Source organism: Thalassophryne amazonica, unplaced genomic scaffold (assembly GCF_902500255.1).
Source record: "Thalassophryne amazonica unplaced genomic scaffold, fThaAma1.1, whole genome shotgun sequence".
In the NCBI taxonomy this organism is placed as follows: domain Eukaryota; kingdom Metazoa; phylum Chordata; class Actinopteri; order Batrachoidiformes; family Batrachoididae; genus Thalassophryne; species Thalassophryne amazonica.
In genome coordinates, this window is record NW_022986257.1 from 48,203 (window position 1) to 120,291 (window position 72,089).

General features: G+C 42.4%; 2 protein-coding genes across 3 annotated transcripts in view; both read right to left on the reverse strand.

The window, feature by feature from the left end:
- Positions 1–4,781: 4,781 nt before the first annotated feature.
- LOC117505859 (putative uncharacterized protein DDB_G0286901) lies at positions 4,782–55,396 on the reverse strand. The gene is given in 13 exon segments (XM_034165390.1): positions 4,782–4,853; positions 6,373–6,619; positions 19,858–19,987; positions 27,887–28,152; positions 40,767–41,146; positions 41,267–42,137; positions 42,709–42,869; positions 43,929–43,976; positions 44,817–44,915; positions 45,366–45,448; positions 48,500–49,797; positions 50,330–50,475; positions 55,382–55,396. Coding segments are annotated over 13 exon segments (3,816 nt in total).
- An 11,631-nt stretch (positions 55,397–67,027) lies between these two features.
- LOC117505864 (protein phosphatase 1 regulatory subunit 15B-like) overlaps positions 67,028–72,089 on the reverse strand; it is an 8,457-nt gene continuing 3,395 nt past the window's right edge. The window contains exon 2 of one of the 2 annotated variants that reach the window (XM_034165395.1): positions 67,028–68,235. In XM_034165395.1, coding sequence (XP_034021286.1) covers positions 67,951–68,235 — 285 coding nt within the window. In that variant the 3' untranslated portion in view covers positions 67,028–67,950. The remainder of the gene's footprint in view (positions 68,236–72,089) is intronic. The other variant, XM_034165397.1, reaches the window with a different exon arrangement.

A 72,089-nucleotide genomic window follows, 5' to 3' on the forward strand; every position in this document is an offset into this window, starting at 1 on the left:
TACATCAGCTAACAATTTAAGTTCATACAGCCAAAGTGTTTGATCATTTTATTGGTGACACACAGACAGAGACAGTGAGACAGTCTGAGTGCACAGCGTGTCAGCAGTCAGTCCAGTGACTGAACAGTCTGAGGTGAGGCTCGGCCGGCTGCTGCCTCAGCGCATGTCTCTGCTCGGGATTTGAACAGCAAATGGGAAAATTGAGAGATTTCAAATAAATAATTATTTAAAACTGGTGAAGTTAAAAGGAAAATAACTTTATAGGACAAATCACTGGGTAAATATAAGCATTCATTTTTTCATTTTACATTTTTTTTCTTTTCGTGCAGTCAGGCTCACCTGACTGCACGTCACTGCTAACGTGTGTGTACTTCATCATCATCACGCCTTTCTTTAATGAACGTCGTTTTGAAAAAAGTGCTGAAACTGTTGCTCCTCCCACTCCACACAGGTAAGGGGGGGGTTGTAATATGACATCATGTAAATATGTTATTCTAGAACATTTTTCATTTAGCAGAAAAAAAGTGGTGATGTGTTCGATTCCTGAGGTGGCGCGAGCGGAACATCCGAGGTTACTGTTTGCACGTGAACACAGCTGAAGCTCTTTTAAACTTGTTAACCCTCTCAGGCGTTATCTGATATCTGATTTTTCCTGTTACTAAAAATTAATCTGAGCCTGAGTTAAATCAAACCTTCTTGTTTCCATGACAACCATAAAAGTGATGATTGGTGCTTTTAAAGCAGGTGAATAGTCTGTGTCAATCAAAGTGGGATCATAAAAATTATTTGTTTTTGATGTCATGTTTTGATGCCATAAAAAAGATCATTTTGGAGACGGCGTGTTTTTATTAAAGTGGCCACTCGATCAATCAATCAAATCAATTTTATTTATATAGCGCCAAATCACAACAAACAGTTGCCCCAAGGTGCTTTATATTGTAAGGCAAGGCCATACAATAATTACGGAAAAACCCCAACGGTCAAAACGACCCCCTGTGAGCAAGCACTTGGCAACAGTGGGAAGGAAAAACTCCCTTTGACAGGAAGAAACCTCCAGCAGAACCAGGCTGAGGGAGGGGCAGTCTTCTGCTGGGACTGGTTGGGGCTGAGGGAGAGAACCAGGAAAAGACATGCTGTGGAGGGGAGCAGAGATCGATCACTAATGATTAAATGCAGAGTGGTGCATACAGAGCAAAAGAGAAAGAAACAGTGCATCATGGGAACCCCCCAGCAGTCTAAGTCTATAGCAGCATAACTAAGGGATGGTTCAGGGTCACCTGATCCAGCCCTAACTATAAGCTTTAGCAAAAAGGAAAGTTTTAAGCCTAATCTTAAAAGTAGAGAGGGTGTCTGTCTCCCTGATCTGAATTGGGAGCTGGTTCCACAGGAGAGGAGCCTGAAAGCTGAAGGCTCTGCCTCCCATTCTACTCTTACAAACCCTAGGAACTACAAGTAAGCCTGCAGTCTGAGAGCGAAGCGCTCTATTGGGGTGATATGGTACTACGAGGTCCCTAAGATAAGATGGGACCTGATTATTCAAAACCTTATAAGTAAGAAGAATAATTTTAAATTCTATTCTAGAATTAACAGGAAGCCAATGAAGAGAGGCCAATATGGGTGAGATATGCTCTCTCCTTCTAGTCCCCGTCAGTACTCTAGCTGCAGCATTTTGAATTAACTGAAGGCTTTTTAGGGAACTTTTAGGACAACCTGATAATAATGAATTACAATAGTCCAGCCTAGAGGAAATAAATGCATGAATTAGTTTTTCAGCATCACTCTGAGACAAGACCTTTCTAATTTTAGAGATACTGCGCAAATGCAAAAAAGCAGTCCTACATATTTGTTTAATATGCACTTTGAATGACATATCCTGATCAAAAATGACTCCAAGATTTCTCACAGTATTACTAGAGGTCAGGGTAATGCCATCCAGAGTAAGGATCTGGTTAGACACCATGTTTCTAAGATTTGTGGGGCCAAGTACAATAACTTCAGTTTTATCTGAGTTTAAAAGCAGGAAATTAGAGGTCATCCATGTCTTTATGTCTGTAAAACAATCCTGCAGTTTAGCTAATTGGTGTGTGTCCTCTGGCTTCATGGATAGATAAGCTGGGTATCATCTGCGTAACAATGAAAATTTAAGCAATGCCGTCTAATAATACTGCCTAAGGGAAGCATGTATAAAGTGAATAAAATTGGTCCTAGCACAGAACCTTGTGGAACTCCATAATTAACTTAGTCTGTGAAGAAGATTCCCCATTTACATGAACAAATTGTAATCTATTAGATAAATATGATTCAAACCACCGCAGCGCAGTGCCTTTAATACTATGGCATGCTCTAATCTCTGTAATAAAATTTTATGGTCAACAGTATCAAAAGCAGCACTGAGGTCTAACAGAACAAGCACAGAGATGAGTCCACTGTCTGAGGCCATAAGAAGATCATTTGTAACCTTCACTAATGCTGTTTCTGTACTATGATGAATTCTAAACCTGACTGAAACTCTTCAAATAGACCATTCCTCTGCAGATGATCAGTTAGCTGTTTTACAACTACCCTTTCAAGAATTTTTGAGAGAAAAGGAAGGTTGGAGATTGGCCTATAATTAGCTAAGAGAGCTGGGTCAAGTGATGGCTTTTTAAGTAATGGTTAATTACTGCCACCTTAAAAGCCTGTGGTACATAGCCAACTAACAAAGATAGATTGATCATATTTAAGATCGAAGCATTAAATAATGGTAGGGCTTCCTTGAGCAGCCTGGTAGGAATGGGGTCTAATAGACATGTTGATGGTTTGGATGAAGTAACTAATGAAAATAACTCAGAACAATCGGAGAGAAAGAGTCTAACCAAATACCGGCATCACTGAAAGCAGCCAAAGATAACGATACGTCTTTGGGATGGTTATGAGTAATTTTTCTCTAATAGTTAAAATTTTATTAGTAAAGAAAGTCATGAAGTCATTACTAGTTAAACTTAAAGAATACTCGGCTCAATAGAGCTCTGACTCTTTGTCAGCCTGGCTACAGTGCTGAAAAGAAACCTGGGGTTGTTCTTATTTTCTTCATTTAGTGATGAGTAGAAGATGTCCTAGCTTTACGGAGGGCTTTTTTATAGAGCAACAGACTCTTTTTCCAGGCTAAGTGAAGATCTTCTAAATTAGTGAGATGCCATTTCCTCTCCAACGTAGGGGTTATCTGCTTTAAGCTGCGAGTTTGTGAGTTATACCACGGAGTCAGACACTTCTGATTTAAAGCTCTCTTTTTCAGAGGAGCTACAGCATCCAAAGTTGTCTTCAATGAGGATGTAAAAGTATTGATGAGATACTCTATCTCACTCACAGAGTTTAGGTAGCTACTCTGCACTGTGTTGGTATATGGCATTAGAGAACATAAAGAAGGAATCATATCCTTAAACCTAGTTACAGCGCTTTCTGAAAGACTTCTAGTGTAATGAAACTTATTCCCCACTGCTGGGTAGTCCATCAGAGTAAATGTAAATGTTATTAAGAAATGATCAGACAGAAGGGAGTTTTCAGGAATACTGTTAAGTCTTCAATTTCCATACCATAAGTCAGAACAAGATCTAAGATATGATTAAAGTGGTGGGTGGACTCATTTACTTTTGAGCAAAGCCAATAGAGTCTAATAATAGATTAAATGCAGTGTTGAGGCTGTCATTCTCAGCATCTGTGTGGATGTTAAAATCGCCCACTATAATTATCTTATCTGAGCTAAGCACTAAGTCAGACAAAAGGTCTGAAAATTCACAGAGAAACTCACAGTAACGACCAGGAGGACGATAGATAATAACAAGTAAAACTGGTTTTTGGGACTTCCAATTTGGATGGACAAGACTAAGAGTCAAGCTTTCAAATGAATTAAAGCTCTGTCTGGGTTTTTGATTAATTAATAAGCTGGAATGGAAGATTGCTGCTAATCCTCCACCCCGGCCCGTGCTACGAGCATTCTGACAGTTAGTGTGACTCGGGGGTGTTGACTCATTAAACTAACATATTCATCCTGCTGTAACCAGGTTTCTGTAAGGCAGAATAAATCAATATGTTGATCAATTATTATATCATTTACCAACAGGGACTTAGAAGAGAGAGACCTAATGTTTAATAGACCACATTTAACTGTTTTAGTCTGTGGTGCAGTTGAAGGTGCTATATTATTTTTTCTTTTTGAATTTTTATGCTTAAATAGATTTTTGCTGGTTATTGGTGGTCTGGGAGCAGGCACCGTCTCTACGGGGATGGGGTAATCACGCTGCTTCCTGCTACCTGAGCCCTGCTGACATCATGTGGAGGGGCGGAGCCTGAGCAGGTAAAAGCAGCTCACCTGTACAGCTTCACACACTGAGGCTGCAGCAGGACAAAAAAAAAAAAAAAAAACCACGAGGAGGTGAGACGACATTCAAATTATTCATAATGTCAGAATCTAACAGAATGATGACAATAATAATCATTTATTGTTTGCTCTTCTTGTTTGAGTGGTTGTCAATTATTTTAAATGTCTTTTTATTTGAATTTATATTTGCAGTACTTTGCAGTTTTAGCGAGTACTGTTCATATATGCGCACATCACAAGTACAGTGCCTTGTTCAGGACACGCTGTCACAAGGGTGGCAGATGTCCTCCTTTTTGCCACAAACTGAGATGGTTTCTGGTGTTATTGATTTGAAATACATGTTTCAAAACTGAAGCTGGACTGTCAATAACACCAGAAACCATCTCAGTTTGTGGCAAAAAGTATCTGCCATCCTAGTTGTCAGTCACCTGGTTCTGGGATCCAACCGCAGACCCTTTGTGCAGTGGACAACCTGCTCCACCATCTGAGCTAAAAACTAAAGGAGGAATTATTCACCCGAAACTGAACACAGACACGTCTTATAATTATTTTACTGATGACACCAGGTGGTGCTGCTGTTCTTGTTGTGGATTTTGCTGCTGCTGTTGTTCCTGTTGTTTTTGTTGCTGCTTATATTGTTGCTGTTGTGGTTGTTCCTGTTATTGTTACTGTTGTTCTTTCTGTTGCAGTTGGTGCTATTGTTGTTCTTGTTGCTGATGTTGTTGCTGTTGTGGTTATTATTGTTGCTGTTGTTCTTGTGGTTGTTCTTCCTGTTGCAGTTCTTATTGCTGCTGTTCCTGTTGTATTTGTTGCTCTTGTTGTGGTTGTTGTTGTTCAATTTCAATTTATGTTCATTTATTTAGCACCAAATCACAACAACGTTGCCTCAAGGTGCTTCACACAAGTAAGGTCTAACCTTACTAACCCTCAGAGCAAGAACACAGACGACAGTGGTAAGAAAAACTCCCTCTGATGATTTGAGGAAGAAACCTCAAGCAGACCAGACTCAACGGGGTGACCCTCTGCTTAGACAAAACAAAAACTGATCCTGAAACAACACAAAACAGAGGCTGTCCTGTTCGGTCGCCCTGACCTGGTTCAGGTCTTTGGCGGCTCCTTAGGACCACCAGCACCTTCCATAGGATCTCACGTTAGGAATCCAGGTGTGATAACTGATGGTGTATTTAAATTAAACAAGTTAGCTCAGTGGTCAAGTCCAGCTTTTTTTCAGTTAAGGCTTCTATCTAAAGTTAAATCTTATCTAAGCCAGAAAGATCTTGAAAAAGTGATTCATACTTTGATTACATCTCTCTTAGATTATTGTAACTCCCCGTATGTTGGGATTGACCAGTCAGAGTTTAACCACCTGTAGTTTGTGCAGAATGCAGCAGCTCGGCGGGGACAAAGATGGGTATGAACCCATACCTTCAGCGCTCTCGTCCCTTCACTGGCTTCTGGTTAGGTACAGAGTTGATTTTAAGATTGTTTTTTTTTTTTTTTAAGTCTCCGAATACTTGTCTGACTTTATTAGATCGCACCGGCCCTCCAGAGCCCTCAGGTTGCTGAATCAGATGCTTCTTGACGTTTCTCCATCATTCCTAAAAACTAGAGGAGATGGAGGCTTTGTGGTTGCGGCTCCCACTCTGTGGAACGCGCTACCTGTCACAGTGCAGACTGCAAATAGCCTTTCCAGTTTTAAAATGCTTCTGAAGTCTCACTTGTTCACCTTGGCCTTTGGCTGAATAAAACCACTTGTCTTGGGTCTTTTATCAGTTTTATTCCACTGTATTATTATTGTAGTTTTATTGTTTTTTATGATTTTTATTGTGCCTATTTTACTCTAATGCACTTTAGGCGGCCATTGGTTGTGTAAATGTGCTATATCAATAAAGCTGACACTGACCATTCTAACAGTTACAAGGTTTTTACCAAGCTGAAGAAACAGAAAACAGAGTTGCTGTTGTTGCTTTTGTGGTTGTTGTTGCTCCTGTTGTTGCTTTTGTGGTTGTTGTTGCTCTGTTGTAGTTGTTGTGGTTCTCGCTGTTGCTTTTGTGGCTGTTGTGGTTCCCGTTGTAGTTGCTCCTGTTGTTGCTTTTGTGGCTGTGGTTCCTGTTGTGGTTCCGGTTGTTGCTTTTGTGGCTGTTGTGGTTTCCGTTGTAGCTGTTGTTGCTCCTGTTGTTACGTTTGTAGTTGTTGCTGTTCCTGTTGTAGTTGTTGTGGTTCTTCTTGTTGTTCCTGTTGTGGTTCCCATTGTAGTTGCTCCTGTTTGTAACAAGTATGTTACGATAATATTAAGACCAACATTATCAAGCTACTTCACATATAGGTACAAATGTACAATGAAATTGGGCCGGATTTTCAGAAGCTAGAATCTGACTCCGGGAGCCAGTGACACAACAGCAGCCAGGAATAGTGGGTACACAAAAAGTATATTTAAGTGTGCAGACAGACAATTCAATTCAATTTCAATTTATTTTCATTTATATAGCGCCAAATCACAACAGAGTTGCCTCAAGGTGCTTCATACAAGTAAGGTCTAACCCCCAGAGCAGCAGTGGTAAAGAAAAACTCCCTCTGAGGAAGAAACCTCAAGCAGACCAGACTCAAAGGGGTGACCCTCTGCTTGGGCCATGACACAGACATAAATTACAGAACAATTAACAAAACAAATATACAAGAAAAGCTGTTGGTGCACAGGACAGGAGGGTCTCCAGCACAAATACCACACCCATCTCTGGATGGAGCTGCACCTTAAACAGAGAGAGAGAGAGAGAGAGAGAGAGAGAGAGAGAAAACAGAATCAGGCATCAGAAAGACAACAACAAATGCAGTATAATTTGTCACCATTAAACAACAAGAAAAACAGAAGAAATACTAAGGTGATCGCCAGCCACTAGCCCTAAGCTTCACTAAAAGACAGAATTTAGGTAAAGTTGAGGCCACAGCACGCTCTGTTTACTAATAAAATGGATTAAAAGAATAAAAGCGCCGAACTATACTATGCCAGTATGCGAGCCATGTGAAAGGGAAATAAGTGCGTCTTAAGTCTGGACTTGAAAGTCTCCACAGAATCTGACTGTTTTATTGATGCAGGGAGATCATTCCACAGAACAGGGGCATGATAAGAGAAAAACTCTGTGACCCACAGACTTCTTATTCACCTTAGGGACTCAAAGTAGTCCTGCACCCTGAGACGTAAAGCTGGTACGTAAGGTTTAATTAGGTCAGCTAGGTAGGGAGGTGCCAGTCCATGAATAATTTTATAGGTTAGTAGCAGAACCTTAAAATCTGATCTCACTAGGACAGGAAGCCAGTGAAGAGACGCCAAAATGGGTGTAATGTGGTCAAACTTTCTGCTTCGTGTCAAACGTCTGGCTGCAGCATTTTGAACCAATTGGAGAGCCCTAATGCTGGACTGCGGTAAACCAGAAAATAGAACATTGAAGTAGTCCATCTAGAAGAGATAAATGCATGGATCAAGGTCTCAGCTCAACCATAGACAGGATGGGACGAATCTTCGCTATATTTCGCAGGTGGAAGAAAGCAGTCCTCATAATATTTCTAATGTGGAGGCCAAAGTACAATGAAGGATCAAAAATTACCCCAAGGTTCCTCACCTAGACAGTGCTAACTGGTCAAATTGATGCTGATGTCTCACTGGACCAAGAACCATCATTTCAGGCTTATCAGAGTTTAAATGTAGTAGTTTCTAGACATCTAACTTCTCACTGATGCAAGGCAATCTTCTAAGGATTTATGTGAATGAGATTACCAGCAGTTATCGGCATGTATAACTGAGTATCATCAGCATAGCAGTAAAAGATAATCACCAAAATGCCGCAATATGTGCCCAAGGGGTGCTATCTAAAGGGAGAAAAGCAGGGGGCTGAAGAACGGACCCCTGTGGAAGCCCAAATTTCATGTCACTAAGGTTAGAGGTAGTGTTACTGTAAAAAACACAAACTACAGGTCAAGTATGACATCAACCATGCAAGGGCACTCCCAGTAATCCAAAATGATTTTCCAGCCTATCAAGTAGAATATGATGATCCACTGTATCAAATGCAGCACTGAGATCTAACAGCAACAGAACCGTAGTGGTGTCCGAATCCATTGTAAGCAGAAGATCATTCACCACTTAGTGAGAGTCGTCTCTGTGGAATGATATTTTCTAAAAGCAGACTGCAGTGGCTCAAGAGATTATTCTCAGTAAGATAGTCTACAAGCTGCCATGAAACCACTTTTTACAGAATTTCAGAGCAAAATGATAGATTTGATATCGGCCAATACTTTTTCAATACATTAGGGTCAAGATTAGGTTTCTTAAGTAATGGTTTAATCACTGCAGATTTGAAAAATTTAGGAACAGATCCAGAAGTTAAAGAAAGATTAATAATTTCCAGCACAGTCGGCCCAAGAGTGGGACCACAGGTCCTAAATAAATAAACAGGTTGTGCTTTGTTGATGTTACGAGTTTCGTCAACATGCTAGTGAGATACTATCAAATTCTGTAAATCTAGGTAATACCTCAGTAGTGGCGCCCACATCAATAGCAGGGTGTAGTGGCTGGGTTAAGGCATGCTGGGATATGTTTACCTAATGTCTTCTATTTTCTTCTCAATGTAATCCAAGAAATCTTGTGCTGTAAAAGGAGAGTGAACTACAGGTGGTTGTCCATGAATAAGTGTTGCCACCGTGTCGAACAAGAACTTTGAGTTATGCTTGTTTTTGTTGATCAAATCAGAGTAGCAAGTTCACTTTGTAGCCAATAATGCATGCTTATAGTCTAAGATAGCACCACGCCACACAAGGTGGAATCTAATTTTGAACTACACCATTTCCGTTATAGACCGCGAGCCTTATGCTTGAGGTCATGCAAGTAATCATTGAACCAAGGTGACTGAATTTGGGGGGAGTGCGGTTTTAACACAGGTGGCGCAATCATGTCGAGTGTAGTTTTGAGCACTGACTATCCACAAATCAAATCAAATCCATTTTATTTATATAGCGCCAAATCACAACAAACAGTTGCCCCAAGACGCTTTATATTGTAAGGCAAAAGCCATACAATAATTACAGAAAACCCCAACGGTCAAAACGATCCCCTATGAGCAAGCACTTGGCGACAGTGGGAAGGGAAAAACTCCCTTTTAACAGGAAGAAACCTCCAGCAGAACCAGGCTCAGGGAGGGGCAGTCTTCTGCTGGGACTGGTTGGGGCTGAGGGGAGAGGCTGTGTAGGCTCTCAGTTGTCCAGGTGGTTTCCATAGTAGAGAAGCTTGAATCTTCGACTGGACTGGGTTGCTTGACGCGAGGACGTTTCACTTCAAATCGCAGAAGCTTCCTCAGCTAAAATTCTTGCTCTGGTGGTCTGACTTCTGTCTTGACTCTTGTAGAGAAGAATAATCAAGAAATCACAAAAGCTGGAGTTTTAAACCAGACCCCTCCTACCGAGAGGCAGACTGCTATAGGCTGATGACTAAACAATAGCTCTAATTAGCACCTATTGTGCTCTAGTTAGCACCCTCCTAATGACAGGGCAGCTGTCCCTCTCCTGATGGCTCCCTTGACGACTCTGCTGATGACGTGAATGACTCATTACCATGAACAAAAGACTGAAAATGTAAATGTATTTGCCAAATGTGAAGCTAAGATATCAGGCAGTCTAGCTTCAACTTCAATCTTAGTTGAGGAGTTGATGCGTCACCGTAGTGATATATAAGGTTGTTGTTCCACTAAACACGGCAGCGAAACTGTAAACTTAATAAGTGAGTGATCAGAGACCACTGATGTAAGAGGCATGATGTCGATATTCGTGACAGCAATACCACGTGCGAGAACCAAATCCAGAGTATTTCCACTAATGTGCGTTGAGTCCTGAATGCATTGCCGAAATCCTAATGCATCCACAATTTCCTTAAAATGATTTGCAGGGGATCAAAGGCTTATTTATATGAATGTTAAAGTCACCAATGATCAAAATGTTATCTGCACAAGTTAACAAGTTAGAGATGAACACACCAAATTCATCTAAGAATTCAGAATATGGGCCAGGAGGCCTATATACAGTGACAAAGTAATACGGCTGATTTTTATTCTTCTGACCTTGGCAATGCGTAATATCCTGAGCAGAGCGGAGAATCAGATGCTTAAACGAGTTATATTTGTGACCCCCAACAGCTAATAAACTAAACCTAGATTATAAATAAGAGCAACCCCCCGCCTTGCTTTGCATCACGTGACGAAATGTATGTGCTGGTGGGCAGGCCTCATTTAAGGGGAGGACAGCTGTAGGTTTAAGCCAGGTTTCACATAACCCAATCATATCTAAGTGATGATCAATAATTAGATAATTAATAAGCAATGATTTTGAGGACAGTGATCTTATGTTACCACATCACGGTGTGGTATGCCCGGGGCCACAGCCAGGGACAGACACAGACTGCAGCGCATTGTGGCCTCTGCTGAGAAGGTGATCGGCTGTAGCCTTCCATCTCTCCATGACATGCACGTTTCCAGGACTCTGGGCCGAGCAGGTCGGATCAGCTGACCCTTCTCACTCTGCAACAGTCTATTCAAACCACTCCCCTCGGGCAGGAGGCTACGGTCCATCCGGACCAGAACCTCCTGCCATAAGAACAGTTTCTTCCCCTCTGCCGTTAGACTCATGAGCTCCTCATAACTCAGTCACCTTAACCTTAACTCTGTCACTTTATCATTTTATCACGGGTCACTTTAGACAATGTACTTTGGCTTTAATTGCACTCCCACTGCACTGTTTTTTTTTCTGTTTCTCTTTCTTTCTGTTTTTCTGTTGCACACAGCCTTTCATATTTCATGTCATTTTTTTATCTTATATTTTGTCTTTTTTTGGCACATATTGTATATTTTATCTTAGCATTTTATATTGCTCTCTGTTTAATATTGTACCATTATATCAAAACAAATTCCTAGTCTGTGAATCCTGTTCATTGGCAATGGCAATAAACTTCTTCTGATTCTGATTCTGATGAGACCCAGACTAAGGACCTCATTGGGGTTGACAGTTGAACTGTTTGGGTTTAGGGGTGGTTCCAGAGTAGCATATATAAGATGCCTAGAAGTAGGTTTAGGTTTGAAACATTCCACACATGTAGGTAGCAGACATGAAATCTTCGATATTGCTGGAACAACCATTGGGGCTTCCTTAGTTTCAACATCATCCAATGTAATAACAGGAATTAAGTTTGCAAAGCATATTCCTCTATGGTTTTATGGACACGTTTATGGAAGCAGGCCACAGTCTCAACCTGTTGAATTTCCCTGCATGGCAGACAAACTGCACTATCACCATAGTGGATTTTCTGCACTAATTTTCCCGCTAAGCTAATGGATTCCACAGTAGGGTAGAGGCCATCTGGCATCAGCAAGCCATGGCGGCCCCAGAACGAAGGCCAGTTATCAATAAAGCTAAGGCCTTGCTGTCTTCAAAATTGTGTCAGCCTCCTAAACACCTCATCATTACCCTGGGGGGGGACAGACAACACAAAACAATAATGAATGGCCATTCAAAGTGCAATAATTTCCATTACACAATAATAGACACACATATGTAAGGTCAGTCCATAAGCTTATTTGGTTGTAAAACTCAACTCAGAATTCAGAAAACAAAGTTCCAGGGATCAGTTATTCAAAGTTCACACAGTGAATGCAATCCGTAGTCGCAAATCGCTCAACTGCCCAGATGAGAATAGTTCATTCAAGGCAACTGATGTCCAAAGGGGAAAAAAGTGCTCGTGTGTGTGTGTGTGTGGTGGTGGTGGTGGTGGTGGTGGGGGGATAGGAAAGTGAACGGCATATTGACGGCCCATATAACGATACAAATCAAATCAATCAATCAATTTTTCAATCAATCAATTTTTTATATAGCGCCAAATCACAACAAACAGTTGCCCCAAGGCGCTTTATATTGTAAGGCAAGGCCATACAATAATTATGTAAAACCCCAACGGTCAAAACGACCCCCTGTGAGCAAGCACTTGGCTACAGTGGGAAGGAAAAACTCCCTTTTAACAGGAAGAAACCTCCAGCAGAACCAGGCTCAGGGAGGGGCAGTCTTCTGCTGGGACTGGTTGGGGCTGAGGGAGAGAACCAGGAAAAAGACATGCTGTGGAGGGGAGCAGAGATCGATCACTAATGATTAAATGCAGAGTGGTGCATACAGAGCAAAAAGAGAAAGAAACAGTGCATCATGGGAACCCCCCAGCAGTCTACGTCTATAGCAGCATAACTAAGGGATGGTTCAGGGTCCCTGATCCATCCCTAACTACAAGCTTTAGCAAAAAGGAAAGTTTTAAGCCTAATCTTAAAAGTAGAGAGGGTGTCTGTCTCCCTGATCTGAATTGGGAGCTGGTTCCACAGGAGAGGAGCCTGAAAGCTGAAGGCTCTGCCTCCCATTCTACTCTTACAAACCCTAGGAACTACAAGTAACCAGGAAAAAGACATGCTGTGGAGGGGAGCAGAGATCGATCACTAATGATTAAATGCAGAGTGGTGCATACAGAGCAAAAAGAGAAAGAAACAGTGCATCATGGGAACCCCCCAGCAGTCTACGTCTATAGCAGCATAACTAAGGGATGGTTCAGGGTCACCTGATCCAGCCCTAACTATAAGCTTTAGCAAAAAGGAAAGTTTTAAGCCTAATCTTAAAAGTAGAGAGGGTGTCTGTCTCCCTGATCTGAATTGGGAGCTGGTTCCACAGGAGAGGAGCCTGAAAGCTGAAGGCTCTGCCTCCCATTCTACTCTTACAAACCCTAGGAACTACAAGTAAGCCTGCAGTCTGAGAGCGAAGCGCTCTATTGGGGTGATATGGTACTACGAGGTCCCTAAGATAAGATGGGACCTGATTATTCAAAACCTTATAAGTAAGAAGAAGAATTTTAAATTCTATTCTAGAATTAACAGGAAGCCAATGAAGAGAGGCCAATATGGGTGAGATATGCTCTCTCCTCTAGTCCCCGTCAGTACTCTAGCTGCAGCATTTTGAATTAACTGAAGGCTTTTTAGGGAACTTTTAGGACAACCTGATAATAATGAATTACAATAGTCCAGCCTAGAGGAAATAAATGCATGAATTAGTTTTTCAGCATCACTCTGAGACAAGACCTTTCTGATTTTAGATACTACCCTTCGAATTTTGAGAGAAAAGGAAGGTTGGAGATTGGCCTATAATTAGCTAAGATAGCTGGGTCAAGTGATGGCTTTTTAAGTAATGGTTTAATTACTGCCACCTTAAAAGCCTGTGGTACATAAACTAACAAAGATAGATTGATCATATTTAAGATCGAAGCATTAAATAATGGTAGGGCTTCCTTGAGCAGCCTGGTAGGAATGGGGTCTAATAAACATGTTGATGGTTTGGATGAAGTAACTAATGAAAATAACTCAGACAGAACAATCGGAGAGAAAGAGTCTAACCAAATACCGGCATCACTGAAAGCAGCCAAAGATAACGATACGTCTTTGGGATGGTTATGAGTAATTTTTTCTCTAATAGTTAAAATTTTGTTAGCAAAGAAAGTCATGAAGTCATTACTAGTTAAAGTTAATGGAATACTCAGCTCAATAGAGCTCTGACTCTTTGTCAGCCTGGCTACAGTGCTGAAAAGAAACCTGGGGTTCTTATTTTCTTCAATTAGTGATGAGTAGAAAGATGTCCTAGCTTTACGGAGGGCTTTTTTATAGAGCAACAGACTCTTTTCCAGGCTAAGTGAAGATCTTCTAAATTAGTGAGACGCCATTTCCTCTCCAACTTACGGGTTATCTGCTTTAAGCTACGAGTTTGTGAGTTATACCACGGAGTCAGGCACTTCTGATTTAAAGCTCTCTTTTTCAGAGGAGCTACAGCATCCAAAGTTGTCTTCAATGAGGATGTAAAACTATTGACGAGATACTCTATCTCCTTACAGAGTTTAGGTAGCTACTCTGCTGTGTTGGTATATGGCATTAGAGAACATAAAGAAGGAATCATATCCTTAAACCTAGTTACAGCGCTTTCTGAAAGACTTCTAGTGTAATGAAACTTATTCCCCACTGGGGTAGTCCATCAGAGTAAATGTTATTAAAAAATGATCAGACAGAAGGGAGTTTTCAGGGAATACTGTTAAGTCTTTATTTCCATACCATAAGTCAGAACAAGATCTAAGATATGATTAAAGTGGTGGGTGGACTCATTTACTTTTTGAGCAAAGCCAATAGAGTCTAATAATAGATTAAATGCAGTGTTGAGGCTGTCATTCTCAGCATCTGTGTGGATGTTAAAATCGCCCACTATAATTATCTTATCTGAGCTAAGCACTAAGTCAGACAAAAGGTCTGAAAATTCACAGAGAAACTCACAGTAACGACCAGGTGGACGATAGATAAAACAATAAAACTGGTTTTTGGGACTTCCAATTTGGATGGACAAGACTAAGAGACAAGCTTTCAAATGAATTAAAGCTCTGTCTGGGTTTTTGATTAATTAATAAGCTGGAATGGAAGATTGCTGCTAATCCTCCCCGGCCCGTGCTACGAGCATTCTGACAGTTAGTGTGACTCGGGGGTGTTGACTCATTTAAACTAACATATTCATCCTGCTGTAACCAGGTTTCTGTAGGCAGAATAAATCAATACGTTGATCAATTATTATATCATTTACCAACAGGGACTTAGAAGAGAGAGACCTAATGTTTAATAGACCACATTTAACTGTTTTAGTCTGTGGTGCATTGAAGGTGCTATATTATTTTTTCTTTTTGAATTTTTATGCTTAAATAGATTTTTGCTGGTTATTGGTGGTCTGGGAGCAGGCACCGTCTCTACGGGGATGGGGTAATGAGGGGATGGCAGGGGGAGAGAAGCTGCAGAGAGGTGTATAAGACACAGCTCTGCCTCCTGGTCCCAACGCTGGACAGTCACAGTTTGGAGGATCCAAGAAAATTGGCCAGATTTCTAGAAATGAGAGCTGCTCCCTCTAAAGTGGGATGGATGCCGTCTCTCCTAACAAGACCAGGTTTTCCCCAGAAGCTTTGCCAATTATCAATGAAGCCCACCTCATTTTTTGGACACCACTCAGACAGCCAGCAATTCAAGGAGAACATGCGGCTAAACATGTCACTCCCGGTCTGATTGGGGAGGGGCCCAGAGAAAACAACAGAGTCCGACATTGTTTTTGCAAAGTTACACACCGATTTAATGTTAATTTTAGTGACCTCCGATTGGCGTAACCGAGTGTCATTACTGCCGACGTGAATTACAATCTTACCAAATTTACGCTTAGCCTTAGCCAGCAATTTCAAATGTCCTTCGATGTCGCCTGCTCTGGCCCCCGGAAGACAATTGACAATGGTTGCTGGTGTCGCTAACTTCACATTTCTCAAAACAGAGTCGCCAATAACCAGAGTTTGATCCTCGGCGGGTGTGTCGTCGAGTGGGGAAAAACGGTTAGAGATGTGAACGGGTTGACGGTGTACACGGGGCTTCTGTTTAGGGCTACGCTTCCTCCTCACAGTCACCCAGTCAGCCTGCTTTCCCGACTGCCCGGGATCTGCCAGGGGGGAACTAACGGCGGCTAAGCTACCTTGGTCCGCACCGACTACAGGGGCCTGGCTAGCTGTAGAATTTTCCACGGTGCGGAGCCGAGCCTCCAATTCGCCCAGCCTGGCCTCCAAAGCTACGAATAAGCTGCACTTATTACAAGTACCGTTACTGCTAAAGGAGGCCGAGGAATAACTAAACATTTCACACCCAGAGCAGAAAAGTACGGGAGAGACAGGTAGAAGCCGCCATGCTCAATCGGCTAAGAGCTAGTAGCTACGGAACCTAGCTGATTCCTAAAAACACACAAGTGAATAAGTGTAAATAATTTAAAGGTGATTCAGCAGAAGGAGTGCCCCAATCAAGGCACCAAACAGGCCATGAAGCAGCACAGGCAACGCACGACAACAGCGAACGCACGACAACGGTGCTAAAATAAAATAAAAATCGACTAAACACGCTGTGGAGCAGCACAGATAACGCACGACAACAGTGCTAAAAAAAAAAAAAAATAAATAAAAAAAAATAAAACTAAAAACGAAAGCGTTAGCAAGCTAGTTAGCTTGCCAACGCTGATGAAAGTTAGCTGATAAAAGTGCTCCGTCGCGATGTTTCGACCGTTAGAGGTCTTCCTTAGGCGTTGGAGCACAGTAAAAAAGTAAAAAAAAAAAAAAAAAAAAAAAAAGTAAAAAAGGTAAAAAGTCTTGAAAAAGACTGTTAATTCAAGTCCAAAGCAGCAGGTAGCAGTCTCTGTGTAAACAGTCCCAACAGAGAGCCAAAATTCTGATGCCAGATTTGAGTGTCATATAAATGAAATAAACTGAATCTTTGTCATTGAACTTGGATCTTGATCATTATCATCACTTACTGAGTTAACGTTAGGAGCTGACGTTTGCTACGTATCTGGACACTTCAGACAGAAAGGAAGAAAAGAACCATGGAAGGAAGGAATGAAGTGTGAAAGGAATGGGACTGTGTGTGTGTGGTGTGTGTGTGTGTGTGGTGTGTGTGTGTGTGTAGTGTGGTGTGTGTGTGTGTGTGTGTGTGTGTGTGTGTGTGTGTGTGTGTGTGTGGGAGGCTAAGGTATGTGTGTAGGTTCTCATGGTTACTGTTGCTAAGCAACAGACCAGTAAAAGGCAAACATACATAAATATCCACAGCTGACATCAATATGTAAGATTTATTTATTTATTTGACTTATTCCTAAATACAGGATCATTAATTCAGTTTCGGTTCAGATCCAATTTTCGCTAAAAAAAAATAATAATAATAATAATATATAATAATACCCCAAATGTTTCCAGAGGACGTTCAGATCCCAGGTGTGGCAGTCAGGGATGGACTGGATTCAGCACCAAGCATGAGAATGACGCATCCTGAAGGCGGTCTGGCGCCCCCTGCAGGAGCTCCTGGGTTTTAGACTAAGTCACTTTAAGCCTTATTTTGGCAGGCAAGCAGGCGCTTGAAAAAAGTCAGTAATATTTCATCCAAATCATCCTGAAAAATCTGGAATTTAGGAAAAATTGTGGAAATTCTCACCCCTGCAGCACGGGTCCGGTTGAGGCGGTGAAGGCTCAGGTCACTAAGAGAAGGTGAAGTCCCAGAGGACTGGAGACGGGCAGGAAACCAGCACACAGGAGAATCAGGAACCCAAGGATACATCCTAGGAACCAGGAAGAGCAGCCGGTGACACGAATAAACCTGACCAGGGTCAGAGGTCGAGACTGGACATGTTCAGAGACGGACAACAAAACCAGACCAGGTGAGGGAGACAGGTGAACAAAGAACACGCTGACGGAAACAGCAGAGAGGTTCAGGGGCGGAGCCAGCTGGTGACTGACAGGAAACCATGGCAACAATGAACATTTTGTTTCAAATTAGAACAAAACGACATTTAATTCTGAAACACAAATCACAGCGCTCAAATTAGAACTATTTGTTCCTCTGTACCGCCCCCTGGTGGCACAATAATATATATACAGTAGCGCTTCACAATATGTACGACGTTACTTTTCTACACGTGTTCTGTGGGATGACAGGAAGAGGGCGCCAGACACACCGCCCATCAGTTTGTTTACAATTAAAACATGAAGCCGTTGTCAATATTTACAAATGTGTAATAAAGATTCTTCTGATGTGTGTTTGAGTGACATAAATCCTGAACAGACACGCTTAAAAACACGCTGCACGGTCGTCATGGCAACCATGCTGCTGAGCGCTGCTGCTGCTGCTAAAAAAAAAAGATCACAGCCACACATCAGTGTTTGATGTGCATGAGACCACTGTTCACGCACCACACGCACACACACACACACACACACACACACAAACAGCAGCTTCCTGTCAGTCGCCTCTTTCAGGACGTGGCACAGACGAGGGATCAGGACAGAAACAAACCAAACAAACCTCGGGAGCTTCTTACAGTCGGCTTCAGATCAGACGGAGCTGCCAGAGTGAAACCAAAACCAAAACCCACAACAGTTCCACTAAAAGTCACAATTCCACTGAAACCACACTACATGATGTTCAGGAATCCTCTCATCCGGGTCTCACTATGTAACTGACTCCTCTGACCAAAGTCATTCCAGCTGGATCTAAGGATCTCCCAGAGAGACCTGGTACCAAAGATGTCCCAGTTCGTCACCTGAAAGCACCAGGACCCTCAAGACTTGGACCTTTGCTCCTTCTGCATAGACACCAGCACGGCCCAGTGGATGGAGAAGGCCCGATGGCCTGATCTGATCCTTGACCGGCTCTCTTGAGCTGCTGGACAGAGATGTTTTGTCCAAGTCTTTCAGGTACCAGTGCTTCCTGTCTGACTGTACGGTCCTGAGTCTTGGACTCTGACTAGTGACTTTTAGACAACATATTTCTTCCACAACAAATAAACTATATATAAAGAAACTTGCAATTAAAGTGTCCAGCGAGAACATCAAAAACAGTTCATCATTTTTGTCTGGGATTAATTTGTCTTCACAAGAGAATCTACAGGGTCTGAATGAGGAGAGCATCTCCACATCTTTGTATCTGCGCTTTAGCTTGGTGAGCGGCGGTTTACCGCACAGCAACTCGTAGAGACTCTGGAGCAGCGTTACATATCAGCACCATTTTATACCCAGTCCCGGACTGGTGGCCTGGAGACCGGGGCTGCAAACGGGGGCAGCCAAAGACAACAACTGGTCTTTGTATTTAAAGGGCGGCTGGTGGCCAAGTGGTTAGTGCCTTGTTTCAAGAGAAGAAGGTCCCTGGTTCGAAACCACCTCTGTCCAATCTCCATGTAACGCCGGGTTGTTCCAGGGAGAGCTTCTGCATGCAAAGACTGCCATGATTCTCCTAAGCAGGTTCCTGTCACTGACATGCTGCTGTGACTTGACAGAAACAGAAGCGCTAGGTGCCCTCGCTCCTTCTCAGGCTGTTTCTACACACGTGCTGTAGCTCGAAATTCATCGCCACACACAAGGACGCCGATGCCTGGACCAGACAGGAGACGGACTTTAACCAAACCCTGGGTCATGTCCAGACGACTGACTTTCGGGTTCTGCTTAGGTGACACATCAAGACGTTTGGAGAAACAATGACCAGAGAAGTACTTTAGGATTGCTGACTCGATTGAGGACCTGTTCTAGATCTCTGTTCTTCAGAGATCATTTGACCTTTTTCACCTGGTGATGGATGTGTTGTGTTTTTGGGATAAAAACCAGTCCACCTGGTGCGCTGTTGGCAGATGATGTTGCTTTTTTCAGTACAAGAAGCTAAAAGAACAGAGAATTTTGAGGTTCCACAGAATAAGAAGTCCAGGAATGTAGGCTGAGGTGGTGTGGATGTGTGATGAGGAGGCGACAAAGGCCGGTGAAGGACGTGATGAGGACGAGGTGCAGGGGAAGAGAAAGTGAGGAGGGGCTGAAGGTGGATGGACTGGAGTGTGTGGCAAAGGTCCATCAGAACCGTGGAGCCACATGAGGGCAGAGGAAGAAGGTGTTGGGTTGTTGGGTCGGCTCAGGTTTCGGGTTGTAAACAGTGATCAGCGAGTGGTGATGACAGACTGCTGGAGGAAGGACGGCGAGGCGTCTTTCATCTGCAACCACCGACTTAAACAGGAAACTGCAAACATTCATTTCTCATCTCACGTGTCTTTGATCTTCAACACCTGGAAAAATACCCAAAGCTCAACTCCCCGTGCTCACCTTCACAGCGCCGCAGCTCGCCGTCACTGTTGATTCATGTGTTCATGGCAGCCAATCACAATCAGCAGCACGTTCACATGCTGGTGGTTTTTTTTAACATCATCACAAGCTCATATGGTACACAAACACTTTTCTATAGCGTCAGTGCAGAACACAGATTTTAGGCAATTTTTCATCAAATGTGCGCCATTTCAGTCGTCACTTTGAAATCAAACCGCAGGAGGAAACCTTGAACACCTCATGAGGTCCTGAACAGTGTTTATTAAGTGTTAAAAATCTAACAATAAAAATCAAATGATCGATTAACCGGCTTAAAACTAGCTCAAAGTAACTAACATAGTTTATTTTCTTAGCCTGCAGCTAGCTAATGTGCAGTAATGTGTGGTGAGGTTGATGGCTGGTGAGGCACTGACAATCAAAATCAGATTTAAATACATAAACCCCACAGAGTCCCTTATTCACCGTTTGATTGGCAGCAGTTAAGAGGTTCTGTTTAAAATCTCATAATCAGCACTCTTTACACATACAAACTGTAGCACACAGAAAAAGCACATTTAATTTAAAAAATATTATGGCCTTATCTTTATTTATAAATGAAGCCACATGTGCCGCTCCTTCTGAACAAAAGCGCCGATGACTTGTTTGTAACGTGTTCCTTTATCTTCCTTTCGTTTTAAAAGTCTCTCTGTCTCAGTGGATCACTGCCAGACAAGAAAGTCGTCCTTTCTGCTTTTGACGCTCGTGTTTGTAGAAAATTCTTCAGGTCACAATATCACATCTGGGTCCAGACAGTCACAAGTTGAAAAAAGAATGCAGCAGAAAAGGCGTTTTCTTGATGGACGTCCACACAGACAGACATTTGAAAAGAGCAGGTCTTCTGTCCTGCAGCCCTTCCTCTAATTATTAGCTCTGCTTCGATTGAAAGTCCAGTTTAAAAATTGTTTCACTTTGGATATGTAACCCTCCATTCTGAAGGTAAAATAATGGACGGTGGCTCTTGACTTGCTAACTTGCTAACTGTAAATTGTATCTTGCTGTCACTTATTCTGCTGCTGAGGAGTTGCCTGCAAGAAGAATCCCTGGGATCACTAGTGCCCCTACCATGAAGCAGGAGAACTGCATGCCTAACCTGGTGGTTTTTGCAGACATTTTCAGAGGTGTCAAATCCAGCTTCAGAAAGTAAAAGTCCAGCCACATATTTGTTCCATCTTGCCAATAAACCAGCTGACTGTAATCAGTTCAGCTCTTCAGGCAGGTGGATGAGCTGATTATTGAGATTAGGTGCACAGGTAGAAGCAACACATGGGAGGGTTTTTATTTTCTGAAGCCGGATTTGACACCTCTGCCGTCTTGTGATTGCTCAGCACACGAAACACGTCTCACACACATACAGCTGTTGACAAAAAAACACTGTACATTATATACATCAGCTAACAATTTAAGTTCATACAGCCAAAGTGTTTGATCATTTTATTGGTGACACACAGACAGAGACAGTGAGACAGTCTGAGTGCACAGCGTGTCAGCAGTCAGTCCAGTGACTGAACAGTCTGAGGTGAGGCTCGGCCGGCTGCTGCCTCAGCGCATGTCTCTGCTCGGGATTTGAACAGCAAATGGGAAAATTGAGAGATTTCAAATAAATAATTATTTTAAAACTGGTGAAGTTAAAAGGGAAAATAACTTTATAGGACAAATCACTGGGTAAATATAAGCATTCATTTTTTCATTTTACATTTTTTTCTTTTCGTGCAGTCAGGCTCACCTGACTGCACGTCACTGCTAACGTGTGGTACTTCATCATCATCACGCCTTTCTTTAATGAACGTCGTTTTGAAAAAAGTGCTGAAACTGTTGCTCCTCCACTCCACACAGGTAAGGGGGGGTTGTAATATGACATCATGTAAATATGTTATTCTAGAACATTTTTCATTTAGCAGAAAAAAAGTGGTGATGTGTTCGATTCCTGAGGTGGCGCGAGCGGAACATCCGAGGTACTGTTTGCACGTGAACACAGCTGAAGCTCTTTTAAACTTGTTAACCCTCTCAGGCGTTATCTGATATCTGATTTTTCCTGTTACTAAAATTAATCTGAGCCTGAGTTAAATCCAAACCTTCTTGTTTCCATGACAACCATAAAAGTGATGATTGGTTGCTTTTAAAGCAGGTGAATAGTCTGTGTCAAATCAAAGTGGGATCATAAAAATTATTTGTTTTTGATGTCATGTTTTGATGCCATAAAAAAGATCATTTTGGAGACGGCGTGTTTTTATTAAAGTGGCCACTCGATCAATCAATCAAATCAATTTTATTTATATAGCGCCAAATCACAACAAACAGTTGCCCCAAGGTGCTTTATATTGTAAGGCAAGGCCATACAATAATTACGGAAAAAACCCCAACGGTCAAAACGACCCCCTGTGAGCAAGCACTTGGCAACAGTGGGAAGGAAAAACTCCCTTTTAACAGGAAGAAACCTCCAGCAGAACCAGGCTGAGGGAGGGGCAGTCTTCTGCTGGGACTGGGTGGGCTGAGGGAGAGAACCAGGAAAAAGACATGCTGTGGAGGGGAGCAGAGATCGATCACTAATGATTAAATGCAGAGTGGTGCATACAGAGCAAAAAGAGAAAGAAACAGTGCCTCATGGGAACCCCCCAGCAGTCTAAGTCTATAGCAGCATAACTAAGGATGGTTCAGGGTCACCTGATCCAGCCCTAACTATAAGCTTTAGCAAAAGGAAAGTTTTAAGCCTAATCTTAAAAGTAGAGAGGGTGTCTGTCTCCCTGATCTGAATTGGGAGCTGGTTCCACAGGAGAGGAGCCTGAAAGCTGAAGGCTCTGCCTCCCATTCTACTCTTACAAACCCTAGGAACTACAAGTAAGCCTGCAGTCTGAGAGCGAAGCGCTCTATTGGGGTGATATGGTACTACGAGGTCCCTAAGATAAGATGGGACCTGATTATTCAAAACCTTATAAGTAAGAAGAATAATTTTAAATTCTATTCTAGAATTAACAGGAAGCCAATGAAGAGAGGCCAATATGGGTGAGATATGCTCTCTCCTTCTAGTCCCCGTCAGTACTCTAGCTGCAGCATTTTGAATTAACTGAAGGCTTTTTAGGGAACTTTTAGGACAACCTGATAATAATGAATTACAATAGTCCAGCCTAGAGGAAATAAATGCATGAATTAGTTTTTCAGCATCACTCTGAGACAAGACCTTTCTAATTTTAGAGATACTGCGCAAATGCAAAAAAGCAGTCCTACATATTTGTTTAATATGCACTTGAATGACATATCCTGATCAAAAATGACTCCAAGATTTCTCACAGTATTACTAGAGGTCAGGGTAATGCCATCCAGAGTAAGGATCTGGTTAGACACCATGTTTCTAAGATTTGTGGGGCCAAGTACAATAACTTCAGTTTTATCTGAGTTTAAAAGCAGGAAATTAGAGGTCATCCATGTCTTTATGTCTGTAAAACAATCCTGCAGTTTAGCTAATTGGTGTGTGTCCTCTGGCTTCATGGATAGATAAAGCTGGGTATCATCTGCGTAACAATGAAAATTTAAGCAATGCCGTCTAATAATACTGCCTAAGGGAAGCATGTATAAAGTGAATAAAATTGGTCCTAGCACAGAACCTTGTGGAACTCCATAATTAACCTTAGTCTGTGAAGAAGATTCCCCATTTACATGAACAAATTGTAATCTATTAGATAAATATGATTCAAACCACCGCAGCGCAGTGCCTTTAATACCTATGGCATGCTCTAATCTCTGTAATAAAATTTTATGGTCAACAGTATCAAAAGCAGCACTGAGGTCTAACAGAACAAGCACAGAGATGAGTCCACTGTCTGAGGCCATAAGAAGATCATTTGTAACCTTCACTAATGCTGTTTCTGTACTATGATGAATTCTAAAACCTGACTGAAACTCTTCAAATAGACCATTCCTCTGCAGATGATCAGTTAGCTGTTTTACAACTACCCTTTCAAGAATTTTTGAGAGAAAAGGAAGGTTGGAGATTGGCCTATAATTAGCTAAGAGAGCTGGGTCAAGTGATGGCTTTTTAAGTAATGGTTTAATTACTGCCACCTTAAAAGCCTGTGGTACATAGCCAACTAACAAAGATAGATTGATCATATTTAAGATCGAAGCATTAAATAATGGTAGGGCTTCCTTGAGCAGCCTGGTAGGAATGGGGTCTAATAGACATGTTGATGGTTTGGATGAAGTAACTAATGAAAATAACTCAGAACAATCGGAGAGAAAGAGTCTAACCAAATACCGGCATCACTGAAAGCAGCCAAAGATAACGATACGTCTTTGGGATGGTTATGAGTAATTTTTTCTCTAATAGTTAAAATTTTATTAGCAAAGAAAGTCATGAAGTCATTACTAGTTAAACTTAAAGGAATACTCGGCTCAATAGAGCTCTGACTCTTTGTCAGCCTGGCTACAGTGCTGAAAAGAAACCTGGGGTTGTTCTTATTTTCTTCATTTAGTGATGAGTAGAAAGATGTCCTAGCTTTACGGAGGGCTTTTTTTATAGAGCAACAGACTCTTTTTCCAGGCTAAGTGAAGATCTTCTAAATTAGTGAGATGCCATTTCCTCTCCAACGTAGGGGTTATCTGCTTTAAGCTGCGAGTTTGTGAGTTATACCACGGAGTCAGACACTTCTGATTTAAAGCTCTCTTTTTCAGAGGAGCTACAGCATCCAAAGTTGTCTTCAATGAGGATGTAAAAGTATTGATGAGATACTCTATCTCACTCACAGAGTTTAGGTAGCTACTCTGCACTGTGTTGGTATATGGCATTAGAGAACATAAAGAAGGAATCATATCCTTAAACCTAGTTACAGCGCTTTCTGAAAGACTTCTAGTGTAATGAAACTTATTCCCCACTGCTGGGTAGTCCATCAGAGTAAATGTAAATGTTATTAAGAAATGATCAGACAGAAGGGAGTTTTCAGGAATACTGTTAAGTCTTCAATTTCCATACCATAAGTCAGAACAAGATCTAAGATATGATTAAAGTGGTGGGTGGACTCATTTACTTTTGAGCAAAGCCAATAGAGTCTAATAATAGATTAAATGCAGTGTTGAGGCTGTCATTCTCAGCATCTGTGTGGATGTTAAAATCGCCCACTATAATTATCTTATCTGAGCTAAGCACTAAGTCAGACAAAAGGTCTGAAAATTCACAGAGAAACTCACAGTAACGACCAGGAGGACGATAGATAATAACAAGTAAAACTGGTTTTTTGGGACTTCCAATTTGGATGGACAAGACTAAGAGTCAAGCTTTCAAATGAATTAAAGCTCTGTCTGGGTTTTTGATTAATTAATAAGCTGGAATGGAAGATTGCTGCTAATCCTCCACCCCGGCCCGTGCTACGAGCATTCTGACAGTTAGTGTGACTCGGGGGTGTTGACTCATTTAAACTAACATATTCATCCTGCTGTAACCAGGTTTCTGTAAGGCAGAATAAATCAATATGTTGATCAATTATTATATCATTTACCAACAGGGACTTAGAAGAGAGAGACCTAATGTTTAATAGACCACATTTAACTGTTTTAGTCTGTGGTGCAGTTGAAGGTGCTATATTATTTTTTCTTTTTGAATTTTTATGCTTAAATAGATTTTTGCTGGTTATTGGTGGTCTGGGAGCAGGCACCGTCTCTACGGGGATGGGGTAATCACGCTGCTTCCTGCTACCTGAGCCCTGCTGACATCATGTGGAGGGGCGGAGCCTGAGCAGGTAAAAGCAGCTCACCTGTACAGCTTCACACACTGAGGCTGCAGCAGGACAAAAAAAAAAAAAAAAAAACCACGAGGAGGTGAGACGACATTCAAATTATTCATAATGTCAGAATCTAACAGAATGATGACAATAATAATCATTTATTGTTTGCTCTTCTTGTTTGAGTGGTTGTCAATTATTTTAAATGTCTTTTTATTTGAATTTATATTTGCAGTACTTTGCAGTTTTAGCGAGTACTGTTCATATATGCGCACATCACAAGTACAGTGCCTTGTTCAAGGACACGCTGTCACAAGGGTGGCAGATGTCCTCCTTTTTGCCACAAACTGAGATGGTTTCTGGTGTTATTGATTTGAAATACATGTTTCAAAACTGAAGCTGGACTGTCAATAACACCAGAAACCATCTCAGTTTGTGGCAAAAAGTATCTGCCATCCTAGTTGTCAGTCACCTGGTTCTGGGATCCAACCGCAGACCCTTTGTGCAGTGGACAACCTGCTCCACCATCTGAGCTAAAAACTAAAGGAGGAATTATTCACCCGAAACTGAACACAGACACGTCTTATAATTATTTTACTGATGACACCAGGTGGTGCTGCTGTTCTTGTTGTGGATTTTGCTGCTGCTGTTGTTCCTGTTGTTTTTGTTGCTGCTTATATTGTTGCTGTTGTGGTTGTTCCTGTTATTGTTACTGTTGTTCTTTCTGTTGCAGTTGGTGCTATTGTTGTTCTTGTTGCTGATGTTGTTGCTGTTGTGGTTATTATTGTTGCTGTTGTTCTTGTGGTTGTTCTTCCTGTTGCAGTTCTTATTGCTGCTGTTCCTGTTGTATTTGTTGCTCTTGTTGTGGTTGTTGTTGTTCAATTTCAATTTATGTTCATTTATTTAGCACCAAATCACAACAACGTTGCCTCAAGGTGCTTCACACAAGTAAGGTCTAACCTTACTAACCCTCAGAGCAAGAACACAGACGACAGTGGTAAGAAAAAACTCCCTCTGATGATTTGAGGAAGAAACCTCAAGCAGACCAGACTCAACGGGGTGACCCTCTGCTTAGACAAAACAAAAACTGATCCTGAAACAACACAAAACAGAGGCTGTCCTGTTCGGTCGCCCTGACCTGGTTCAGGTCTTTGGCGGCTCCTTAGGACCACCAGCACCTTCCATAGGATCTCACGTTAGGAATCCAGGTGTGATAACTGATGGTGTATTTAAATTAAACAAGTTAGCTCAGTGGTCAAGTCCAGCTTTTTTTCAGTTAAGGCTTCTATCTAAAGTTAAATCTTATCTAAGCCAGAAAGATCTTGAAAAAGTGATTCATACTTTGATTACATCTCTCTTAGATTATTGTAACTCCCCGTATGTTGGGATTGACCAGTCAGAGTTTAACCACCTGTAGTTTGTGCAGAATGCAGCAGCTCGGCGGGGACAAAGATGGGTATGAACCCATACCTTCAGCGCTCTCGTCCCTTCACTGGCTTCTGGTTAGGTACAGAGTTGATTTTAAGATTGTTTTTTTTTTTTTTTTAAGTCTCCGAATACTTGTCTGACTTTATTAGATCGCACCGGCCCTCCAGAGCCCTCAGGTTGCTGAATCAGATGCTTCTTGACGTTTCTCCATCATTCCTAAAAACTAGAGGAGATGGAGGCTTTGTGGTTGCGGCTCCCACTCTGTGGAACGCGCTACCTGTCACAGTGCAGACTGCAAATAGCCTTTCCAGTTTTAAAATGCTTCTGAAGTCTCACTTGTTCACCTTGGCCTTTGGCTGAATAAAACCACTTGTCTTGGGTCTTTTATCAGTTTTATTCCACTGTATTATTATTGTAGTTTTATTGTTTTTTATGATTTTTATTGTGCCTATTTTACTCTAATGCACTTTAGGCGGCCATTGGTTGTGTAAATGTGCTATATCAATAAAGCTGACACTGACCATTCTAACAGTTACAAGGTTTTTACCAAGCTGAAGAAACAGAAAACAGAGTTGCTGTTGTTGCTTTTGTGGTTGTTGTTGCTCCTGTTGTTGCTTTTGTGGTTGTTGTTGCTCCTGTTGTAGTTGTTGTGGTTCTCGCTGTTGCTTTTGTGGCTGTTGTGGTTCCCGTTGTAGTTGCTCCTGTTGTTGCTTTTGTGGCTGTGGTTCCTGTTGTGGTTCCGGTTGTTGCTTTTGTGGCTGTTGTGGTTTCCGTTGTAGCTGTTGTTGCTCCTGTTGTTACGTTTGTAGTTGTTGCTGTTCCTGTTGTAGTTGTTGTGGTTCTTCTTGTTGTTCCTGTTGTGGTTCCCATTGTAGTTGCTCCTGTTTGTAACAAGTATGTTACGATAATATTAAGACCAACATTATCAAGCTACTTCACATATAGGTACAAATGTACAATGAAATTGGGCCGGATTTTCAGAAGCTAGAATCTGACTCCGGGAGCCAGTGACACAACAGCAGCCAGGAATAGTGGGTACACAAAAAGTATATTTAAGTGTGCAGACAGACAATTTCAATTCAATTTCAATTTATTTTCATTTATATAGCGCCAAATCACAACAGAGTTGCCTCAAGGTGCTTCATACAAGTAAGGTCTAACCCCCAGAGCAGCAGTGGTAAAGAAAAACTCCCTCTGAGGAAGAAACCTCAAGCAGACCAGACTCAAAGGGGTGACCCTCTGCTTGGGCCATGACACAGACATAAATTACAGAACAATTAACAAAACAAATATACAAGAAAAGCTGTTGGTGCACAGGACAGGAGGGTCTCCAGCACAAATACCACACCCATCTCTGGATGGAGCTGCACCTTAAACAGAGAGAGAGAGAGAGAGAGAGAGAGAGAGAGAGAGAGAGAGAAAACAGAATCAGGCATCAGAAAGACAACAACAAATGCAGTATAATTTGTCACCATTAAACAACAAGAAAAACAGAAGAAATACTAAGGTGATCGCCAGCCACTAGCCCTAAGCTTCACTAAAAGACAGAATTTAGGTAAAGTTGAGGCCACAGCACGCTCTGTTTACTAATAAAATGGATTAAAAGAATAAAAAGCGCCGAACTATACTATGCCAGTATGCGAGCCATGTGAAAGGGAAAATAAGTGCGTCTTAAGTCTGGACTTGAAAGTCTCCACAGAATCTGACTGTTTTATTGATGCAGGGAGATCATTCCACAGAACAGGGGCATGATAAGAGAAAACTCTGTGACCCACAGACTTCTTATTCACCTTAGGGACTCAAAGTAGTCCTGCACCCTGAGAACGTAAAGCTGGTACGTAAGGTTTAATTAGGTCAGCTAGGTAGGGAGGTGCCAGTCCATGAATAATTTTATAGGTTAGTAGCAGAACCTTAAAATCTGATCTCACTAGGACAGGAAGCCAGTGAAGAGACGCCAAAATGGGTGTAATGTGGTCAAACTTTCTGCTTCGTGTCAAACGTCTGGCTGCAGCATTTTGAACCAATTGGAGAGCCCTAATGCTGGACTGCGGTAAACCAGAAAATAGAACATTGAAGTAGTCCAATCTAGAAGAGATAAATGCATGGATCAAGGTCTCAGCTCAACCATAGACAGGATGGGACGAATCTTCGCTATATTTCGCAGGTGGAAGAAAGCAGTCCTCATAATATTTCTAATGTGGAGGCCAAAGTACAATGAAGGATCAAAAATTACCCCAAGGTTCCTCACCTAGACAGTGCTAACTGGTCAAATTGATGCTGATGTCTCACTGGACCAAGAACCATCATTTCAGGCTTATCAGAGTTTAAATGTAGTAAGTTTCTAGACATCTAACTTCTCACTGATGCAAGGCAATCTTCTAAGGATTTATGTGAATGAGATTACCAGCAGTTATCGGCATGTATAACTGAGTATCATCAGCATAGCAGTAAAAGATAATCCCAAAATGCCGCAATATGTGCCCAAGGGGTGCTATATAAAGGGAGAAAAGCAGGGGGCTGAAGACGGACCCCTGTGGAAGCCCAAATTTCATGTCACTAAGGTTAGAGGTAGTGTTACTGTAAAAAACACAAACTACAGGTCAAGTATGACATCAACCATGCAAGGGCACTCCCAGTAATCCCAAAATGATTTTCCAGCCTATCAAGTAGAATATGATGATCCACTGTATCAAATGCAGCACTGAGATCTAACAGCAACAGAACCGTAGTGGTGTCCGAATCCATTGTAAGCAGAAGATCATTCACCACTTTAGTGAGAGTCGTCTCTGTGGAATGATATTTTCTAAAAGCAGACTGCAGTGGCTCAAAGAGATTATTCTCAGTAAGATAGTCTACAAGCTGCCATGAAACCACTTTTTACAGAATTTCAGAGCAAAATGATAGATTTGATATCGGCCAATACTTTTTCAATACATTAGGGTCAAGATTAGGTTTCTTAAGTAATGGTTTAATCACTGCAGATTTGAAAAATTTAGGAACAGATCCAGAAGTTAAAGAAAGATTAATAATTTCCAGCACAGTCGGCCCAAGAGTGGACCACAGGTCCAAATAAATAAACAGGTTGTGCTTTTTGTTGATGTTACGAGTTTCGTCAACATGCCTAGTGAGATACTATCAAATTCTGTAAATCTAGGTAATACCTCAGTAGTGGCGCCCACATCAATAGCAGGGTGTAGTGGCTGGGTTAAGGCATGCTGGGATATGTTTAACCTAATGTCTTCTATTTTCTTCTCAATGTAATCCAAGAAATCTTGTGCTGTAAAAGGAGAGTGAACTACAGGTGGTTGTCCATGAATAAGTGTTGCCACCGTGTCGAACAAGAACTTTGAGTTATGCTTGTTTTTGTTGATCAAATCAGAGTAGCAAGTTCACTTTGTAGCCAATAATGCATGCTTATAGTCTAAGATAGCACCACGCCACACAAGGTGGAATCTAATTTTGAACTACACCATTTCCGTTATAGACCGCGAGCCTTATGCTTGAGGTCATGCAAGTAATCATTGAACCAAGGTGACTGATTTGGGGGAGTGCGGTTTTAACACAGGTGGCGCAATCATGTCGAGTGTAGTTTTGAGCACTGACTATCCACAAATCAAATCAAATCCATTTTATTTATATAGCGCCAAATCACAACAAACAGTTGCCCCAAGACGCTTTATATTGTAAGGCAAAAGCCATACAATAATTACAGAAAAACCCCAACGGTCAAAACGATCCCCTATGAGCAAGCACTTGGCGACAGTGGGAAGGGAAAAACTCCCTTTTAACAGGAAGAAACCTCCAGCAGAACCAGGCTCAGGGAGGGGCAGTCTTCTGCTGGGACTGGTTGGGGCTGAGGGGAGAGGCTGTGTAGGCTCTCAGTTGTCCAGGTGGTTTCCATAGTAGAGAAGCTTGAATCTTCGACTGGACTGGGTTGCTTGACGCGAGGACGTTTCACTTCAAATCGCAGAAGCTTCCTCAGCTAAAATTCTTGCTCTGGTGGTCTGACTTCTGTCTTGACTCTTGTAGAGAAGAATAATCAAGAAATCACAAAAGCTGGAGTTTTAAACCAGACCCCTCCTACCGAGAGGCAGACTGCTATAGGCTGATGACTAAACAATAGCTCTAATTAGCACCTATTGTGCTCTAGTTAGCACCCTCCTAATGACAGGGCAGCTGTCCCTCTCCTGATGGCTCCCTTGACGACTCTGCTGATGACGTGAATGACTCATTACCATGAACAAAAGACTGAAAATGTAAATGTATTTGCCAAATGTGAAGCTAAGATATCAGGCAGTCTAGCTTCAACTTCAATCTTAGTTGAGGAGTTGATGCGTCACCGTAGTGATATATAAGGTTGTTGTTCCACTAAACACGGCAGCGAAACTGTAAACTTAATAAGTGAGTGATCAGAGACCACTGATGTAAGAGGCATGATGTCGATATTCGTGACAGCAATACCACGTGCGAGAACCAAATCCAGAGTATTTCCACTAATGTGCGTTGAGTCCTGAATGCATTGCCGAAATCCTAATGCATCCACAATTTCCTTAAAATGATTTGCAGAGGGGATCAAAAGGCTTATTTATATGAATGTTAAAGTCACCAATGATCAAAATGTTATCTGCACAAGTTAACAAGTTAGAGATGAACACACCAAATTCATCTAAGAATTCAGAATATGGGCCAGGAGGCCTATATACAGTGACAAAGTAATACGGCTGATTTTTATTCTTCTGACCTTGGCAATGCGTAATATCCTGAGCAGAGCGGAGAATCAGATGCTTAAACGAGTTATATTTGTGACCCCCAACAGCTAATAAACTAAACCTAGATTTATAAATAAGAGCAACACCCCCGCCTTGCTTTGCATCACGTGACGAAATGTATGTGCTGGTGGGCAGGCCTCATTTAAGGGGAGGACAGCTGTAGGTTTAAGCCAGGTTTCACATAACCCAATCATATCTAAGTGATGATCAATAATTAGATAATTAATAAGCAATGATTTTGAGGACAGTGATCTTATGTTACCACATCACGGTGTGGTATGCCGGGGCCACAGCCAGGGACAGACACAGACTGCAGCGCATTGTGGCCTCTGCTGAGAAGGTGATCGGCTGTAGCCTTCCATCTCTCCATGACATGCACGTTTCCAGGACTCTGGGCCGAGCAGGTCGGATCAGCTGACCCTTCTCACTCTGCACACAGTCTATTCAAACCACTCCCCTCGGGCAGGAGGCTACGGTCCATCCGGACCAGAACCTCCTGCCATAAGAACAGTTTCTTCCCCTCTGCCGTTAGACTCATGAGCTCCTCATAACTCAGTCACCTTAACCTTAACTCTGTCACTTTATCATTTTATCACGGGTCACTTTAGACAATGTACTTTGGCTTTAATTGCACTCCTCCCACTGCACTGTTTTTTTTTCTGTTTCTCTTTCTTTCTGTTTTTCTGTTGCACACAGCCTTTCATATTTCATGTCATTTTTTTATCTTATATTTTGTCTTATTTTGGCACATATTGTATATTTTATCTTAGCATTTTATATTGCTCTCTGTTTAATATTGTACCATTATATCAAAACAAATTCCTAGTCTGTGAATCCTGTTCATTGGCAATGGCAATAAACTTCTTCTGATTCTGATTCTGATGAGACCCAGACTAAGGACCTCATTGGGGTTGACAGTTGAACTGTTTGGGTTTAGGGGTGGTTCCAGAGTAGCATATATAAGATGCCTAGAAGTAGGTTTAGGTTTGAAACATTCCACACATGTTGTAGGTAGCAGACATGAAATCTTCGATATTGCTGGAACAACCATTGGGGCTTCCTTAGTTTCAACATCATCCAATGTAATAACAGGAATTAAGTTTGCAAAGCATATTCCTCTATGGTTTTTATGGACACGTTTATGGAAGCAGGCCACAGTCTCAACCTGTTGAATTTCCCTGCATGGCAGACAAACTGCACTATCACCATAGTGGATTTTCTGCACTAATTTTCCCGCTAAGCTAATGGATTCCACAGTAGGGTAGAGGCCATCTGGCATCAGCAAGCCATGGCGGCCCCAGAACGAAGGCCAGTTATCAATAAAGCTAAGGCCTTGCTGTCTTCAAAATTGTGTCAGCCTCCTAAACACCTCATCATTACCCTGGGAGGGGAGACAGACAACACAAAACAATTAATGAATGGCCATTCAAAGTGCAATAATTTCCATTACACAATAATAGACACACATATGTAAGGTCAGTCCATAAGCTTATTTGGTTGTAAAACTCAACTCAGAATTCAGAAAACAAAGTTCCAGGGATCAGTTATTCAAAGTTCACACAGTGAATGCAATCCGTAGTCGCAAATCGCTCAACTGCCCAGATGAGAATAGTTCATTCAAGGCAACTGATGTCCAAAGGGGAAAAAAGTGCTCGTGTGTGTGTGTGTGTGTGTGTGGTGGTGGTGGTGGTGGTGGTGGGGGGATAGGAAAGTGAACGGCATATTGACGGCCCATATAACGATACAAATCAAATCAATCAATCAATTTTTCAATCAATCAATTTTTTTATATAGCGCCAAATCACAACAAACAGTTGCCCCAAGGCGCTTTATATTGTAAGGCAAGGCCATACAATAATTATGTAAAACCCCAACGGTCAAAACGACCCCCTGTGAGCAAGCACTTGGCTACAGTGGGAAGGAAAAACTCCCTTTTAACAGGAAGAAACCTCCAGCAGAACCAGGCTCAGGGAGGGGCAGTCTTCTGCTGGGACTGGTTGGGGCTGAGGGAGAGAACCAGGAAAAAGACATGCTGTGGAGGGGAGCAGAGATCGATCACTAATGATTAAATGCAGAGTGGTGCATACAGAGCAAAAAGAGAAAGAAACAGTGCATCATGGGAACCCCCCAGCAGTCTACGTCTATAGCAGCATAACTAAGGGATGGTTCAGGGTCACCTGATCCAGCCCTAACTACAAGCTTTAGCAAAAAGGAAAGTTTTAAGCCTAATCTTAAAAGTAGAGAGGGTGTCTGTCTCCCTGATCTGAATTGGGAGCTGGTTCCACAGGAGAGGAGCCTGAAAGCTGAAGGCTCTGCCTCCCATTCTATTCTTACAAACCCTAGGAACTACAAGTAAGCCTGCAGTCTAAGAGCGAAGCGCTCTATTGGGGTGATATGGTACTACGAGGTCCCTAAGATAAGATGGGACCTGATTATTCAAAACCTTATAAGTAAGAAGAAGAATTTTAAATTCTATTCTAGAATTAACAGGAAGCCAATGAAGAGAGGCCAATATGGGTGAGATATGCTCTCTCCTTCTAGTCCCCGTCAGTACTCTAGCTGCAGCATTTTGAATTAACTGAAGGCTTTTTAGGGAACTTTTAGGACAACCTGATAATAATGAATTACAATAGTCCAGCCTAGAGGAAATAAATGCATGAATTAGTTTTTCAGCATCACTCTGAGACAAGACCTTTCTGATTTTAGAGATATTGCGTAAATGCAAAAAAGCAGTCCTACATATTTGTTTAATATGCGCTTTGAATGACATATCCTGATAAAAAATGACTCCAAGATTTCTCACAGTATTACTAGAGGTCAGGGTAATGCCATCCAGAGTAAGGATCTGGTTAGACACCATGTTTCTTAGATTTGTGGGGCCAAGTACAATAACTTCAGTTTTATGTGAGTTTAAAAGCAGGAAATTAGAGGTCATCCATGTCTTTATGTCTGTAAGACAATCCTGCAGTTTAGCTAATTGGTGTGTGTCCTCTGGCTTCATGGATAGATAAAGCTGGGTATCATCTGCGTAACAATGAAAATTAAACAATACCGTCTAATAATACTGCCTAAGGGAAGCATGTATAAAGTGAATAAAATTGGTCCTAGCACAGAACCTTGTGGAACTCCATAATTAACTTTAGTCTGTGAAGAAGATTCCCCATTTACATGAACAAATTGTAATCTATTAGACAAATATGATTCAAACCACCGCAGCGCAGTGCCTTTAATACCTATGGCATGCTCTAATCTCTAATAAAATTTTATGGTCAACAGTATCAAAAGCAGCACTGAGGTCTAACAGAACAAGCACAGAGATGAGTCCACTGTCCGAGGCCATAAGAAGATCATTTGTAACCTTCACTAATGCTGTTTCTGTACTATGATGAATTCTAAAACCTGACTGAAACTCTTCAAATAGACCATTCCTCTGCAGATGATCAGTTAGCTGTTTTACAACTACCCTTTCAAGAATTTTTGAGAGAAAAGGAAGGTTGGAGATTGGCCTATAATTAGCTAAGATAGCTCGGTCAAGTGATGGCTTTTTAAGTAATGGTTTAATTACTGCCACCTTAAAAGCCTGTGGTACATAGCCAACTAACAAAGATAGATTGATCATATTTAAGATCGAAGCATTAAATAATGGTAGGGCTTCCTTGAGCAGCCTGGTAGGAATGGGGTCTAATAAACATGTTGATGGTTTGGATGAAGTAACTAATGAAAATAACTCAGACAGAACAATCGGAGAGAAAGAGTCTAACCAAATACCGGCATCACTGAAAGCAGCCAAAGATAACGATACGTCTTTGGGATGGTTATGAGTAATTTTTTCTCTAATAGTTAAAATTTTGTTAGCAAAGAAAGTCATGAAGTCATTACTAGTTAAAGTTAATGGAATACTCAGCTCAATAGAGCTCTGACTCTATGTCAGCCTGGCTACAGTGCTGAAAAGAAACCTGGGGTTGTTCTTATTTTCTTCAATTAGTGATGAGTAGAAAGATGTCCTAGCTTTACGGAGGGCTTTTTTAAGGAGCAACAGACTCTTTTTCCAGGCTAAGTGAAGATCTTCTAAATTAGTGAGACGCCATTTCCTCTCCAACTTACGGGTTATCTGCTTTAAGCTACGAGTTTGTGAGTTATACCACGGAGTCAGACACTTCTGATTTAAAGCTCTCTTTTTCAGAGGAGCTACAGCATCCAAAGTTGTCTTCAATGAGGATGTAAAACTATTGACGAGATACTCTATCTCCCTTACAGAGTTTAGGTAGCTACTCTGCACTGTGTTGGTATATGACATTAGAGAACATAAAGAAGGAATCATATCCTTAAACCTAGTTACAGCGCTTTCTGAAAGACTTCTAGTGTAATGAAACTTATTCCCCACTGCTGGGTAGTCCATCAGAGTAAATGTAAATGTTATTAAGAAATGATCAGACAGAAGGGAGTTTTCAGGGAATACTGTTAAGTCTTCTATTTCCATACCATAAGTCAGAACAAGATCTAAGATATGATTAAAGTGGTGGGTGGACTCATTTACATTTTGAGCAAAGCCAATAGAGTCTAATAATAGATTAAATGCAGTGTTGAGGCTGTCATTCTCAGCATCTGTGTGGATGTTAAAATCGCCCACTATAATTATCTTATCTGAGCTAAGCACTAAGTCAGACAAAAGGTCTGAAAATTCACAGAGAAACTCACAGTAACAACCAGGTGGACGATAGATAATAACAAATAAAACTGGTTTTTGGGACTTCCAATTTGGATGGACAAGACTAAGAGACAAGCTTTCAAATGAATTAAAGCTCTGTCTGGGTTTTTGATTAATTAATAAGCTGGAATGGAAGATTGCTGCTAATCCTCCGCCCCGGCCCGTGCTACGAGCATTCTGACAGTTAGTGTGACTCGGGGGTGTTGACTCATTTAAACTAACGTATTCATCCTGCTGTAACCAGGTTTCTGTAAGGCAGAATAAATCAATATGTTGATCAATTATTATATCATTTACCAACAGGGACTTAGAAGAGAGAGACCTAATGTTTAATAGACCACATTTAACTGTTTTAGTCTGTGGTGCAGTTGAAGGTGCTATATTGTTTTTTCTTTTTGAATTTTTATGCTTAAATAGATTTTTGCTGGTTATTGGTAGTCTGGGAGCAGGCACCGTCTCTACGGGGATGGGGTAATGAGGGGATGGCAGGGGGAGAGAAGCTGCAGAGAGGTGTGTAAGACTACAACTCTGCTTCCTGGTCCCAACCCTGGATAGTCACGGTTTGGAGGATTTAAGAAAACTGGCCAGATTTCTAGAAATGAGAGCTGCTCCATCCAAAGTGGGATGGATGCCGTCTCTCCTAACAAGACCAGGTTTTCCCCAGAAGCTTTGCCAATTATCTATGAAGCCCACCTCATTTTTTGGACACCACTCAGACAGCCAGCAATTCAAGGAGAACATGCAGCTAAACATGTCACTCCCGGTCCAATTGGGGAGGGGCCCAGAGAAAACTACAGAGTCCGACATTGTTTTTGCAAAGTTACACACCGATTTAATGTTAATTTTAGTGACCTCCGATTGGCGTAACCGGGTGTCATTACTGCCGACATGAATTACAATCTTACCAAATTTACGCTTAGCCTTAGCCAGCAGTTTCAAATTTCCTTCAATGTCGCCTGCTCTGGCCCCCGGAAGACAATTGACTATGGTTGCTGGTGTCGCTTTATATAGCGCCAAATCACATAATACCATATCACCCCAATAGAGCGCTTCGCTCTCAGACTGCAGACTTACTTGTAGTTCCTAGGGTTTGTAAGAGTAGAATGGGAGGCAGAGCCTTCAGCTTTCAGGCTCCTCTCCTGTGGAACCAGCTCCCAATTCAGATCAGGGAGACAGATACCCTCTCTACTTTTAAGATTAGGCTTAAAACTTTCCTTTTTGCTAAAGCTTATAGTTAGGGCTGGATCAGGTGACCCTGAACCATCCCTTAGTTATGCTGCTATAGACTTAGACTGCTGGGGGGTTCCCATGATGCACTGTGTTTCTCTTTTTGCTCTGTATGCACCACTCTGCATTTAATCATTAGTGATTGATCTCTGCTCTCTTCCACAGCATGTCTTTTTCCTGATTCTCTCCCCTCAGCCCCAACCAGTCCCAGCAATAGTTGGCTTCTACAAACAAACAATCAATACCTTGAACAGTGGTGTGCACAGCTAACCAAAAAGTTAGCTTCGATAACAGATAATCAGTTAACTGAAAACCAGTAAACCACCCAAAATTTTATCGGAAGCTACAGCTAACAGATAACTTCCAGTATTGTCTCCGGTACACAAGCTGATTTTGACTTTTAACACCACGATTGTTTCTGGTCGCTTCGATGGTGACCACAGACCCAAACAATGAGTCAGTACTTCTGTCTTTCAGTGTCCTGCCCCCTGCTGGAAGCTACTTTTTATTACATAGCTTCAAAAAGCAAAGCAGTTAAGAGGAACAGCAAAGCTCAACTATCTACTCAATAACAGTATCACCGTGAGGCCGAGGTCTTGGAAAATAAAGCAGTGCTGACTTATGGTTTTGAAGTGTAAAGAAAAAAATACAGATAGAATAACTCCATTAATGTCAATTCTGTCATTTGTACAAAGTTAATATAACACAAATCTTTTCATTTTAAATAATGCACTAATTCTGAGGTTTTGTAACAAACACAGACAGATGCCAAAGGGATTATGGGTAAATGAGTTTCCACTAACACTGATTGGTTGATTCATTCATTTTGTGTAAAAACCAACACGTTCATGTGACGTGACGTGTGTGTTGGTATTTAAATGTACTTTTGTAAAATCTGTCATTTTATTTGTATGTGAAAAAAGAAAGCCATTTGCTAAAGCCAAAACTGTCAAGTTGTGATTTGACAACTGTCTGATGTAACCGGGGTCAAAATGCATAGAACTCTGCCATCCACTGGCACCCAGAACTTACCCATAATCCTTTGCATAGTTTTTTTTTTTTTTTATTTGCGCCAGAGAGTTCTGCGGTTTAAACAACAGAATCCACGGCGACAACATTATACAACCAAAATGTATATTTTTATTTCTTTAGCTGCAGCAAGAGGCTGCAACAACTCTCAGGCGCGCAAAGAATTATAATTTATGGGATATCTCAATACTTAGGATGAATACTACCATGAACACTACTGGCCAGTAAATGGCAGTAGAGACAGTAGAGCAAACAAGAAAATATTGGAGAAGCAACCTGAGCTTCTTCTGACATTTAAAACAAACTCAATAACAAGTAACAACGTCTATAAACCCAGAGAATATATTCATGAGAGTTTTAGGCACAATATACAAAGAGTTTAATGCTGTTGTCAGAAATGGCAGATGAGACACAGGTCTAAAATTGGATAAAACTGACGAGTCCAGGTGAGGCTTTTTAAAAAGAGGTCGAACCACAGCATGTTTAAAAGCAGCTGGAACAGACCCTGATCTAAGACAAGCATTGATAAAAGTTAGGAGACCCGCCCCAACAGTATTAAAAACCTCCTTCAGCACCCTTGCTGGAACAACATCAAAAGGACAACTTGTAGGTTTTATGTGTTTGACAACTTCAGCAAGAGATGCAAAAGAAATGGGCTCAAACTGCTCGAGCACAGCAGAATGTGCACGAGGAGCAGACAACTCAACATTACAGTTCTGATCAGCGTTCTGTCTGACTGATGAATAAAACGTCCGAAGTAATTTTGGACGTTAAATAACGTCCAAAATTAGTTTGCTTAAAATTTCAACCATAAGTTAAAACTGCATGCCTCTGGATGACTTGGGTGATATTGCCCGTGAGTCAGTATGGTGTCAGGAGCAATTATCTTTTGACCAGATCTCCTCTGACTGCAGAGGATAGAGTGTTTTTTCTGCTACAAAACCTTTAACAGGTAAACACTAAAATCTTTGATATCAGACTTCACAAATGTTTTTAACTGTTCATGCTTTATTCACTTCACCTGCAAAAAAACATTAGCGATCTAAAAATGATCAGACCAAAATTTATCGAAGATAGTTGGTCCGATGATGCTTTTCATAGTTATCTCAAAGGCTAATCTGATAATGAAAACATTAGCTTTGATAATTAGCAGTTGATTAGGGAACTGTACCCACCACCAACCTTGAATATGGTAAAATGTTATGATGTATAGGGTGTCCCAAAAAAATATACAACATTTAAAACACTCGGTTTGACCCTTAAATGCTACAAACTTAATCACTTATGTTTCTTTTTTACTTGCAGAGACCCTGAAGTTTATGTTGATGCCAAACAAGACTCAGGAAAATGCCAAGATTAACCAAACTACAGCGAACAAAAATTGAGTTTTGGCAACAGACCAAGAGTGTCAAACAGGTGCAGCGACTTTATGCTAGACTGACAAAATGCAGGGCCAATATTGACATTGGTATGAAAAACTTCAACCTTTCAGCTTTCTATCAAGCTATAAATTTATTTCCTAGACATATGCTTTGACCATTTTCTTTGCTGATAAAATGTTGCATATTTTTTTGGGACACCGACCTGCAGCAACTCCTTCCCCTGTGTTCCCTTGTGTCTGTCTGACAGCGTGTAACTACCTAACAGGTAAACTACCTACCGGGTAATAACAAATCACATGTGACGTACGACGCAATGACATAATAGGACACAGGATTTATCAGTGGGAGATAGGAAACTGGAGATTTACCACCCGGGTTACATGTTGTTGCTTTTGTGATTGTTGTTCCTGTTGCAGTTCAGGTTGTTGCTTTTGTGGTTGTTGGTCCTGTTGTGGTTCCGATTGTTGCTTTTGTGGCTGTTGTGGTTCCTGGTGTAGTTGTTGTGGCTGTTGTGGTTCCTGGTGTAGTTGTTGCGGCTCCTGTGATTCCTGTTGTAGTTGTTGTGGTTCTCGTTCCTTTTGTGGCTGTTGTGGTTCTTGTTGTAGTTGTTGTGGTTCTCGTTCCTTTTGTGGCTGTTGTGGTTCTTGTTGTAGTTGTTGTGGTTCTCGTTCCTTTTGTGGCTGTTGTGGTTCTTGTTGTAGTTGTTGTGGTTCTCGTTCCTTTTGTGGCTGTTGTGGTTCCTGTTGTAGTTGTTTTGGTTCTCGTTGTTGCTTTTGTGGTTGTTGTTGTTCCTGTTGTGGTTCCCGTTGTTGCTCCAGTTGTTGCTTTTGTGGTTGTTGTTGTTCCTGTTGTAGTTGTTGTGGTTCTCGATGTTGCTTACGTGGCTTCTGTGGTTCCCACTGTAGTTGTTGTTGCTCCTGCTGTTGCTTTTGTCGCTGTTGTGGTTCCGGTTGTTGCTTTTGTGGCTCTTGTGGTTCCGGTTGTTGCTTTTGTGGTTCCGGTTGTGGTTCCGGTTGTTGCTTCTGTGGTTCCGGTTGTGGTTCCGGTTGTTGCTTCTGTGGCTCTTGTGGTTCCGGTTGTGGTTCCGGTTGTTGTTGCTTCTGTGGCTCTTGTGGTTCCGGTTGTGGTTCCGGTTGTTGTTGCTTCTGTGGCTCTTGTGGTTCCGGTTGTGGTTCCGGTTGTTGTTGCTTCTGTGGCTCTTGTGGTTCCGGTTGTGGTTCCGGTTGTTGCTTCTGTGGCTCTTGTGGTTCCGGTTGTGGTTCCGGTTGTTGTTGCTTCTGTGGCTCTTGTGGTTCCGGTTGTGGTTCCGGTTGTTGTTGCTTTTGTGGCTCCTGTTGTGGTTCCGGTTGTTGTTGCTTTTGTGGCTCCTGTTGTGGTTCCTGTTGTTGTTGCTTTTGTGGCTCCTGTTGTGGTTCCTGTTGTTGTTGCTTTTGTGGCTCCTGTTGTGGTTCCTGTTGTTGTTGCTTTTGTGGCTCCTGTTGTGGTTCCTGTTGTTGTTGCTTTTGTGGCTCCTGTTGTGGTTCCTGTTGTTGTTGTTCTCGTTGATGCTTTTGTGGCTGTTGTGGTTCCTGGTGTAGTTGTTGCGGCTCCTGTGATTCCTGTTGTAGTTGTTGTGGTTCTCGTTGTTCCTTTTGTGGCTGTTGTGGTTCCTGTTGTAGTTGTTTTGGTTCTCGTTGTTGCTTTTGTGGCTGTTGTGGTTCCAGTTGTAGTTGTTTTGGTTCTCGTTGTTCCCGTTGTAGTTGTTGTTGCTCCTGTTGTTGCTTTTGTGGTTGTTGTGGTTGCTTTTGTAGTTGTTGTTGCTCCTGTTGTTGCTTTTGTGGCTGTTGTGGTTCCCGTTGTAGTTGTTGTTGCTCCTGTTGTTGCTTTTGTGGCTGTTGTGGTTCCCGTTGTAGTTGTTGTTGCTCCTGTTGTTGCTTTTGTGGCTGTTGTGGTTCCCGTTGTAGTTGTTGTTGCTCCTGTTGTTGCTTTTGTGGCTGTTGTGGTTCCCGTTGTAGTTGTTGTTGCTCCTGTTGTTGCTTTTGTGGCTGTTGTGGTTCCCGTTGTAGTTGTTGTTGCTCCTGTTGTTGCTTTTGTGGCTGTTGTGGTTCCCGTTGTAGTTGTTGTTGCTCCTGTTGTTGCTTTTGTGGCTGTTGTGGTTCCCGTTGTAGTTGTTGTTGCTCCTGTTGTTGCTTTTGTGGCTGTTGTGGTTCCCGTTGTAGTTGTTGTTGCTCCTGTTGTTGCTTTTGTGGCTGTTGTGGTTCCCGTTGTAGTTGTTGTTGCTCCTGTTGTTGCTTTTGTGGCTGTTGTGGTTCCCGTTGTAGTTGTTGTTGCTCCTGTTGTTGCTTTTGTGGCTGTTGTGGTTCCCGTTGTAGTTGCTGTTGCTCCTGTTGTTGCTTTTGTGGCTGTTGTGGTTCCCGTTGTAGTTGCTGTTGCTCCTGTTGTTGCTTTTGTGGCTGTTGTGGTTCCCGTTGTAGTTGCTGTTGCTCCTGTTGTTGCTTTTGTGGCTGTTGTGGTTCCCGTTGTAGTTGTTGTTGCTCCTGTTGTTGCTTTTGTGGCTGTTGTGGTTCCCATTGTAGTTGTTGTTGCTCCTGTTGTTGCTTTTGTGGCTGTTGTGGTTCCCGTTGTAGTTGTTGTTGTTGCTTCTGTTGTGGCTGTTGTGGTTCCCGTTGTAGTTGTTGTTGTTGCTTCTGTTGTGGCTGTTGTGGTTCCCGTTGTAGTTGCTCCTGTTGTTGCTTCTGTTGTGGCTGTTGTGGTTCCCGTTGTAGTTGTTGTTGCTCCTGTTGTTGCTTCTGTTGTGGCTGTTGTGGTTGCTTTTGTAGTTGTTGTTGCTCCTGTTGTTGCTTTTGTGGTTGTTGTGGTTCCCGTTGTAGTTGTTGTTGCTCCTGTTGTTGCTTTTGTGGCTGTTGTGGTTCCCGTTGTAGTTGTTGTTGCTCCTGTTGTTGCTTTTGTGGCTGTTGTGGTTCCCGTTGTAGTTGTTGTTGCTCCTGTTGTTGCTTTTGTGGCTGTTGTGGTTCCCGTTGTAGTTGTTGTTGCTCCTGTTGTTGCTTTTGTGGCTGTTGTGGTTCCCGTTGTAGTTGTTGTTGTTGCTTCTGTTGTGGCTGTTGTGGTTCCCGTTGTAGTTGTTGTTGTTGCTTCTGTTGTGGCTGTTGTGGTTCCCGTTGTTGTTGCTCCTGTTGTTGCTTCTGTTGTGGCTGTTGTGGTTCCCGTTGTTGTTGCTCCTGTTGTTGCTTCTGTTGTGGCTGTTGTGGTTCCCGTTGTTGTTGCTCCTGTTGTTGCTTCTGTTGTGGCTGTTGTGGTTCCCGTTGTAGTTGTTGTTGCTCCTGTTGTTGCTTCTGTTGTGGCTGTTGTGGTTCCCGTTGTAGTTGTTGTTGCTCCTGTTGTTGCTTCTGTTGTGGCTGTTGTGGTTCCCGTTGTAGTTGTTGTTGCTCCTGTTGTTGCTTTTGTGGCTGTTGTGGTTCCCGTTGTAGTTGTTGTTGCTCCTGTTGTTGCTTTTGTGGCTGTTGTGGTTCCCGTTGTTGTTGCTCCTGTTGTTGCTTTTGTGGCTGTTGTGGTTCCCGTTGTAGTTGCTCCTGTTGTTGCTTCTGTTGTGGCTGTTGTGGTTCCCGTTGTAGTTGCTCCTGTTGTTGCTTCTGTTGTGGCTGTTGTGGTTCCCGTTGTAGTTGCTCCTGTTGTTGCTTCTGTTGTGGCTGTTGTGGTTCCCGTTGTAGTTGCTCCTGTTGTTGCTTCTGTTGTGGCTGTTGTGGTTCCCGTTGTTGTTGCTCCTGTTGTTGCTTCTGTTGTGGCTGTTGTGGTTCCCGTTGTTGTTGCTCCTGTTGTTGCTTCTGTTGTGGCTGTTGTGGTTCCCGTTGTAGTTGCTCCTGTTGTTGCTTCTGTTGTGGCTGTTGTGGTTCCCGTTGTAGTTGCTCCTGTTGTTGCTTCTGTTGTGGCTGTTGTGGTTCCCGTTGTAGTTGCTCCTGTTGTTGCTTCTGTTGTGGCTGTTGTGGTTCCCGTTGTAGTTGCTCCTGTTGTTGCTTCTGTTGTGGCTGTTGTGGTTCCCGTTGTAGTTGTTGTTGCTCCTGTTGTTGCTTCTGTTGTGGCTGTTGTGGTTCCCGTTGTAGTTGCTCCTGTTGTTGCTTCTGTTGTGGCTGTTGTGGTTCCCGTTGTAGTTGCTCCTGTTGTTGCTTCTGTTGTGGCTGTTGTGGTTCCCGTTGTAGTTGCTCCTGTTGTTGCTTCTGTTGTGGCTGTTGTGGTTCCCGTTGTAGTTGCTCCTGTTGTTGCTTCTGTTGTGGCTGTTGTGGTTCCCGTTGTAGTTGCTCCTGTTGTTGCTTCTGTTGTGGCTGTTGTGGTTCCCGTTGTAGTTGTTGTTGCTCCTGTTGTTGCTTCTGTTGTGGCTGTTGTGGTTCCCGTTGTAGTTGCTCCTGTTGTTGCTTTTGTGGCTGTTGTGGTTCCCGTTGTAGTTGTTGTTGCTCCTGTTGTTGCTTTTGTGGCTGTTGTGGTTCCCGTTGTAGTTGTTGTTGCTCCTGTTGTTGCTTTTGTGGCTGTTGTGGTTCCCGTTGTAGTTGTTGTTGCTCCTGTTGTTGCTTTTGTGGCTGTTGTGGTTCCCGTTGTAGTTGTTGTTGCTCCTGTTGTTGCTTTTGTGGCTGTTGTGGTTCCCGTTGTAGTTGTTGTTGCTCCTGTTGTTGCTTTTGTGGCTGTTGTGGTTCCCGTTGTAGTTGTTGTTGCTCCTGTTGTTGCTTTTGTGGCTGTTGTGGTTCCCGTTGTAGTTGTTGTTGCTCCTGTTGTTGCTTTTGTGGCTGTTGTGGTTCCCGTTGTAGTTGTTGTTGCTCCTGTTGTTGCTTTTGTGGCTGTTGGTCCTGTTGTGGTTCCCGTTGTAGTTGTTGTTGCTCCTGTTGTTGCTTTTGTGGCTGTTGGTCCTGTTATTGTTCCCATTGTAGTTGTTGTTGCTTTTGTGGTTGTTGTGGTTCCTGTTGTAGTTGTTGCTTTTGTGGTTGTTGTGGTTCCTGTTGTAGTTGTTGTGGTACCTGTTGTAGTTGTTGTGGTTCCCATTGTAGTGTTGTTGCTTTTGTGGTTGTTGTTCCTGTTGTAGTTGTTGTGGTTCTCATTTCTGACGTAAATTTTTTTTCACTGCACTGAGGATGTACACAGTCGATGAGCCAGTTGCGCGTGTGTGCGCAGGGGACAACGATGATTTGATTGAACTAACTGACGCTGCTACACACACACACACACACACACACACACACACACACACACACACACACACACACACACACACACACACACACACACACACACACACACACACACACACACACACACACACACACACACACACACACACAAAATCCATTCTGCTGTAAGCTGTCTGGATGCATGAAGAACTGTTCAGATGAAAAGCTGACGTGATTTTTGGCTTTTTTTTAATGGAAGTCCAAAGTCAGTGCACAGCATCACTGGACTACACGTCACAATTTGGACTTTAGCAGCAGTGGAACACCAAAATGTAAGTCTCTCTTCTGTTGTTTATAAATAATAAAATATTAAATGACAAGGATCTATTTTAGCCATTATATAAAACAAATAATGAATGTTTTACATTCTTTCAATGCAACGAAGATTTTTATGAGGTGAAAGCTGAAACAAACCATTCAACTCAGCTCTGCCTTGTTGAATGGTTTGTTCCAGCTTTCACCTCAAGAAATATTTGTACCATTGAACTCATAAATATTCATTATTTGTATATTGTACAAATGACAGAACTGACATTAATGGAGAACCGGTGACAAAGGGCAGCCCTGGCGGAGGCCAACATGCACTGGAAACAGGTTTGACTTACTACCGGCAATGCGAACCAAGCTCCTGCTGCGGTCGTACAGTGACCGGATAGCCCTTAGCAAAGGACCCTGGATCCCGTACTCCCGGAGCACCCCCCACAGGGTGCCCCGAGGGACACTGTCAAACGCCTTCTCCAGATCCACAAAGCACATGTGGACTGGTTGGGTGAACTCCCATGAACCCTCGAGCACCCGATGGAGGATGTAGAGCTGGTCCAGTGTGCCACGACCAGGATGAAAACCACATTGCTCCACCTGAATCTGAGGTTCAACTATGGGTCGAATTCTCCTCTCCAGTACTCTGGAATAGACCTTACCGGGGAGGCTGAGGAGTGTGATCCCCCTGTAGTTGGAACACACCCTCCGGTCTCCCTTCTTAAACAGAGGGACCACCACCCCGGTCTGCCAATCCAGAGGCACTGTCCCTGACTGCCACGCGATGTTGCAGAAGTGCGTCAACCAAGACAGTCCCACAACATCCAGAGATTTAAGGTACTCAGGACGGATTTCATTCACCCCAGGAGCCATGCCACCAAGGAGCTTTTTGACCACCTCGGTGACTTCGGCCTGGGTGATGGATGAGTCTGCCTCTGAGTCCCCAGTCTCTGCTTCCTCTTTGGAAGACGTGACGATGGGATTGTGGAGCTCCTTGAAGTATTCCTTCCACCGCCCGACAACATCCCCAGTCAGGGTCAACAGCTCCCCACCCGCAGCATAGACAGTGCCAGTTCTGTTCATTACCTTTATGGACAGAATTTCTAGGCGCAGCCAGAGCAGAATCTCATCTCTGCTGTTTGCGGACGATGTGGTTCTGTTGGCTTCATCAAATCAGGACCTTCAGCGTGCACTGGGGCGGTTTGCAGCCGAGTGTGAAGCGTCCGGGATGAAAATCAGCACCTCCAAATCTGAGGCCATGGTTCTCGACCGGAAAAAGGTGCTTTGCCCTCTTCAGGTCGGTGGAGTGTCCCTGCCTCAAGTGGAGGAGTTTAAGTATCTCGGGGTCTTGTTCACGAGCAAGGGACGGTGGTGCGTGAGATCGACAGATGGATCGGTGCAGCGTCCGCATCACACTGTATGTATCGGGGGGGCAAAGCTCTTGATTTACCGATCAATCTACGTTCTGACCCTCACCTATAGTCATGAGATTTGACTCATGACCGAAAGAACAAGATCGCGAGTACAGGCGGCCGAGATGAGTTTCCTCCGCAGGGTGGCTGGGCACTCCATTAGAGATAGGGTGAGGAGCTTGATCACTCGGGAGGAGCTCAGAGTCGAGCCACTGCTCCTCCATGTTGAAAGGAGCCAGCTGAGGAGGCTCAGGCATCTTTTCCAGATGCCCCCTGGACGCCTCGCTGGAGAGGTGTTCCGGGCACGTCCCATCTGGAGGAGACCCCGGGGAAGACCCAGGACACGCTGGAGGGACTACGTCTCTCGCCTGGCTTGGGAATGCCTCGGGGTTCCCCCGGAGGAGCTGGGGGAGGTGTGTGTGGATCAGGAGATCTGGGCGGCTTTGCTTGAGCTGCTGCCCCCGCGTCCCGACTCTGGATAAAGCGGAAGAAAATGGATGGATGGATGGACATTAATGGAGTTATTCTATCCAGAGATTTGATGATTTTAAATCAAAACCATAACCATAAACTGCTTTATTTTCCAAGACCTCTGCCTCACTCAGCAGTGCTGTATTCTGTTATACAATAATTAATGTAAAAACATTCATTATTTGTTTTATATAATGGCTAAAATAGATCCTTGTCATTTGATATTTTATCAATTTATAAACAACAGAAAAGGGACTTACATTTTGGTGTTCCACTGCTGCTAAATTCCAAATTGTGACGTGTAGTCCAGTGATGCTGTGCACTGACTTCAAACTCCCATTAAAAAAAGACTGTGTAGTTCCTCAGTCCAGCCAAAAATCATGTCAGTGTTTCATGTGAACAGGTCTTCATGCATCCACACGGCTTACAGCGGAGTGGATTTTCTGTGTGTTTGTAACAAGAATTAGCAGCGTCAGTTAGCTCAATCAAATCATCGTGTCATTGTACCCCACGTGTACGCACACACACGCAACCGGTTCGGTCGACTGTGTACATTCTCAGTGCAGCAAAAAAACAAAAAACAAAAAAAAATCAGGTCAGAAATTAGTCCAGCTTTTTTTTCCTCTCTCTTCCTGCTAACAGACAGCACAGTGGATTTGTTTTGTGTGTGTGCATCTTACACGAATTTGCAGCATCAGTTGGCTCAATCAAATTATGTCTCGGGAGAGTCGTCGCCCACGCGCACACACACACACACACACACGCAACCTGGTCAGTTGTTGCTATTCTGGCTGTTGTGGTTCCCATTGTAGTTGTTGTTGCTCTTGTTGTTGCTTTTGTGGCTGTTATAGTTCCCGTTGTAGTTGTTGTTGCTCTTGTTGTTGCTTTTGTGGCTGTTATAGTTCCCGTTGTAGTTGTTGTTGCTCCTGTTGTTGCTTTTGTGGTTGTTGTTCCTGATGTGGTTCTGGTTGTTGCTTTTGTGGCTGTTGCGGTTCCCGTTATAGTTGTTTCTCTTGTTGTTGCTTTTGTGGCTGTTGCGGTTCCCGTTATAGTTGTTGTTGCCCCTGTTGTTGCTTTTGTGGCTGTTGCGGTTCCCATTGTAGTTGTTGTTGCTCCTGTTGTTGCTTTTGTGGTTGTTGCGGTTCCCATTGTAGTTGTTGTTGCTCCTGTTGTTGCTTTTGTGGTTGTTGCGGTTCACATTGTAGTTGTTGTTGCTCCTGTTGTTGCTTTTGTGGTTGTTGCGGTTCACATTGTAGTTGTTGTTGCTCCTGTTGTTGCTTTTGTGGTTGTTGCGGTTCACATTGTAGTTGTTGTTGCTCCTGTTGTTGCTTTTGTGGTTGTTGCGGTTCACATTGTAGTTGTTGTTGCTCCTGTTGTTGCTTTTGTGGTTGTTGCGGTTCACATTGTAGTTGTTGTTGCTCCTGTTGTTGCTTTTGTGGTTGTTGCGGTTCACATTGTAGTTGTTGTTGCTCCTGTTGTTGCTTTTGTGGTTGTTGCGGTTCACATTGTAGTTGTTGTTGCTCCTGTTGTTGCTTTTGTGGTTGTTGCGGTTCACATTGTAGTTGTTGTTGCTCCTGTTGTTGCTTTTGTGGTTGTTGCGGTTCACATTGTAGTTGTTGTTGCTCCTGTTGTTGCTTTTGTGGTTGTTGCGGTTCACATTGTAGTTGTTGCTCCTGTTGTTGCTTTTGTGGTTGTTGCGGTTCACATTGTAGTTGTTGTTGCTCCTGTTGTTGCTTTTGTGGTTGTTGCGGTTCACATTGTAGTTGTTGTTGCTCCTGTTGTTGCTTTTGTGGTTGTTGCGGTTCACATTGTAGTTGTTGTTGCTCCTGTTGTTGCTTTTGTGGTTGTTGCGGTTCACATTGTAGTTGTTGTTGCTCCTGTTGTTGCTTTTGTGGCTGTTGCGGTTCACATTGTAGTTGTTGTTGCTCCTGTTGTTGCTTTTGTGGTTGTTGCGGTTCACATTGTAGTTGTTGTTGCTCCTGTTGTTGCTTTTGTGGTTGTTGCGGTTCACATTGTAGTTGTTGTTGCTCCTGTTGTTGCTTTTGTGGCTGTTGCGGTTCACATTGTAGTTGTTGTTGCTCCTGTTGTTTTGTGGCTGTTGTGGTTCACATTGTAGTTGTTGTTGCTCCTGTTGTTTTGTGGCTGTTGTGGTTCACATTGTAGTTGTTGTTGCTCCTGTTGTTTTGTGGCTGTTGTGGTTCACATTGTAGTTGTTGTTGCTCCTGTTGTTTTGTGGCTGTTGCGGTTCACATTGTAGTTGTTGTTGCTCCTGTTGTTTTGTGGCTGTTGTGGTTCACATTGTAGTTGTTGTTGCTCCTGTTGTTTTGTGGCTGTTGTGGTTCACATTGTAGTTGTTGTTGCTCCTGTTGTTTTGTGGCTGTTGTGGTTCACATTGTAGTTGTTGTTGCTCCTGTTGTTTTGTGGCTGTTGTGGTTCACATTGTAGTTGTTGTTGTTCCTAATGTGGTTCTGGTTGTTGCTTTTGTGGTTGTTATTGTTCCTGTTGTTGTTGTTGTGGTTCCTGTTGTTGCTTTTGTGGCTGTTGTGGTTTCTGTTGTAGCTGTTGTTTCTCCTGTTGCTTTTGTGGTTGTTGTTGTTCCTGTTGTTTTTTGGCTGTTGTGATTCCCATTGTAGTAGTTGTTGTTGCTGCTCCTGTTGTTGCTTTTGTCATTGTTGTTCCTTTTGTGGTTCCAGTTGTTGCTTTTGTGGTTCCCATTGTAGTTGTTGTGGCTCCTGTTTTTGCTTTTGTGGCTGTTGTTCCTGTTGTGGTTCCAGTTGTTGCTTTTGTGGTTGTTGTTGTTATTTTGGCCTTTGAATGTCACATGGTTTAACGTTCATCAGGCATCATGACCTCTTGCTCGCCGCTGTGAGTCTCATCAATTTATAAAAACAACAACAAAAGCTATTGGACCAAAAGGGGAAACAAACAAACAGCTCAACATAAATGATCAGGTTGCTTTACATTTTCTTGAAGATGTTACATTTTGATAATGAATGTATCGTTGATAAATTTGGATTTAAATGAACGTCATACTTTTTAAGCTTTTCGCAGCTTCACAAACATCTGGGAAGTTAAAACTAGTTGTTGATTAGTTTCGGGTTGTGTTTTTTGTTGTAGGTTACTGGCAATGGTGGGCACAGTTCCGCTAATCTACTAACCATTAATTTTCAAAGCTAATGCTTCCATTATTGGATTAGCTTTTCAGATAACTTTGAAAACCATCAGCGGAGTAATCAGCTTTGATAAATTTTAGTCCGATAAATTTTAAACCACTAACATATTTTTTGCAGGCATGGTGAACAAAGCTTAACAGTTAGGAACATTTATGAAGCCTGAAATCAAAGGTTTGAGTAACTACCTGTTAAATGTTTTGTAGTAGATGTACAGTTCTATCTTCTGCACACAGATAAGAGCTGGTTCCAGAAGAAACTGCTCTATCCTCTGCAAGCAAAGAAGAAATGGTTATAGAAAAAAGGAAAAAGAAAAAAAAAAGAAATTTAAAGATAATTTCTTTTGAGCCCATAGTGATACACTGGCAATATCACCCAAGTCATCCAGAGGCATACAGTTTTAACTTAAAGTAATTTCATACAAGTTATTTAAATTAACATCACGTCTGAAGTTTTATAAAGTGAAAATATCAGATACATGTTTTAGTTTTAAAGTAATGCACTAATTTTGAAGGTTTTACAGTACATTCACGACAGAAGAAATGCATTTGAGACGTTCTGATCAGGCTCCACACGGACAACAGAATTAAACTCTTTGCATATTGTGCCTAAAACTCTCGTGAATATATTCTTTGAGTTTATAGACGTTGTTATTGTGTTTGTTTTATGTAAAAATGCCAGAAGAAGCTCAGGTTGCTTCCCATTACTTTCAATTGGAATCACTGAAATCGATTCCTGTTTATGTCAAACACTGGCTGTCGTCTTTGTTCCAGAGTAATATATATAAGATGTCTGAAATTCAGTTTGTGTTGATAAAATCCCGCACAGCTTAAACGTAGCAGACACAGAGTATCTGGAATTTTGTTTTGGCACGTTTTCATGGTCTCTACTGCCATCTACTGGCCACTAGTGTTCATGGCAGTATGAGTGTCTGGACGCCAGTAGATGGCAGTGTTCTATTTATTTTGACCCCGGTTATATCAGACAGTTGTCAAATGACAACTTGACTTTTTGCAAATGGCTTTTTTATACAAATAAAAAAAAGGCATATTTTACAACAACACATTTATGTGTAAACACTAACACACACCTCACATTAACACGTTTGTTTACAGAGAATGAAGGAGTCAACCAATCAGTGTTAGCGGAGGCTCCCTTTGGCATTTGTCTGTTTTTTACGAAACTTCAGAATTAGTGCATTATTTAAAATGAAAAGATGTGTTATATTTTAACTTTATATACCGGTTGAGTGGATCCTTGTCATTTGATTGGTGCTTTGTATGTCACATGACATGGATTAATTCACCCCATTTGTGTTGCATTGCATTTAGAGTGCAGCTTGGTTCCATTTAGAGTGCAAATTTGGTTCCATACATTTGGTACCATTGCACTCTCACACGCGCGCGCACACACACACACACACACACACACACAAAAATGCGCGCACACGTGACCACGCATGCACGCGTGTTGTGCGCACATTGTGTGTGTGCGTGTGTGTGCGCACAACACGCGCATGCGGGTGGGACAACGACTTTCTTAACTGAGGCTGCGAATTCTCACACACACAAAACAAATCCACTGTGCTGTCTGTTAGCAGGAAGAAAGAAAGAAAACCTGACTCATTTCTGATGTGATTTTTTTTTTTCTGCTGCACTGAGGACGTACACAGTCGATGAGCCGGTTGCGTGTGTGCACACGGGGGACAACGACACAATGATTTGATTGAACTAACTGACGCTGCTACACACACACACACACACACACGCACACACACACACTCCACTCTGCTGTAAGCCGTCTGGATGCATGAAGAAATGTTGAGATGAAATGCTGGCGTGATTTTTGGCTGGACTGAGGAACTACAAAGTCTTTTTTTTATGGAAGTCTGAAGTCAGTTCACAGCATCACTGGACTACACATCACAATTTGGACTTTTGCAGCAGTGGAACACCAAAATGTAAGTCCCTTTTCTGTTGTTTATAAATTAATAAAATATCAAATGACAAGGATCTATATTAGCCATTATATAAAACAAATAATGAATGTTTTTACATTCTTTTCAATGGAACGAATATTTCATGAGGTGAAAGCTGGAACAATGGCATTTGATATTTTATTAATTCATAAACAACAGAAAAGGGGCTTACATTTTGGTGTTCCACTGCTGATAAAGTCCAAATTGTGATGTGAAGTCCAACTGATGCTGTGAACTGACTTCAGGCTTCCATTAAAACAAACAAACAAAAAAAAAGACTTTGTGTAGTTCCTCAGTCCAGCCAAAAACCACGTCAGCGTTTCATGTGAGCAGGTCTTCATGCATCCAGACTGCTTACAGCGGAGTGGATTTTGTGTGTGTTTCTAACAAGAATTAGTAGCATCAGTTAGCTCAATCAAAAAAACGTGTCATTGTCCCCCGCATGCGCGCGCACATACGCAACCGGCTTGGTCGACTGTGTGCATCCTCAGTGCAGCAAAAAAAATAAAATAAATAATAATCACCTCAGAAATGAGTCCAGCTTTTTATTCTTTCTTCCTGCTAACAAGACAGCACAGTGGATTTGTTTTGTGTGTGTGTCTTACAAGAATTAGCAGTGTCAGGTAGTGCAATCAAATTATGTCTCGGGAGAGTCGTCCCCAGCGCACACACACACACTCAACCTGGTCGGCACTTGTGCGTGCGTGTAGTACTAAAAAAAGACTGTGTACGTCCTCAGTGCAATAAAAAAAAATCATGTCAGAAATGAGTCCAGCTTTTGTTCTTTCTTCCTGCTAACAGCCTCCAGACAGCACAGTGGATTTGTTTTGTGTGTGTGTGTGTGTGTTGTGCATGCAGGCGCACGCATGTGTGGGCACGCGTGCATGTGTGTGCACGTGCATGTGTGTGCACATGATCACATATGCACGTGCGCGATGACGTGTGCGCGCACATGTGCGTGCGCGATCACGAGGACGTGCACACGTGCATGTGCAGTGGTACCAAACGTATGGAACCAAATTTGCACTCTAAATGGAACCAAGCTGCACTCTAAATGCAATGCAACACAAATGGGAAGAATTAATCCATGTCATGTGACATACAAAGCACCAATCAAATGACAAGGATCCACTCAGCTGTTATATAATCCTAAATATTCAAGGATGAGGAATGCAGTAGTACTATTTACAACATGCTACCACGTACATAACAACATATGGCTAGCACTCAGGTAATTAAATAATTGTAAAACCATTAAAATATGTAATATTGGCGATATTATACATGTTTTCGAACTGTGACTAATGAGAGTACAGCATAGTACCCTACTTCTCAATGTTTCATTATTTGCTATTTACAAGAATTGTCCAGTAGAGGGAGCTCTAAAAATAGTCTGACCTGCAGCAGCTTTTGGTCGTCCACTTTTCTCTGTAGTCAGACTTGGTGGTGCAGTTTTGAGTGCTGCAAGAAACCTATGAGCAGTTTTTCCTCAATACTCAACAATGAACATGTGAAAGTTTTAATTAAATGCATTTATATGAGCACTATGTTTATTAATCCTCAGTATTAAGCAAGCTAGCAAACATTTGGCTAACATCAGCAGTCTAGCTGAGAAGCAAGAATTTATGAAGGGGCTGTAAGTATACATACGCAGCATATTTCAAACTGATTTGAAAGTGTTATTTCATTGGTCAAAATATTGGTGTTCAGTTGGTTTGGATCCGATGCCGATCTCAGTTTTTGGGACTAATCTGTATGTACATTTGTCTGCTTTCAGCTGACCTTGACTGGCCTGTTGCAGCTAAAGGTGCCTTGACACTTGCACGTACTTCGTTGTGACGATCCCACCCGCTGTGTTTCCAGTGGGGCACCGCGCTTGTTCCACTTTAGTACGCTGGACGCTGCTTATATAAAATACAGTGACTTGAAGTATTCAGCCCCTTGGTATTTCACACATTTGAATTTGTTTATGGCATTTTAAATATGAAAAGTAAATCAGGCTTCTCAATATAAAAATTTCTGAAATTATCTTCCTTAAATTCAAACTGAAAGTAAATCTCTACAACTTGATATAAATTAATTAAAAAGATAAAATCCAAGATGATGGGTTGCATAAGTAATCAGCCCCTTTGGTATAATACCTGTAAATAATCAGTTTAATTGCCAGTTTTCTTCAGATAAGTCAGGGGATAGATACATGAACATTTCCAAGTCACTGAATATGTCTTAAACAGTAAACAGTATGACACTCTGTGGTAAAACTGTGTGGAGTAGACAGTTCTCAAAAACTGAGTGACTGTGCAAGAAGAAGAGTGAGGAAAGCCACCAAGACACCCAGACAACCCAGAAGAAGTTACAGGCTTCTGTGGCTGTGATTGAGGAAATTGTGCACAGTGCAAGTTTTGCATTTTGTAACACCAGTTATACAGCTTCATGATGCGGCAACTGTGGAGGACGGCTTTCGGACTGTGGTTAAGCAGAGGAAGTCATGTAGGGCCTGGTGCCCAGTTGCGGTACCCCAGTCACATTCATCATTGCAAATTGTGAACTGGTTCTCCCCCTTGGATTTGCCTGATGTGAGTTCTTTGAGCCCACGGGTGACTTCCATTCCTGTCTCCAGGCCGAAAAGCCGGGCTTTAGTGATAGGGGATTCTATCACCTGCAAATTTAGGTTACAGACACCGGCTGACGTTAAATGTATTCCTGGGGCCAGAGCTCCCGACATTGCCTCCCATCTTAGGGTGCTGATGCTGCAGAAGGGAAGACAGACGAAGGAACATGACATGAGATATAGTTACATAGTTATTCACGTCGGCACCAATGATGTCAGGATGAAGCACTAAGAGGTCACAAAAATGGACAGAGAGGATTTGTGACCTTGCCAGAAAGATATGTCGGCATCGATTAATAGTCTCTGGTCCCCTCCCCTTCCGGGGTAATGATGAGGTGTTTAGCAGGCTGACATCGTTCATTAGGTGGCTGGCGCAATTTTGTAGACAGCAAGGCTTTAGCTTTATTGATAACTGGCCTTCGTTCTCGGGCCGCCATGGCTTGCTGATGCCGGACGGCCTCCACCCTACTGGGGAAGGCGCTGCCATCTTGTCTGTGAACATAGATAATATTCAGATTTTACAGCCAGACATGCAGCAGGGGATTAGAGACCCTGCAAGGTTTATGACAAAGATGAGTGTGAAATCCATTAGTTTAGTGGGGAAATTAGTGCAGAAAATCCGCTATGGTGATAGTGCAGTTTATCTGCCAGGGAGGGAAATTCAACAAGTTGAGACTGTGGGCGGGCAGCACGGTGGCTTAGTGGTTAGCACTGTTGCCTCACAGCGAGAAGGTTGTGGGTTCAATTCCCGTGGCCTTTCTGTGTGGAGTTTGCATGTTCTCCCCGTGTTTGCGTGGGTTTCCTCCGGGTGCTCCGGTTTCCTCCCACATCCAACGACATGCGGGTTAGGTGGATTGGAATCTTTAAAATTGTCCGTGTTTGTTTGTCTATTTGTGGCCCTGCGACAGCCTAGTGTCCTGTCCTGGGTGTACCCCGCCTCGCGCTCTATGACTGCTGGGATAGGCTCCAGCCCCCCGCTACCCTTAACTGGACTAAGCGGTAGGAGATGGATGGATGGAGACTGTGGGCTGCTTCCATAGATGTGTCCATAAAAATCAGAGGGCTATGCTTTGCAAACTTAATACCCATTACTACATTGGATGATGTTGAAATTGAGGATGGCCCGTTGTCTGTTCCAGCACAGGGGTCGAAATACATTTTTTAACCTACTTGCACTGGTGCTAGTAACAAAAAAATTAGTTGCACCAAAAAAAGTTACTTGCACAACCAAAGGTCAGTCTTATATCAACCTTAAAACTCCTCCTCTGATGTGTCAGACTCTTCCTCTCTGGGGAGAGTTTGAGTGGAGAACAGCAGCAGCAGCAGACAGTTTTTTTTCACGTGCACGCGAACGAATTGTCCATGAAGATTATTTTATTAACTACACAGATGTATAATAAAACAATTGGTGACTGGTTTATAACACAGTTATGACAGAGTTTCAGGGGAGAGAGAGCGAGGAACTACAGAGCCCTGGAAGTGTCATCTCAAAATGTTTTGCATGTGGAGAGAATGTGCGCTCATTTATTATATTGTGCACAGGTTTTATTATATTGTGCGCCCGTTTTATTACATTGTGTGCACGTTTTAAGCATCGTTTGAGTAAAACAAGGACACAATCTACTTAAATGTGGCCACAATTTGTAAAACGTGCACTCAATATTGTCTTGACACATAAATGTTGGCTATTATCCAACATTATCCATCCATGGTTTGGGCGCACAAGGACATACAGAGAACTTGAGCTGCCCAGCATGACATCATCTGGAGTTTAAGCACATTAAAAAGGATGCTGAGGGTGAAGTGTCTCCCCATCGTGAGGATGACAGTTTAGGTCATATTATGAAGTTCATTTTGAACGAAAGGAAAACGTGCGCTCGTTTTATTAATTCGAGGGCTCAATTAAAGGAAAACATGCGCACAAATTATCATGGCCAGGAAAAAAATATCACTAAGTGACCTCTCCCGGGTTCCATAAAGGAATCACAGCAGCAGCCAGTTTTTTTCTTTTCTTTGTTTACATGTGCGCACGTGATCACAACAAATAGAGCACAACAACTCGCTCCGTGTGTGAGAGTCATAAAACGCAGGGAAGATGAAGACAACACACTGAAAATTGTTTTTTTCCTTATTTATTCCTTTATTGGTTCATTTTACTGGTGCTTATAGTTGATAAAACGTGGATAAAGTTACTTGCACCAGTGCAAGTGCAGCATAAAATTATGTGCACCACTCGAATAATACGTGCACAAACTAGCACATGCACATAGTAATTTGAGCTTTGCAGCAATATCAAAAATTTTGTGTCTGCTACCTACAACGCGCGTGGAATGTCTCAAACCTAAACCTACTTCTAGGCATCTTATATATGCTACTCTGGAACCACCCCTAAACCCAAACAGTCCAACTGTCAACCCCACTGAGGTCCTTAGTCTGGGTCTCATTAACATAAGATCACTAGCCTCAAAATCATTGTTGGTTAATGATCTAATTATTGATCATCACTTAGATATGATGGGTTATGTGAAACCTGGCTTAAACCTACAGCTGTCCTCCCCTTAGATGAGGCCTGCCCACAAGCATATACATTTAGTCACGTCCCTCGTGATTGTGAAGTAAGGCGGGGGTGTTGCTTTCATTTATAAATCTAGGTTTAGTTTATTAGCTGTTGGGGGTCACAAATATAACTCGTTTGAGCATCTGATTCTCCGCTCTGCTCAGGATATTACACATTGCCAAGGTAAGAAGAATAAAAACCAGCCGTATTACGTTGTCACTGTATATAGGCCTCCTGGCCCATATTCTGAATTCTTATATGAATTTGGTGCAGTCATCTCTAACTTGTCAACTAGTGCAGATAACATTCTGATTATTGGTGACTTTAATGTTCATATAAATAAGCCTTCTAATCCCTTCGGCAAATCATTTATGGAAACTGTAGATGCATTAGGATTTCAGCAATGCATTCAGGACTCAACGCACATTAGTGGAAATACCCTGGATTTGGTTCTCACACATGGTATTGCTGTCACAAATACTGATATCATGCCTCTTGCATCAGTGATCACTCACGTATTAAATTTACAGTTTCACTGCCGTGTTTTGTGGAACAACAACCTTATATATCACTACGGCAACGCATCAACTCCTCAACTAAGACTGAACTCGAAGCTAGACTGCCTGATGTCTTAGGTTCACATTTGGCAAATAAACAATAAGTAGACAGTCTTGTGGATAGTTTAAACTCAGTGCTCAAAACTACACTTGAAATGATTGCGCCACCTTTGTTAAAACCACGCCCCCCCAAAACACAGTCACCTTTGGTCAATGACGACTTGCGTGACTTCAAAACTAAGGCTCGAGGTCTAGAATGTTAATGGCGCAGTTCAATTACAAGTATTCCACCTTGCGTGGCGTGATGCTATCTTAGACTATAAGCATGCATTACTGGCTACAAAGCGGACCTATTACTCTGATTTGATCAACAAAAACAAGCATAACTCAAAGTTCTTGTTCGACACGGTGACAACACTTATTCATGGACGACCACCTGTAGTTTGCTCTCCTTTTACAGCACAAGATTCCATGGATTACTTTGAGAATAAAATAGAAGACATCAGGTTAAACATATCCCAGCATGCCTTAACCCAGCCACTACACCCTGCTATTGAGGTGGGCACCATTATTGAGGTATTACCGAGATTTACAGAATTTGAGAGTATCTCTGTAGGCGTGCTGACGAAACTCGTAACGTTGACGAAACTCGTAACGTTGACAAAAAGCACAACATTCTTATCTGATCCCATATCAGCAAAACTGTTTAAAGATCTGTGGTCCACTCTTGAGCCGACTGTGCAGGAAATGATTAATCTCTCATTAACTTCTGGATCTGTTCCTAAATGTTTCAAATCTGCAGTGATTAAACCATTACTTCTTCTTTGTCTTTCGGCTGTTCCTGTTAGGGGTTGCCACAGCAGATCAATCGTTTCCATCTCACCCTGTCCTCTGTATCTTCCTCTGTCACACCAACCACCTGCATGTCCTCCCTCAGCACATTCATGAACCTCCTCTTTGACCTTCCTCTTCTCCTCTTGCCTGGTGGCTCCATCCTCAGCATCCTTCTCCCTATATACCCTGGGTCCCTCCTCTGCACATGTCCAAACCATCTCAATCTCTCCTCTCTGACTTTGTCTCCAGACAGTCCCACCTGAGCTGTCCCTCTGATATGTTCATTCCTAATCTTGTCCATTCTTGTCACTCCCAAAGAGAATCTCAACATCTTCAGCTCTGCCACCTCCAGCTCTGCCTCCTGTCTTTTTGTTTGTGCCACCGTCTCTAAACCATACAACATAGCTGGTCTCACTACTGTTTTGTAAACTTTCCCCTTCACTCTTGCTGATATTCTTCGGTCACAAATCACTCCTGCCACCTTTCTCCACCCACTCCACCCTGCCTGCACTCTCTTCTTCATCTCTCTACCACACTCTCCATTACTTTGAACAGTTGACCCCAAATATTTAAACTCATCTACTTTCACCACTTCTGCTCCTTGTAACTGCACTATTCCACTGGGCTCCCTCCCATTCACACACATGTACTCAGTCTTGCTTCTACTGACTTTCATTCCCCTTCTCTCCAAAGCATATCTCCACCTCTCCAGACTAGACTCAACTTGCTCTCTATTCTCACTACAGATCACAATGTCATCTGCAAACATCATAGTCCATGGGGACTCCTGTTTGATCTCATCAGTCAACCTATCCATCACCACTGCAAACAAGAAAGGACTCAGAGCTGATCCTTGGTGTAATCCCACCTCCACCTTGAATGAGTGTCATTCCAACTGCGCATCTCACCGCTGTCACACTATTCGTGTACATGTCCTGCACTACCCTAACATACACTCAACAAAAATATAAATGCAACACTTTTGGTTTTGCTCCCATTTTGTATGAGATGAACTCAAAGATCTAAAACTTTTTCCACATACACAATATCACCATTTCCCTCAAATGTTGTTCACAAACCAGTCTAGATCTGTGATAGTGAGCACTTCTCCTTTGCTGAGATAATCCATCCCACCTCACAGGTGTGCCATATCAAGATGCTGATTAGACACCATGATTAGTGCACAGGTGTGCCTTAGACTGCCCACAATAAAAGGCCACTCTGAAAGGTGCAGTTTTGTTTTATTGGGGGGGGATACCAGTCAGTATCTGGTGTGACCACCATTTGCCTCATGCAGTGCAACACATCTCCTTCACATAGCGTTGATCAGGTTGTCAATTGTGGCCTGTGGAATGTTAGTCCACTCCTCTTCAATGGCTGTGCGAAGTTGCTGGATATTGGCAGGAACTGGTACACGCTGTCGTATACGCCGGTCCAGAGCATCCCAAACATGCTCAATGGGTGACGTGCGGTGAGTATGCCGGCCATGCAAGAACTGGGACATTTTCAGCTTCCAAGAATTGTGTACAGATCCTTGCAACATGGGGCCGTGCATTATCCTGCTGCAACATGAGGTGATGTTCTTGGATGTATGGCACAACAATGGGCATCAGGATCTCATCACAGTATCTCTGTGCATTCAAAATGCCATCAATAAAATGCACCTGTGTTCTTCATCCATAACAGATGCCTGCCCATACCATAACCCCACCGCCAGCATGGGCCACTCGAGCCACAACATTGACATCAGAAAACCGCTCACCCACACGCCGCCACCCACGCTGTCTGCCATCTGCCCTGAACAGTGTGAACCGGGATTCATCTGTGAAGAGAACACCTCTCCAACGTGCCAAACGCCAGCGAATGTGAGCATTTGCCCACTCAAGTCAGTTACGACAACGAACTGGAGTCAGGTCGAGACCCTGATGAGGATGACGAGCATGCAGATGAGCTTCCCTGAGACAGTTTCTGACAGTTTGTGCAGAAATTCTTTGGTTATGCAAACCGATTGTTTCAGCAGCTGTCCAAGTGGCTGGTCTCAGTTTCTGACAGTTTGTGCAGAAATTCTTTGGTTATGCAAACCGATTGTTTCAGCAGCTGTCCAAGTGGCTGGTCTCAGACGATCTTGGAGGTGAACATGCTGGATGTGGAGGTCCTGGGCTGGTGTGGTTACACGTGGTCTGCGGTTGTGAGGCTGGTTGGATGTACTGCCAACTTCTCTGAAATGCCTTTGGAGACGGCTTATGGTAGAGAAATGAACATTCAATACACGAGCAACAGCTCTGGTTGACATTCCTGCTGTCAGCATGCCAATTGCACGCTCCCTCAAATCTTGCGACATCTGTGGCATTGTGCTGTGTGATAAAACTGCACCTTTCAGAGTGGCCTTTTATTGTGGGCAGTCTAAGGCACACCTGTGCACTAATAATGGTGTTTAATCAGCATCTTGATATGGCATACCTGTGAGGTGGGATGGATTATCTCAGCAAAGGAGAAGTGCTCACTATCACAGATTTAGACTGGTTTGTGAACAATATTTGAGGGATATGGTGATATTGTGTATGTGGAAAAAGTTTTAGATCTTTGAGTTCATCTCATACAAAATGGGAGCAAAACCAAAAGTGTTGCGTTTATATTTTTGTTGAGTGTACTTCTCTGCCACTCCAGACGTCCTCATACAATACCACAGCTCTTCTCTTGGCACCCTATCATAAGCTGTTTCTAAGTCCACAAACACACAATGTAACTCTTTCTGTCCTTCTCTGTACTTCTCCATCAGTATTCTCAGAGCAAACATTGCATCTGTAGTGCTCTTTCTCGGCATGTCATTCTGCTTCTACTCCCAATTTCTGCTTCTACTCCCACTATGGCTGATGCTGAGACCCTGATCCATGCATTTATCTCTTCTAGATTGGACTACTGCAATGTTCTATTTTCTGGTTCACCGCAGTCTAGCATTAGGGGTCTCCAATTGGTTCAAAATGCTGCAGCCAGACTTTTGACATGAAGCAGAAAGTTTGACCACATTACACCCATTTTGGCGTGTCTTCACTGGCTTCCTGTCCCAGTGAGATCAGATTTTAAGGTTATGCTCCTAACCTGTAAAATTGTTCATGGACTGGCACCTCCCTACCTAGCTGACCTAATTAAACCTTACGTACCGGCCCGGGCTCTGCGTTCTCAGGGTGCAGGACTACTTTGTGTTCCTAGGGTGAATAAGAAGTCTGCGGGTCACAGAGCTTTCTCTTATCGTGCCCCTGTTCTGTGGAATGATCTCCCTGAGTCAATAAAACAGATTCTGTGGAGACTTTCAAGTCCAGACTTAAGACACACTTATTTTCCCTTTCATATGTCTAGCATAGTGGTATAGTATGTTACTGTGCTTTTTACTTTTAATTCATTTTATTTGTAAATGGAGTGGGCCGCGGCCTTAACTTTATCTAAATTCTGGGTCTTAGTGAAGTTTAGGGCTAGTGGCCGGCGATCACCTTAGTATTTCTTGTTTTTCTTGTTGTTTAATGCTGACAAATTATACTGTATTTGTCTTTCTGATGCCTGATTCTGCTTTTTTTCTTTTCTCTCTGTTTAAGGTGCAGCTCCATCCACAGATGGATGAGGTATCTGTTCCAGAAACCGTCCTGTGCACCGGCAAGATTTCCTGTATATTTGTTTTGTGAATTGTTCTGTAATTTATGTTTGTAACATGGCCCAAGCAGAGGGTCACCCCTTTGAGTCTGGTCTGCTTGAGGTTTCTTCCTCAGAGGGAGTTTTTTCTTACCACTGTTGCTCTGGGGGTTAGTAAGGTTAGACCTTATTTGTGTGAAGCACCTTGAGGCAACTTTGTTGTGATTTGGCGCTATATAAATGAAAATAAACTGAATTGAAATTTGTAATATTTATATTGTAATGGCTTGGTAAAACAGTTGCATGTTCTTTCCTTCTTGAGTAGCTGTAAAATTATGTTTATGATAGATTTAACATCTCATTATAATCGTTTCGATGAGCTGCGCTGTGCGCTGAAGCAATCACACCCACACGCAGTTTTTTTTAATTGTTTGCGCAATGTTCACGTGAAGTTCACGTTATTAGATGGAGATTTTGAACATTTCAGAATTTTCTTTGCACACTTGAATTGCTTAATTTTTTACTGACATTGGAGCAATTTTAATATTTGACCCCATACAAACTGAAATTGATGTGTAGGCAATGATACACTGAGGCTGGATTCTAATGTTTTTTTCCCCCCTTAAGCTGTACTGAAAACCTGCTTGGCCCATGGACTATTTCAAGGCAGAGTTTTAAGTGCACTGCGCTTTACCACTTCGGTGGCTCAAGTTTTCAGAACTAACGTTGCATTTAACTCTGTGTCCTCTTTTTCTTGTCACTGTGCCACTGCAATTGTGCTTTCAGAGCTAGCGTTGCATTTCAGCATTCACTGTAACTGTGTGACCTCTTTTTTGTTATTAAAAACAAACAAAAAAACCCATTAGATTTCCTTGATTTAGATGAAAGCTTTTAAAAATACACTAAACCTAATTCAAACGTTTGACCTCATGGTGGTGCTGGAGGAAAGGTCCTAGGGTCACAAAAATCAATAGCCAACATGCTCAGGGGCCATGAATGTTTCCAGATAATTTGAAAAGAATCAGATGAAAGCTCTTGGAGTTAATGCGCTAATGTGAAAACTCCACAGTGGCAGACACGGTGACGGTCCACGAAAAACCATAATATTCCTGACTTATCGTTTGGGGATATAAATCATACCACTGCATTCCTCATCCTTAAAAATGTAGGATTAGGCACCAGGCTCAAGACCCTTGGTGGTCTAGATCCTGAACTGCTATTGAAACAATACATGGCAGCCATCTTGGAAAATGGCTGCCTCTGTGATGCCCCTATAGCCAAAAATTATCTTTAGGGTATGTTTGCACACTGTGCCAAATTTCACGCTTTTTTTCGTCAAAGTCACGATTCATCCACATATCTGCTCCACTATAGAACATATATGAGAAACATTAGATTTTTACAGAATTATAGTGTGTTCGGACCACTTTCCACCATCTTGGATTAGCTGATGTCACGCTGCCTCTCTGCTTTGATTGGCTGTCAGGATGTCACGTTGCTCAGCATTTGAATTTGCTTATCGTCTATCTGGCCCCACCCAGATGGCGGCACAGTAACCGCTGTCTCACTGCTGTAAAATGCGCTCTGATTGAAAACGTTTCATGTCTGTGGCGTGAAGATAATGTGATGATGGAGTAAGTCAAAGGTCAAAGCTGTGCAGTAAAGTGTTTACTTCATGAGTTAATCTGGTCTGTCCCGCCTCCACAGGTCAGCGAGATGATGAATGTTCATTCTGAATGATGGACTCGGTGCTCAGTCTACCCGGGTCCAACCGGACCACCATGAGCGCCGCCTTCTCTCCCGCACGTGGAGAACAACATTCCTCTTGTTTCAGCCATGATGGTGGTCGGACCTTCAGAGTGTCACCCTCTTGTGGCGGTTCTGAAGCTCGCAGTGTCACACAGCTTCAGCGTTCAGCTTCGGTTCCCTTCATTTTCTACCCATCCAGAATGGACCCGACCGGCTTCGGCCTCTACAACAGCTCTCTGAGGGTCCCCGGACCCGGACTCCTCCCCTACCTCACCCCGTTCCACCACAGCGGACACTTCAAGATCTACGACTGTCCCTTTGAACCGGCGTTCATCCGGAAGAGGAACGAGAGGGAGCGCCAGAGGGTCAAGTGTGTGAACCAGGGCTACGCCAAGCTCAGGGACCACCTGCCGGGTCACAGTGGCGACAAGCGACTCAGCAAGGTGGAGACGCTGCGCGCCGCCATCCGCTACATCAAATACTTACAAGACTTGGTGGCGTTGGAGGAGCACAGTGTCACCGAGTCGCCTAAGACCTCGTCTCAGAGTCTCAACAGCAAGTTTGAAGACTTCGGCCGCTAAGGCCAGGCCCCATCCTGTAGGGGGCGCTCATGACATCTGTCACACAGCAGAACTGAAGTAGTGTGTAGCAGTAGGAAGCACTTTTTGGAACCAGCTGGTCACCACCGTCCACCTTCAGAAGTTACGAGCACTGCTTGTACTACCCTGCAGGGGGCAGTCATGTGACAATAAAGGGTGTTGACAAAATCTGTGCAGCATTTTCACATGCATGTGACCTTTGACCCATCACCCTGTATCAATGTTATGACACTGCTGATCTTTGACCCAACAGTTATGTGCTGGCTGTCACATGTTCCTAAACCTCTGCACTGGAATCCAGACTCTCCCCTACGACGGCGTTTTAGGACCACGTTGTTTTTTTTTAAAACTTCAAGACTAAAGTCATAATATTATGAGAATAAACTTGTAATTTTATGAGATTAAAACTGGAGAGTTTTAAGTTGTACTACCTCATCTTGTGGCCCGTCTGCACCACATTATCATTAGTATCAGACTTTTTTTTTTACACCCTTATTTAACCAGGTTAGTCCCATTGAGACTGATCTCTTGCAAGGGAGACCTGGACAGTTATAAAGTTTCCAATTCACCCAAACCTGCATGTCTTTAAAATGTGTCTATTCAGGAGGAGGAGCCACATGGACTTCAACTGTACTTCCGGCGGTTAGGAGCTTCCGAAATCACTTCTTTCGTGGAGGAGACAGCTTGAACTGGCAGTCTGCAGGGGAATCCCTTATATAAATACAACTTTATTCACCTAATATTACAACTTTATTCTCAAAGTCTAAAAAAAAAAAAAAAAAACCCTCAACGTGGCTCTAAAACAGGTGGGCGGTTTTTAATACGGTCTTCAACTGCTAACTCAGCGAGGGCTAGTTGCTAGCACAGGCGCTAATTAGCATGTTGAAGAACACGTGTTGAGCTGATTTTACTAAATAACCGAACCTGTCAAATTTTTCTGTACAACCTGGAGGGAAAATAAGTAAAAATCGTGAGATGAAATTGTTCCATCTGTGACCATCAGCAAAGTCATTTCAAAGGTTTGATCATAAGTGAAATTTGGTTCTTTATCAATTAAAAACTTTTAATCACTCTCAGTACAACGAATGGTGATAATTAAATCCAAATGTGATAAAAATGCCAGAATGATTTAAAGACATAATGTGCAAAACCTTTCCAGAAGCTTTATGGTTTTAATCCGGATGAAAGATTCTCCAAGTCACAGATTTAGAGAATTTGAGAATGAAAAGGCTCATTTTACAATTACTGAAGCTAAACATTACAACCCCACGCTGACCCAGTGCCACACCCACAAAGCCTGTCAGTCACATTGAGACACGCCCACAGAGCCTGTCAGTCACACTGAGACACACCTCAAGTGAGTCCTTCTCAGTGTGCCACGCCCACAGAGCTGTCAGTCATAGTGAGGCACACCCACAGGGCCAGTTAGTCAGTATGCCACGCCCACAGCGATCAAACTGCCCGTCATTGGTTTGAGTCATATTTAAAACATTTCGAATTGTTTTTGCCATTAAACTTGTTTTTAACAATGTGTTTTTATTCTTCCTAAATGAACTAATCTGGTGTCACCCTGACAGAATCAAACTGTGACATCAGGACGCAGGGAGGGGCCTAAAACTCTGTGCTCAGTACTCAACACGTTTAATTTATTGAAGGCTTTCACTATCAATACTCATTATTGATTAGCAGTCACATAAAAGCAGTTCGATCTGGATACTTCATCAGCAATCAGTCCACTCGTGCAGAAGCAGCAGCTCCAGCACTGGTTCTCCTGCTGGATCAGGATCTGTGAGTCCATGAGCAGGTTTGAGGTCCCAAACCTGAACCGACACTTTGTGGCTCCACCACAGAAAAACAGGTCCACATCAGAGAAGATTAAAGTTCCAACGTGCCACAGCGAGGCCAGACACTGAAATGGTTTCATTAAAGTCCCAATTTCCATTTTCATACTTTTCTTCTAGCCACACCCACTTCAACCACTCGCCTCACTGAAAAATCAATGCCGATACTGCACAGAGGTCAAAGGTCAAAAACACCCAGTCTCCTCTGTACAGTGTCCGAGCTCGGCCTTTACCAAGCGGTCAGGATGTTTATCTTTATTAATCACCACTTTAACGATTATCAGCACCGATCAATTTAAGCACACTACAGCTTCAGTTACTCTGAAATAGTCTCACGTTGATGATGAGTCCGACACTGTCAGCATCTATTCTGGCACTTTTAGAGCAAAAAGCACAAATGATAAAATTGTGAATAAAGTCTAATTACTTACGATTTAACAATAAAAACACATTAAATACTTTTCACTGTAAAAGTGAGACATTAACATTCAGTGACATTTCACTCTGCTTCTGTTTATTCTTTCTTTCCAATCACCTTTCATCAGCAATAGAAAAATAAGACACGCGGACTCTGAGGAACACTGAACGTTCACACCACAGACGCTGACTGCCTGCAGTGCTGCAACTAAAACACCCTGGTGGTATTTGTGTTGCCATGGCAACACATTTTGTCCCCTTATTTTGCCACAGTGCTCATCCTGAAGGAACATGAACTTATCTGGCAGAAAACCCTGCATCTGTCTCAGCGTCTTCGCTCAGAGCCATGCTCGCCAGCGTGCGGCGTCCTAGAGAATCCTGAGCGAGCGCGGCGCTCTGCCGCAGGAGAACATGGCGGCGGTGTTGTGGCTGCAGGCAGAAAGCGATGCTCTGTTCTACTTCCTGACAGCGCCGCAGGAAGCGACACCGATCTCGAGCTAGCTGCTCCCAGGGGCCCCGCCGGTCCTCCTCCTCCTCACCGCAGCTGGCGAAGAACTCCTCGACCTCCTCACAGAAACGCACCTGCACGGGACAAAGAGGCGCTGAGCCAGACCTGAACCACATCACGTCAGCAGCACAGCAATCTAAAACTAAAAACCTTCACTGTTATAACAGAGCAAGAGCCCGTTAATGCTGCTGCCTGAAAAACTTACACTGCAATTGGGCTGTTATGTTGTTTGAGGGTAATAAATAAAGAGTTAAGAGATTACATTCATATTTACTGGAATAAAAAAAATCCCAAAAATTATATAAACATTTATTTTCCCCATCTACATGTTGCAATACAACCAGAGGGTGTTGACTGATGTGTGATGTGACTTTGGGGTCTTTATTGTACATTGGTTGCAGGTTTTCATTATCCAAATGAACCACTAATCATGGTTGTGTGAAATGACCTCTTGTTGCCTTTGAGGAATGTCAGAGCGTAAATCTTGGGAACTGAGCACAGTAGTGTATTTTTAATTAACTGACCGTCCTTGAACAGGAACGTCAAAGCCCTGTGAAAGGGAGCTGTAACCAGTTCTGTTTTGACTCTGTCGAGAAACCCGTAATAATGTCTTATCTGGATGGAGAAAGGCGCCAAGTTGTTTTTATGCTTATTTTTTACCTTATGGTTGTGTCTGAATAAAAGGAGGAAAGCAGGGCCGAGGAGAGGGAGGGATCCCGCTGTCTGCTCTCCTTGCATGCAAGAAAGAATTACAGCATCTCGTGTGGTCATTTTCTGTATTCAGATGTTCGGGTTGTCTTGTTTTAACAGGTTTAACTCTGACAATGACACAACCTGTATTTGACAAACAGGACTCGATTCATCACTTAGCTTTTATCTATAAATCTTTTGAGGCAACAGCTGTGTTTAAAAAAAAATCATTTATAAACAAACCAATGTCAAATTTTTGACTCCTTTCATAAACATGTCAATTTTAACACTGACTGAACATTCAGAGTACTGTGGACTGGATATCAGTCTGACTTTGCTGCTGTGAGGGGAAAAAAAACACAACCTTCAGAGTTCAGAGTTTGAAGCATTTTCTTTTCCTGTCATATGTAAACATGTAATTCTGCTGAGCGGTATTTATTTGAGTCAACACGCCGACTGTAAAACAACACTCGTTTCTAAATTCAGTGCGGCTAAATGAAGCACAAACAGTTTCCGTTTCATCCAAAGATCAGCTCTGGTCTTTAAAAGATTAACGCTTTCAATTTTACACCAAAATGACTAAATTTGCTTAATGTTGAAATCTAGCTTTTACAGATGATTTGTGTTAAATTAATATACTGATATTAAAATATTGATTTTTGGGGGATTCCACAGCAAATCCAGAGTGCCTAACATCACCCAGAGACGTCTGGTGTCTTTTTCCCGCGGTGCCATGGAGAGCATCCTCACAGACGGCCTCTGGACGCAGTTTACCAGCTGCACAAACAGGAAAGAGCTCCAGAGAAGATCACTGGGTGCCTTCGACCCACACTGGGTTGACCTTCATGGCTCTGTCTCAGGAGAGCCAACACCATCCTAAAGGACTCGTCCCACCCTGGACACTCCCTGTTTGAGCTGCTGCCATCAGGCAGATGGTACAGGGCCACTAAACAAGTTCCGATACCGACTTAATTCACATATCGGAAAATACCGATCCATCCACGACATTTTCCAATACCGGAGAAGAACCACTGTGAATCCTCAACTGCTGTTTGCTCTCTGCTTGTTTGGTGCTGAGCAGGAGGGGAGGTTTTCCGAAGCCCGGCTGTTTCAGAGGGCTCTCTTCAGCAGAGTTCCAACTGAGTTTAGCGGCAAATTTCTGCCCGGCTCTCAGATTCAAATACTCTGTTTGTTGAGCACGGATTTTCCAAAAAGTTAACGGAATTGTTGCTCAAAATGTGTGCTAAAAGGTTAGCCGCTTCACTGTTACGAGGCTGTAAAATGCTATGAAAAGCAGCTGCCGCGTGCAGCTAAGGAGAAGCTGAACACAGAGATTCTGTCCGCTGAAAGGGAGAAAAGTCGATGATACACTAACTTTACAGTTGAAAGCCTTCGTGTTTCCAAAAGTTCAAAGTTTGCGCAGCACAAATACAGCGAGACAGAAAGAAAGAGAGACAGAGAGATGGAGTGAGCGCAAAAGTGAGCAAGAGAGAGAGAAAGAACAATTTTAATGGGTATGAAGCCCTCTGAAACAAAAGAAAAACTCACTTCAAACTCACTTCAAATTTTTTTGGCTTTTGTAGTATTTTGATCAGTTCTATTCTGGTAAATGTGCGAAAAGGGTGATGTATAGTCAATAAAATACAAAATTCGGCCCGAAAGCAACTGACAACGCTGTTCTGCTGTGCACAAAGTAACACTGTCACCCGCTTTGGAAACACATGCACACTGAGAAACTCAAAACTGGCTTATTCACATTTAATTGGTAAAATGCTGTCACTCGTAAAACAAACTAGGGCTGCTGATTATTTTAGTAATCGATTAATCTTTTTTTTTTTTTTTTTTAACTTACATGTGAGTTTTGCCATTATTTGTTTTAGTGAGTTATTATTAAAAGGCCTTTATCACACAACATCAACATTTCAGCTTGTAACAAAGTTATGATGTTATATTCTCGTCAAAAACATACCTGGAGTAGTGTTTTATTTTATTTTGCACATACATACATCACCGACACACCACAAAGAGATTTCCATCAGGTTTGACCCGATCATGAGCATTTTTAGATGCCTACAGCAACTATCTCAACCACTGACAACATATTACAGTAAGAGTCCACAAAAGTATTTTAAAGGCCTGACCAAAGTGTAATATGTGATCTTTAATAAGATTATTTTCATGAAAAAAGACACAAATGTGCAGTTTACGGCATTTAATTTTTTTCTTGTGTAAAAACACAGCTTAGATGTGGTTTGACTGAAACAAATTGTCATTAAACTCAAATAAAACAGGGATGAAGTGGAGGTTTAAGAGTCACTAGGTGTTCACAGGAAACACTTATTTCTATATTTATGTTCATTGTTAGTTGGTTTTATATTTTCTGTTGTTTCTGTTGTCTCTAAAATTGTATTGTAGCATTATTAGTTATTATTACTATTATTGTTATTATTATTATTATTAATAATATATAAATAATAATAAATAAAATAGTACAATTTGTAATACATTTGACTCTCTTACAACAAACACAGCCATTAATTATTATACAGAAAACAAATGCACACAAACGTGCTGGGATGCGTACAGCTTAATGCTAACTTTAACATTGAAAATGCCATAGACATGCTAACGCATTAGCATCGGTCCCGTTTTTATGTTATAAAATACACCTATCAAATGTTTCAGAAGACCATAACAGGTCAGTTTAACATAAAAAAGGCAAATATTACTCAGACATGTGCTCTTTAGGGTTTTAGCTGGGAAAAATTAAGATAAAGCGAAATAAAACAAAGGATCAATGAAGCAGCAGATCAAAGCACTGCTTCATTGGTTCAAAGCAAAGCCACACCCTGCTCTACTTGGGGAAGGTCTGCCAATGTTCCCACAAAGACAGGGAGGAGAAGGACCACGGCTCATGGCAAGCAATCAATAATTCAAAAACCCTTCAAGTTATGATCACAATGTCTTACACACACATATAACTCATACAACAGATATGTGTATTCTACAATATGAAGATTCCACTGAATCCCTTCTTTAGTACAGCTCTTTGAAATTTTGTAATTTTTTTGCGAGATTGGACAAACTGCCAATTTTGTGATGCTACAGAATGAAAAATTAGCACTGTATCCCATTTTTGAAATTTACTACTGTATCTGGGGTGCCCAAATAGGGTGTATTCCAAATTTGAGCTTTATGTCTGCAATTTTAGCTGAGATAATGCATAAAAAAAAAAAAA